Source organism: Apodemus sylvaticus, chromosome 3, assembly GCF_947179515.1.
Source record: "Apodemus sylvaticus chromosome 3, mApoSyl1.1, whole genome shotgun sequence".
In the NCBI taxonomy this organism is placed as follows: domain Eukaryota; kingdom Metazoa; phylum Chordata; class Mammalia; order Rodentia; family Muridae; genus Apodemus; species Apodemus sylvaticus.
This window is the reverse complement of record NC_067474.1, coordinates 69,050,481-69,122,569: the sequence shown is the minus strand read 5'-3', so window position 1 is coordinate 69,122,569 and position 72,089 is coordinate 69,050,481. Positions and strand designations below refer to the sequence as shown.

Sequence of the window (72,089 nt, the reverse complement as noted above, 5' to 3'; positions counted from 1 at the left end):
CATTCACCAGGCTCCCTTCCTGCCTTTAGTAAGCTCTACTTCAGAGCATGCAACCCGCCCATCCTGCTGACTTTGTTAGAAAAAGAGAAAGGAAAGGACCTGAGCATTCATTCGGCACACTTACGGGGAGCCTGCTCTGTTTCCGGTAGCAGTCCGACCAAGGACTCGGCGGATGAAGACACTGAGCCCTTACTTTGTTTTCCATAGGACACATTCCCATTCGGTTAGTTTCCAGTCACCCACTGAAAGTACCAGAGTTTCCCTTATACATTTAGTTCAACCCAAGGTCTCATGGCAAAGATGTTAAATTTTTTCCATTGCCAGTCACCCAAAGGAAAAAGATTTACCCCCATTTCTCCTCATATTTTTTAAAGTTTATTTATAAAAGTTTATTTATTTATTATATTTATTTATTATATATGTATATTTATTTATTACATGGGGTCATGGAGGAAGGACATGAGGACCCTTGTGTCAAAAGTGAAAATTCCTTCTTTACCCTCCTAAGGATGGGTGGGGTTTCACAAAGCCTGCAGGAAAACTCTTTGATTCTCAGGTAGGAGGTAGAGAAGGGGGTGGGGAGTAGGATGTGTGGCCACCAACACCCCTTTGATGGGGTGTCTGTAGCTGTCTTCAGACACTCCAGAAGAGGGCATCAGATCTCATTACAGATTGTTGTGGGCCACCATGTGGTTGCTGGGATTTGAACCACGACCTTCACAAGAGCAGTCAGTGCTCTTAACAGCTGAGCCATCTCTCCAGCTCCTCTCTTCATATATTTGAGATGAGGTTTCTTGTATCCCAGGTTGACACTAAATTTGCTATATAATCAATGCTACCCTTGACCTCACAATCCTCCTGACTCAACATCTTAAGTACTGGGGTTAAAGGCATGCACCACCAAAAAAAAAAAAAAAAAAAAAAGGCATGCACCACCATGCTGAACCCTTTAATTTCTCATTGGGACCTCAATGTTCCCATCTCTGAGAGGAGAAGTTGGAATGGATGATATCTAATGACCTCTTCTCCCTAAGAGTTCTGTGCTCCAACATTGCCTAATGCCCTCAGGCAGAGGATAAGGGAACCACTACGGGGCCCAGACAAGACTCTTCTGGGGAATGGGTAGGGGTGGCACTCTGGATTGAGAGCTGTTCAATCTAGGATCTAAACTAAGAAGAGAAGCCAGTTCTGGTGGAGCGCACTTGGAATCCCAGCACTTGAGGGGTAGAGACAGAAAGATCAGGAATTCAAAGGCATTTTCGCCTACATACAGAGTTGAAGTCAGCTTGGGCTACATAAGACATTGTCTCAAAAAATAAAAATGAAAATAAAAATCTAGACTTGGAGGGGAAAGGGAGGCGCCTAAATGGAGACCCTCCTGAGACATAGCCTGGTCTTACAGAACACTGCTTCTTGGGAGATGTAAGCAGATGTCTTCCCTTAGATAGGAGCCAACAACAGATCAGAGTAGGAGAGAGCTGAAGTCCAACTTGGGAACTAGTGAGTTTATTGGGGTTACTTACAGGAGTGGGAAGGACTCAAAAGCCAGCTACAGCACAGAAAGCCCACCCGGCAAGAATGACAGCTCATGACAGCTTAAAACCCAGAGCTTTCTTCACTACACCCCTTTCAGGCAGCTTAACGTTGAGAAAATCTCCCTCTGGGCAGCCTCGTTAGTCTGGGCCTCTCCAGGCAGCTTTGGTTGTAAGTAAGGTCTCATAAGGTCTCAGACACTGAGACAGATTGGCAGCAAGATTTGCTTAATACCATGGACAGACAGACAGACAGATCGATGGCAACTTGTCGGGGACTCTCAAGAGAGTTCAGACCTCAGTACCAAAGACAGTCAGTATGGTGGGGTCATGGAGGAAGGACATGAGGACCCTTGTGTCAAAAGTGGAAGTTCCACCTTGTATCCTCCTAAGGATGGGTGGGGGTTCACTAAGCCTGCAGGAAGGCTCTTTGATTCTCAGGTAGGACTAGAGAAGGGGGTGGGGAGTAGGATGTGTGGCCACCAACACCCCTTTGATGGGAACTCACCCACCCCCCACCCCTTAGCTCCCACCCCCACCCCTTAGCTCCCACCCCCCACTATGAGAGATCTTAGCTCCAGAAAGTCTACCAGCTAGGGACTCAACAGATACTGTCCCAGTAGGTTATGTCCCCATCTGTGAAAGGAGAAAGGCTGCTGTAGGGTATTATGGCCTGAGCAGTGACTGGGCCTTTCAGTCATACTTGCCCCATCTCCTCAGCAGTCCTTACTGTTTTTAGAAAATTGGAGGGGGGGATGGAGAGATGGCTCAGTGGTTAAGAGTACTGACTGCTCTGCCAGAGGTCTTGAGTTCTATTCCCAGCAACCACATGGTAGCTCACTAGAGATGGTGAGGATCTGATGCCCACATCTGGTGTGTCTGAAGACAGCCACAGTGTACTCATATACATGAATAAATAAATCTTTAAAAAAAGAGAGAAAGAAAGTTGGAGAGGGAGGGGAATAGTATTGTGTTTTATAAAAAGACAGAGAAATCAGGGATATGTTTGGTGAAAGTATTCACAGCACCAATGTTGTGTTTTATAAAAATGATAGGGGATGAAGGAACATGTTTGGTGGATGCATGGTATGGTGTGGGGGAAGAAGATGCCTCTGCAGAGCCAAGCTGAGGCATCCCTTCCTCCCTGAGGTACCAGCCACATGATGGTATAGTCTAGAATATAGAATAGAGTTTGAGAGAGAGAGAGAGACAGAGAGAGACAGAGAGAAGCTGGCTATGAGCACGTGGAGAGAGGAGGGGGGAATGGGGAGAGGGGGGAGCAGGATCAAGAGCAAGTGAGTGAGGAGGGGCAAGCATCCCCTTTTACAGTGAGTCAGGCATACCTAGCTGTTTCCAGGCAACTGTGGGGTGGAGCCTAGATTAAATACTAACAAATAGTACATCTGATCAGTTTCAGGGACTTCCTGAGTCTCAACTAGCTTCTCTGCTGGATGGAATGCTTCAGCTGGAGCAGTTTGCCGTAGGAGACCTGAAGAGGGATGGAATTCTTCCTAAGAAGATAGAGAATGGGAAAAGCCTGTGACCCATAGATTTCATGTGGGCACAGGTCCCAGGCCCTTGTCCCTTCTACTCCCCAGAGTTATCATCGTACTTAGTGCTCTGACTTTGATTGTGGTGTCCCCAACGATACTGAGGCTCCATTCCTGGTACTTTCAAAGTCAACCAATCTGACAAGAGTGTCTTTGTGGATTATGAAGACCCAGTCACAGGCCAGGAGAGGATATACATACACATACCCTGGGTTCTGCACACGGTCTCTTTTTGTCGATGATTCCAGTCCTTGGAGAGCTGAAGCAGAAAGAGTGGAGCAAGGCTAGTGTCTTAGTCAGGGGTTCTGTTCCTGTGCAAACATCATGACCAAGAAGCAAGTTGGGAAGGAAAGGGTTTATTCAGCTCACACTTCACATTGCTGTTGATCAGCAAAGGAAGTCAGGACTGGAACTCACACAGTTAGGAACTTGGAGGCAGGAGTGGGTACAGAGGCCATGGAGGGGTGCTACTTCCCTTGGTTTTACTCAGCCTGCTCTCTTATAGAACCCAGGACTACCAGCCCAGGGATGGTGCCACCCACAATGGGATCCTCCCCTCCTTGATCACTAATTGAGAAAATGCCCCACAGCTGGATCTCATGGACGCACTTCCCCAACTGAAGGTCCTTTCTCTGTGATAACTCCAGTTTGTGTCAAGTTGACACACAAAACCAGCCAGTACAGTTAAGTTAGTCTACACTACATAAAAAGGTCCCGTTTTGCCGGGCAGTGGTGGCACATGCCTTTAATCCCAGCACTTGGGAGGCAGAGGCAGGCGGATTTCTGAGTTCGAGGCCAGCCTGGTCTACAGAGTGAGTTCCAGGACAGCCAGGGCTACACAGAGAAACCCTATTTTGAACCCCTCCCCCCAAAAAGTCCCGTTTTAAGAAACAAAACTATCAGTAGAGAGTCCTGACCAAGCATTGTGAGAAGCCGCCTGTTGCTCCTGCAAACTCCATTACAAGATGGCGTTCGCATCTCGCTAAAATGTATCATTAACCAGCGAACAAATCAGTGCGTGTGCCTGAAGTGATTTAACGTCCTTCGGTCTCTGCCTACCTCGTGGCGTAATATGGGCTGATGAGCTGCAACCAATTAGGAAGTGCCATGTCCTAGGCGGGCTTACCAGCCTATATAAGGGACGGTTTTTCAGACGTTAGAGTCTCCGTTGTTGTAAGCTTATGCTCTCCCTCTCAAGTGCATTAAAGCATTTCTACAGAAGGATCCTGAGTGTGCCGCGTTGTTTTGCTGGCGAGACGGTAGCGCGGGACAACTGGTGCAGAAAACCCAGGAATACAACCAGACCATCGTCAGCACCAAAGTGGAGACCCCTTAAATTCAGGTTTCAGAACTGTAGGTAAAGGTGTTCAGAGAGGTATGTCTTTTCCGGACTTTGGCTTGAGTTTTCTCCGCTTCAGGAAGGCAGTATTGAGGCCTTGGTTATTGTTCTAGGGGCACTTGTGGTAACATTTGTATCCATCAAGGTTGGTGTTAACATTTGTATCCATCAAGGTTGCTGTTAAGTGTAATAAGATCGACATAGATAAGCGGCAGCAACTGGGTCTGCATCTCAGTCTCCTGTAAAGGAGCTGAGCACCGTTTTTTTACTTTCACTTTCCGCGCAGGTTTTTACTTTCACTTTCCTCACGCTGGTAAGGCGGACATAGATAAGCGGCGGGCGCCCCCCCCCTTTTTTTTATCATCATGGGCTCCTCCCAGTCGGTTGTTACTGCTATAGAAGCCGTGTTGAAACAGCGAGATATAAAGATTGCCAACCAAACGCTCAGATGCCTGCTCCGGCTCACTAACTTTGGCCTCTTGGAACAAGCTAGGTAGGGACCTCGTTAGACGAATGGAGGAAGTGTTCTTGAGGAAGTCCAGGATAGCATGTCAGAAACTGAACGCAGTGAGAGGTTAGGCGCGCAAAGGAAGAAACGGGCCCAGTATAAGGAAAATGGCCCTCCCGGAAAGTCTGCTGACAAGGGAGCGTATTTTAAGGAACCTAGAGACTATTTGTTGAAAAATCGGACAAGGGGACTAATTTATACCCCGTCCGAGAGCTGAAAGCTCTGCAATTAAGTAGTTCAGACAGCCCTGGAAGCTCAGAGGATGAAAGCCTCGACCCCGAGGAGGAGGCTGAGCTAGATGAGGAAGTGGCAAAATATGAAGAGGAGAGTTACCATCATTTTCAGGGCAATAAGAGACACCAAAGACATTCACTTTATGGGATAGCCGCTTTCACAGGTGGTCCCTTAGGCACCCCCTCTGTATGAGGTCCGCCAGGATCCTTATCCCTCCTACCTGATAAGGTGAGAAGGAAGCTACGCTCGGCCTTCCCTGTTTTTGAAGGCCTAGAGGACGGGCGGGTATATGCGCCCGTGGAATATAATCAGATAAAAGAATTAGCAGAATCAGTCATAAAGTATGGTGTTTGCACCAACTTTACATTAGCACAATTGGATAGGTTGGCAAGAGATTCTATGACACCTGCTGATTGGCAGACAGTGGCCAAAGCCACGCTTAGCAGCATGGGCCAATACATGGAATGGAAGGCCCTCTGGCACGAAGCAGCTCAAGAGCAAGCTAGAGCCAATGCTGCATCTTTAACACCAGAACAACAGGAGTGGACTTTTGACATGCTGACAGGGCAGGGGCGCTATGCGACCAACCAGACTAATTTCCCCTGGGGGGCATATCAGCAAGTTTCGGGTACTGCCATCAGGGCCTGGAAGGCACTCTCTAGGAGGGGAGAAGGGAGCAACCAATTAACAAAGATTATACAGGGGACTCAGGAGCCTTTTTCCGACTTTGTGGCTAGGATGACAGAAGCGGCAGGACACATTTTTGGGGACTCTGAGACAGCCATGCCTTTTATTGAGCAGCTCATTTTTGAACAAGCCACTCAGGAGTGCCGCACAGCTATTGCCCCAAGGAAGAACAAAGGGCTGCAAGATTGGCTCAGAATCTGCAGAGAATTAGGAGGCCCCCTTACCAATGCAGGGCTAGCGGCTGCCATTTTACAATCCCAGAGGCGCCCCCCTAAGGGGCCCAACAAAAGGGTTTGCTATAACTGTGGGAAGCCCGGACACATAAAAAGAGATTGCTGAAATCAAAGGGCTCCCCCTGCTCTCTGTACCCGCTGCGGCAAGGGCTATCATAAGGCGGACCTGTGTCGCTCGGTCAGGGATCTGAGAGGTAATATCCTCCCTCCTAGAGAGACCCCCACAAATGAGGATCCAAAAAACGGGGTAGCGGGCCCATGGTCCCAGGGCCCACAAAGATATGGGAACCGGTTTATCAAAGCCCCGGAGAGAGCCCCCTTGGGGATGGCGCAAGAATGGACTTGCACGCCTCCTCCAACTTCTTATTGATGCCTCAAATGGGAGTACAGCCCATACCAGTTCGATTGCCTACACCACTGCCTCAAGGGACTGTAGGGCTCCTTCTGGGCCGGGGGTCACTTACTCTGCAGGGATTAATTGTTCACCCTGGCATAATTGATAATCAACATACCACAGAGATTCAGGTTCTGTGTTCTAGCCCCAAAGGTGTATTTTCTATAAGTAAAGGAGATAGGATAGCTCAACTGCTGATCCTTCCGAGTACCTACCAGGAGCCCAGGAGCAAGCAGATGGGATCTTCAGGTTGGGACTCAACCTATTTGGTTGTCAGCTTACAAGATAGACCGAAGCTGCTCCTACAAGTTAATGGCAAAAGTTTTGAAGGTATTCTAGACACTGGGGCGGATAAGAGCATCATCTCTTCCCATTGGTGGCCAAGGTCTTGGCCAATTACCAAAGCCTCACATTCATTACTAATTTGTCTAAGAATCTTTTTCAGTTCATTTTCCAGTTCATTTTGCAGAATTGGACTTCTGAGTTTGAGCAGACGCTTCGTGAATTAAGGATGGCCGTGCTCCAGATCAACTCCACATGTCTTGCTGTCATCTTGGATCTCTTCGGCCGTCTCCTATTTCAAAGAATTGGTGGGGGTTGGATTGTTTGGCATGGCCGTCTGCTGTGGACTGGTGTTTCTCCTATAGATGGTGTGCAGACTCAGAACCCAAAATAAGCGAGACAAGGTGGTTATTACTCAGGTGCTTGCAGCCCTGGAACATGGGGCTTCCACTGATGTATGGTTAACTATGCTCAAGCAATAGATCGCTGACCGGACAGCTCTTGCACGCCCGGAACTCAGGTTCATTGCACTGGGCAGAGTGTCCAACACAGCACCCAAGGAGGGTTGTTGAACAAGGTATCGCACAGAGGGCCACTATCCCTCTGAGAGACATGTTGTTCCGCATAAGGGTTGCCTGCCCAAGTCTCCCTTTCCCAGAAAAACGGCAGAGGACAGGTCGAGAGTATCTCGGGCTCCAGAATAGGCCTAGGGATAACTCCCGCACATGGTCTGATCAATATTTTTGGCTGGGAGGTGCGACCACTGTCTCTACCCTCTCTACTGGGAGATCTATTTGCTACATAATAAAACAAAAAGAGGGAGATGTGAGAAGCCGCCCGTTGCTCCTGCAAACTCCATTACAAGATGGCGTTCGCATCTAGCTAAAATGTATCATTAACCGGTGAACAAATCAGTGCGCGTGCCTGAAGTGATTTAACGTCCTTCGGTCTCTGCCTACCTCGTGGCGTAATATGAGCTGATGAGCTGCAACCAATTAGGAAGTGCCACGTCCTAGGCGGGCTTACCAGCCTGTATAAGGGACGGTTTTTCAGACCGTTAGAGTCTCCATTGTTGTAAGCTTATGCTCTCCCTCTCAAGAGCCATTAAAGCCTTTCTATAGAAGGATCCTGAGTGTGCCGCGTTGTTTTGCTGGCGAGACGGTAGCGCGGGACAAAACATGACTGTACATTTCTAAAATGGGAAAATTCAGACCTTAACACGCAGGCAAAGTTGTGGATGATGCTTCCACAAGACAAGGATTGTCAGTAAAACCTGAGGCAAAGGATTGGAAGAGTCTCCCTCATAGCCTATAGAAGAAAGCAACTCTATCCACACCTGGGTTACAGATTTCTTAATTCCTGGACTGTAAAATAATAAAGTGTCATTGCATAAGATGACCATTAAGTACACACAAGTCTTGGAACAGGAACAAACAGGAAAAGTTTAAGCCCGAGAGGGCCACCATCTTTGATTTCTGTGAGGCCAGCTTTTCCCATGATTGATTGTTAATTAAGACTGTCCTCCACATAGATACTGCCTTGGTACAAGTAGGAATTGGCTAGGAAGGGACCTCAGCAGGCACATACAACTTGACTCTAGCTACCAGCTGAGTCTTGCTGTGCCATCAGCTAAAGGAGACAGTGAGCTGGTGTGGCAATTCTTGATGTTCCGATTGGGAAATGTAAGTGCCTACAGCTGGAGCCACTTGCTCACAGAGGCTGCCTGTCCACCTGTCTCTCCCAGCTCGTTTCTTTCTCTGGTTAATACCTTCCCTCCAGACATGCCTGTCTTCTCTAAGGCTCCCACAGGCCCACCTCTGCCCCTCTGCAACCTTGGCCTCAACTTCGGCACACTCACTGCAGCTGAACTCTTTCTTTGGGGCCCAAGGGTACTTCTTGAGGGATCCTGACTGTTTCTGCTCTACCTGAACCCCAACTTGTCTCCTGACCCCATTAACAGCCACCACCTCTTCCTCTGCTTCTGCCATTCTTGCTTGGTGGTGTGTGTCTCTGAAGCTTTCTCAAATGCTGGAGCTGTCCATTGTATCAAATACCTTATGTCTTTGTGATGGTGGGGATGGAACAAATGATTTTTTTTATTTATAAAGACTGAATTTGTTTAACGAGAACGTTTTATTTTAACCCCACAAGATTATTTCCTTTAAGCCCAAAGTAAGAGATGGCCATGAAAGTCAACAAAGTATCCACTATAGAACATTGAGAGTGTTCATTAAGCTATATATATGTCAGGGTTTGGTATAGAAAATGGAAAAATTTAAAGTTTAATTATAAATTAACCTACTAGACTTTTATTGTCTCCTTGTGTGCATTTTTTTTTGTTATTCATAATGCCACATAGGCTTTGAATACAGCCCTCTCCCCCCACCCGGCTGCATATCAGACTTACATCCAAAACATAGTACCAAAATCAAAAATAACAGGAAGCAAAAATAGCAGGAAGCAAATGATTTTTTAAAGCTTTATTTCTTTATTTTATGCATACGAGTACACTGTAGCTGTCTTCAGACACACCAGAAGAGGGCCTTACCCAGGCCTTTCTTCCTGCTTCTCAAGTGCATCAAGTTCAGCCCTGACTGGATACCTCTGTTCTTCCCTGACAGGGCACTGCCCATGTGCCTTTACAGAGCCGCCTCTCTCTCTCTCTCTCTCTCTCTCTCTCTCTCTCTCTCTCTCTCTCTCTCTCTCTCTCTCTCGTCTTCTAGATTCTAAGATCTCTCCTCAGAGAACCCTTTCCTGGTCCTTCTCCATGAAAAGGTATCCCTCAGAGCACTTACCTTCCGAAATCAACTGCTTATGTTGGCCTCAGTCAGACAACGAAGCCCACTCCAGGCCACTAATTCAACAGAAAGAATTGAAATTGGAAACCGATAGAGATTAGGAACACATTGACAAGATCCGGTCAAATTCAAGAAGCCAGTTCATAAAGGGCGAACGGTGGAGGAGAAGGAAATGGACAACTCAGGGAACTAGAATGGAGGAACGTGATGGAGGCTATTGACTGAGGGATGGAATGGACAGAGAACCAGAGCCAGAGTGGAGACATGACCCAAGAGCAGATATTGGATATTGGGGTAAAGGGTGATGAGGAGAAAGAAGAGGAGGAAGAAGCTAAACTTGGGCAGGGCTAGCTGGCAATGCACCCTGGGAAATATAGTCTTCAAGACAGTGTCCTCTGTAAGAGTGGCACAAGGTAAGGCAGGGAAGGATGTGAGCGCTGACTGGCAGTGGGAGGCACTTTGTTCACCCAGTCCCCTGCAAACGCTTGAGGTTCTTGAGAATGGAGCCTATTGATTTTCCGCCCCAGCACCTTTGTGTATGGGTACAGAAAGCTTTCAATGCATCTGACAGTGACGGATAGAACACTAGATGGTTGTTAGTTGTGGGTAAATACAACCACACTAAGTTTGGTTGTGATGATGATTGGGCCTGGGGAATCAGTTTGGAACACACCCAGACACCAAACTCTCAGCAGAGATTTCTTATGCCGGAGAGGCAAGCGGAGGGTAGGGTTGCCTCTAGGTCTGGCAAAGGCAGCTTGGGTGTCTCTGCAGAAGTAATTGTTAAGGAAAAAAGGGGGAGTCTGTGCTAGGATGAGTAGGTAAGTCCTGAGTGGATAGGTAGTTTAGCCAAATAACGAATTTTGGTTCTGAACCTTGGTATTTAGTCTCAGAGATGAGTCTGTGGCCAAGTAAGGGACTAGATGTTGGGGGCTTTAAGAATGTAATCTAATGCCAGGGCTATACAGAGAAACCCTGTCTTGAAAAAAACAAAAAAGAAAGAAAAAAAGAAAGAAAGAAAGAAGGAAAGAAAGAAAGAAGGAAAGAAAGAAAGAAGGAAAGAAAGAAAGAAGGAAAGAAAGAAAGAAAGAAAGAAAGAAAGAAAGAAAGAAAGAAAGAAAGAAAGAAAGAAAGAAAGAAAGAAAGAAAGAAAGAAAGAAAGAAAGAAAGGAGAAAGAAAAAAAAAAGAAAAAGGAACGGGTGCAAGAGAAGGATGAAGCCAAGACAAAGTTTCTGATCAAGGCTCAGAGTTTAATCTTCAGCACTGTGTTTATATAGGGAGAGCCCACAAACCCCATCCTCTGTTTCAGCTGTATTATGTTGCAAAGCAAGCTCAGTGGGGTATCTAGGAAATTGCAGGCATAGCAAGGAGAAAGACTCCCTCTGGGTTGTTAAGGTCCAACTGTGACAAGCACCTAAGGTCTATTTAGCCTGCTCAAGTCTGGGGGGAAGGGCACATGTATATAATGAAATCCCCCCCCCCTCCAACTCTTTCCACAGCTTCACCAATGTGCCTTACTCCCTGCCTTTTTCTTTTGAGAATAACCCACTATGTCCAGTCAGTGCTGCCGACATAGGCCCAGGAGCGCTGTTATCCCCTGGAGCTTGGGATCCTTCCAGTGACCATATCCCCCCCAAAACCATGACCAGCCTACCCCAGCAACTACCAATTGCCAGTAGCTCCTCAGTAAGGGGTGGGGCCTGGAGAACACCCTCCACCCCCAACCTAAGCTGGAATTTTGGTTGGCTGGATCCTGTGCAGGTAGCTACAGCTGCTGTGTGTGATCAAAGGTGAGGAGGAAAGGGTTTGTTTCATCTCAGATCTTGTAGTCCGTCATCCAGGGACTATGGATAGGATAGGAGCTAAAGACAGGAAGCTGGAGGCAAGCACTGCATGAGAGGCCACAGAGAAATGCTGCTATGGCTTGTGCTGCGTGGGTTGCTCTGCCTGCTTTCTTCTACAGCCCAGAGCCATCTACCCAAAGTGAGCTAGCTTCTTCTACGTCAACCATTAATAAAGACAACACCCCACAGGCTTGCCCACTGGCCAGTCTGGAAGGAGCATCTTCTCAATTGAGGTTCCCTCCCAAATAACTCTAGTTTGTCTCAAGTTGACATCAAACTAGCCAGCTCACAGACTAAGCACTCAGTCTCTATCCTCAGCAATTTTCCATTTATACTTCTCTGTTCTGCCTGCTGCCTGCTGATAAAAGAAGCTTATCTGGCCGAAGACCCCTCACACATCGACTGCAGGTCATAAAGGAATCAACCTCAAACCAACCAGAAAATGTCCTCTCTGCTGGCTAGCTTTCATGAAGCCAGAATGAGCCATTCAGGCTGCTAGGGGACAAAAGACATCAGTAGGCATACCCGGCACTGGCCCTGCTTGCTGTCACTCTGACCTGCCAGGCAAAAATGTGCCCACTGGTACAACAGTGAGCGGGAGTATTATGGGCTAACAAACCCTTTATGATTGGATTTGAAGCCTGCTCCCTGGGAGGGAATTTCATGCCTGGTACTATAATCTTGGTCAAAGGCCTGTGGTGCGTGGTAGTGGGGAGGAAGGTGGGGTTGTGGGTTAGAAGGGGGTGAGAGGGGTCATAAGCCTCCAAAGTAGAACCTGCTATTGTTTTCTCACTGAATGGCCCTGCTGCCAAATTGCCTTCGGGGATTTTCTATTTTTTCCTGTCTTTTTGTTTTGGACTGTGTAACTTCTTTGGCAGTGACTTTATAATTTGTCAGTAACTGCTAAATGAGCTAAGTATAAGAACAAAGAATTCTCACAATACGTGAAGACATTCGGGCTCAGAAAACTCTGGTTTGTCTAAGATCACTCAGCTGACAGATGGGCAAAGCAGGATTTGAACTCAGGTCTGAGTTACTTTGCAGGCAGGGTTCTTCCTGTTCCTCTGGGCCATCCTAACTCATCCCACTTTCCTGGGACAGAAACAGAAATCAGATAATACTAGAGTGTACTGTCTGAATGATCCCGGACACAGAGGTTGAGTTCTGTCCCACAAGGATCTGCTGTTCCATTTTGGCCCTTGGGACTAGACTCAGAAGGCCCACCATTGACTGTCCTTAGGCATGTCCAGCAAAAGGAACAAATCAGTCCAGGGCAAGGACCCCAAAATGCAGCCTAGCTTCAGAAGACTACCTGCTTCTCTGGTTTTGTCTCTCGGAAGGACTGGGTTGCTAAACAGTGATCTCTATTATGCAAAAGTACATTGACTCTTTATTAAAACAAGGTAAAATAAATCTTCCCTCTCAAGGAGGAAAATAACCCATCTCATCCATTACTCCCCAACAAAATAAGCCCACATATCTGTGTCCTACAATCGACTGATTTTACAGGCAACTGTCCCAAATATGAGAGCATATGTAGCCTCAGAGGCAGGGGATCTGGGTCCTCTCCTGTACTATCTAGTCTTTGAGCCTGGAATATAGTAGATGGTTGATAAAATACAGAATCAATAAAGGAGGCCTTGTGGCCTGGCCATGGGGCCAGCACTCCACCCATTGGTTAATATAGAACAGCACTTAAAAACTTGTCCTGCATACTTTCCCTTTCAATTCCCTAACCCCTCACACTCTATAAAAGATCTAAGTCACATCAAATAGTACCAGTCCTCAGTTTGTCTGCTGATTTCTTATGTCTTTCTACAAAAACTGGTTTTGTTCTGTTGGTTGGTTTTGGCTTAAATTGCTGGGATTTCTGCTGTGTGAAATCTTATATAACCCTTGAGGCCCAGGCCATTATTACGTCTTGCTTGAAGCCTTCCTTGATTTTGGCCAGTGCCCCTCCCTGCAGACCTGCTCATGAGCGATTCATTTACCGTTGTGTTTAAGGATGGTTCTGGAAGCACTGTATGTCACCCTTTTCCTGGCAGGTCTGGGGCTCTTAGCTCCTGTACTCAGTCTAGCACTTGGCCTGGTACTTAGTACTCAATACCCATTACATGAAAACATGAATTAATGAGCCCACAGCTTGGCCTGGACACATGACTGTAGAGCCAGTGATCTACCCAGTAGAGGTCTATCATTAGAGGGGTCAGCCCAGGACAGACCTCCTCAGTGGTGCAGCCATAGTTGACACTTGGCAACAAGTATCAACTGAACCATGATAGTGCCTCCTCTCTGCTGGCTCTCTGACCCAGGCCCTAAAAAAGCCCTAGCTGCTTCTTGTCCCGCCCGAGGCTGGGGAAGAGTTTCTCATACACCCTAAGTCCAGCACTTCTTGCTATTGCCAACAGATCCCAATGGCAGCACTGTGCCTTAGAACATCGAGTCCGCTTCCCCAAAGTGCTCCTTTCAGAGTCTAGAGTGCTCCCTTATCCATTGTTATCTGCTGCCTATAGAGCTGCCTGATGAGGGGTTTCTTCCAGTTAGGGGGAATAAAATACCCAGCAAACCTCTGGGGACACGTTGACATTACTCCAGCAGCTTCAGGATGGCAGAGAGCCCGGAGGAGCTCCATTCTAATGGAAGACACCATAAACAGGCCATATGGCAGGCTATGCTCGTGGGCATATTTTCACTGAGCACCCATTGCATGCCAGATGCTCGTTGCCATGATGTGTGGGTTAATTTTGATTGTCAAGTTATTGAAGGGTGGGTACAAGCATTTCCCTGTGTTTAGAACAGGAAACAAAGGTATCTCGATGTCTGTCCCCTGTTGCTGTGGGAAAATACCCTGACAAAAGCAACCCAAGGAAGCTCAGTTTGGCTCTCAAGTTCAAGGTCCGTGGCAGGGGAGTCAAGCAGGCACGCGCTTGAAGCAGCTTGTCACATCGCATCCATGGTTAAGAAGCAGAGCGTGATGAATGTAAGTATATTCACGTCCTGCCCCCCCCCATACACACACACAGTGAAGAAACCATGCAAGCACTCAGCTCACCCACCAGTCATGAACATATGCAAGTACTCAGCCACCCCACCAACCACAGTGACCAGTCTGTGCAAGTACCCAGCTCCCTTTCTTCACTTAGGGTCCTAGATTGCAGCCATTAATCAATGCAATCACAATAATCCCCAGAAGTCTACCTCCCATGTGATTCTAGACTCTGTCAACTTGACAACGGAATACTAGACACTACAATTTCACCCTTGTCAACTTGACTCAAACACATCATCTTTTTTAAAAGATTTACTTATTTATTTCCTGTATGTGGGTACACTGTCGCTGTCTTCAGACACACCAGAAGAGGCCATCAGATCCCATTACAGATGGTTGTGAGCCACCATGTGGTTGCTGGGAATTGAACTCAGGACCTCCAGAAGAGCAGTCAGTGCTCTTAACCACGGAGCCATCTCTCCAGCCCCAAACACATCATCTTTAAGCCATAAACTTCTGCACTTGCCCATAAGCCTACGACCATGTTATAATGAAAAATCAATTAATTATTTCCTGACTGTGGGGATGATGTGACCAGCTGCCTCAAGCTACCCTCCCCCGTCACTTTCCCTTTCCCACCAGCATTGTATTAATTTGCTTTCTAATGCTGTCATAAAACACTGCGACTAAAAGCAACTGGGAGAAAAGGTTTATTTGCCATACATTTCCCAACCATGGTCCATCGTGAAAGGAAAACAAGGCAGGAACTCAAAGCAGGAACCCAAGGCAGGGACTGGGGCACAGTCCATGGAGGGATGCTGCTTACTATCTTGTTTTGTGGGGCTTCCATGTCCTGCTTTCTTACACAACCTAGGACTACCTGGCCAAGGGTGGCACCAACTGGAGTGGGCTGGGCCCTCCCACTTCAATCGGTCAAGAAAATGCCCTTACAGACTTGTCTACCATCAGGTCAATTTGATGTAGGCTCTGTTGAGGCCTAGGTGGAATGTTAAGGCCTAGGTAACTGTTACCTGTCTAGCCTGCCATTTTGTTCTGTCACTAACATCATAAGGAAAATTTCTCATATGTTGTTACTAATATACTCTGTGCTTTGATGTTCTTGGAAACCAAATCACAACAGAAGTCAGAACTACTTTGTAGAATTAGCCACAATAAGCTTGGACCCGAACCAACCATCCAGAAGCACCTCCTGCACCTGTGTATGAGCTTTTATGGTATTTGCCTTTTTAAGCTGCCCTTGGAATAGTCCTCAACATAAGAGATACACCTGCATCTATTTATAATAAGACTTCCATTTTGAGTAGTGGTTGAATAAAAGTTAAGTTCCCAAGACCTTCCAGATGGGAACTGGCATCCTACTTGGCAGAAAGAGGCATGTACGTAGTAACTGACATTCTGGGTTGACAAGTTAAGAAGACATTAATGTTAGACAGGCAAGTCTGCCACAGCTGAATATCCTAACCAATGAGAATAGGAAAAATGTGTAACAAAGATATATTCCTAAGGAAATCCCCTATCCCTAAACCCTGACTGCTGAGATAACTTGGCCCAGAGGTATGTAGATCTCAGGCTTTAAAAGCCCTATAGGATCTTGACACAATATCGTAGCCGGCTCTTAACTCTGGATTGTGGCCCTGATAGATCAGATTTGTGGTGTGGATCAATAATCCATCCCTATTTGACTGAGATCTGTGTTTGAGTGGTTTGTGGGGTGATTCCCAGCCCCCAACAGGTTCTTTCTTCCGAGATGTCCCTAGCTTATGTCAAGTTGACAATAAACCCAACTAGCACAATGATGGGCTGCACCTTAAACTATGAGCCAGAACGAACAGAGCCTTCGCTCCTTTAAATTGCTGTTGTCTGGGTATTTGATCACAGCAATAGTAAAGAAACTAAGCCACGAGGCTTACAGACATGAACAGCTTACCCCAGTGTTTAGAGCTAGATGAATAGTTGCTTGGTCAGAAAACCAATCCTTTCATTTCAGGGGCTTTGAAAAACAAAATAAAAGGCAATCACAGATTTTATTCTTTTATACACTATGAAAGGTGAGGGTTATAGAAGCCATCAGAGATGTGATAATTTGTCAATTAAAATCCTTTATCATTGACTTTTTGTTGTTTCAAAAAATTCATATTTGTTCATCCAGGCATTGGAGGCCTTTGAGGGGCTGAAGAGATAATTCAATGAGTAAAGATTGCTGTGCAAGCCTGGAAAACCAAATTCATATTCCCAGCCCCTACATAAAAGCTAAACCTGGTGGCTTTCATCTGTAATCCTGGTTCTGCTGTTATGAAAAGTGACACGGGTCCTGGAGGCATCCTTGCCAGCTGGTTTATCTGAAACAGCGAGAGACTTTGTCTCAAAAAGAAATAAATTTAAGAGAGATGCTAGACCATGGTCTCTGGCCTCCACATGTGAATGCACCTTGGGGTGCACAGAAAACACACGTGCACACACATGGTCACATACAAATACACAAAGGTATAAGATCTGTGATAGAGAATCTTCAAGTCTTAATGCAAAATGAGATCAGATAAAGGTGGTGGTGGCTGCACCTTTGCACAAGAGCTAATGTTCCCGGAGAGTCGTGTAAGGGTACCAGGTCAGCATGGAAGGCTACAGGGCACGCCAGGCCACTGTAGGACGTCCTGTTAGGTTCTTCTTGCATAGGGCTCTGGCCATGAGAAGCTCTGGTGCTTGAGGGAGATCCCTAAAGCTGGGGAGGGGAAGAAATAGTGGGGTGAGCCTTTGAGGCTTAAAGGAGGAATGATGGGAAGATCTGTTCAGAGGAACAAGGCTCTGAAAGTCTAGTCCTGTTTCTCTTGTCCTTGAAGCATGTGCACACACGTACACGCCATTTGCATTGTATGGATGCATGCGTCTATGTACATGTGTGTTCTGAGCCTACAACAAGGCCTACGGCGGCGTATTTCCTGGCTTGCCACAAGCCACAGTGCCGTGGTGCTAACGGGTGCACAGTTGCCTAAGTATTCCGGGCCACAAGAGTGGCGACTTGGAAGTCAGCTCGGTTCACTTTGCTCAGCATCCTCATATCTCCTTCCCACAGCCGCCTCTCCCGAAAGAATCTACATAGTCAAGAGAGAGCTATTGCTCCAGCTGGACGACGGCATTGGGCTGAGCCAGGGGCAGATAATGCAAATAGCAGGCTTTCAGTAGGATCACAGGTCAGACTGGGGATCTGACTGTGAGCTCACGCCCACTCCACCGGGCCCAGCCTCTGACTGATGAGCTTTGAGTCACCGGATGGATCAGTGAACAGGTTAGTTCTTCTAAATTGACAGCCAATTTACAGCAATATAAACAAGAGAGAGCTGTGAGAGAGCGAGAGAGCATCCATTAGATTGCAGATCTCATTAGACCTCTGTCTAATGAGCGCCTTTCCGCCAGGCATGCTTTAGGGCAAAGGTCTAAGACCACCTCAAAGACTAAAAGAAAATTCCACTGCTCCTTGATAGTCACCTCCTCTAGACAGATCAGCTTAAAATGGAGGCCAGGAGCCAGGGGTGAGTTCCGACTCTCAATCTGCGGGTTCTAATTATGATCGTCAGAACACACAGCCCCCTCTCTTTCAGCTGCAATTTCCCCATCTCCAAGGCAGCCTCCTGAAGAGGCAAGTCCGTGCAGTCTTCAGCTTGCAGCCCCGTAGGTCCATTTCCACCGTCCCTCCACAATAGAGCCTGGGCAACCGAGGCTGCTGTGTGCCAGATCTTCAGGCAAGCATCCTTCCCCTGACTGATGACACCACTTTTCCAAGGCCCCAGAGCACAGGGCTCTTCCTCACCTGTCCAATCCTATCCAGTGCACCTCATGGGAGTCTGCGAAGCTGCCCCTCACCACAAGGGGGCGAGTCAGGGCGGAATGAGTAGTTTTTCTCCCTTTTCCCAGACTGTTCTGAACACCACTTATTTTGAGTTGTTTATGTTTCCCTCTTCAGTGTCAGGTGAACCAGTCCAATCCAGTTCTTGGGGTCAGCCCCCATGTGACTAAAAGAACACGTTTTGATATTTTTTTACTTTAACGCACTGTACATAAAAAACACACAAAGAACTATAAAGAGATGTGTGGTTTTCCTGCTGCTTGGTCAGAGAATATACCAAGGGAACAATCCTCTATTGGCACTAGACACCAAAGCCTACACAGAGCCTTCACTGTTCAAGTGGGGTCTTAAGGATGCATAGGAGTTCATTAGAGAAAGGACTAAAGGAAAATTTCCAGTCAGCATATACATATGCCAGGGTGTACAAAGACCTGGATAAACAGGCCTGGCTCAGTGTGAAAATCTACACTGGATAAGGTTTATAGAGGAAGTTTAAAGCCAAGCAGTGAGCAAGCAAGTGGTTCCGTTGGTACTGTTTGCCTAGCGTGCACAAAAGCCCTAGGTTTGAATTCCAAGGTGCACATAAACTGAGCATGGTGGTCTGTGCCTATAATCCAAGTGCTTGGGGGTGGGGCAGAGTTCTAGATCATCATTGGCTACATAGTGAGTTTAATGTTAAGCCAAGGGATTCAGGACACCTGATGCCCTGGGGGAGGGTAAGATGAGGTGGGGGGGGGGGTGAAGATAGATACAGAGATGAGGGAGGGAGGGAGGGAGAGGGGAATGGGGTGGAGGAGTGGGAGAAGGAGACTGAATTTGACCCGGGAGTCATAACAGTTGTGTGTTGAGGCCCAAAGACCATGTTGGGGGGGAGGGATTTCTGTTCAGAAGTGTGCCACATGCCACACTGTAGAAAGGGTAGAAAGAAAAGACAGGACAAGATCTTAATGGTCAGTGTGGGTGGAAGACACGTCAGATACTCCAACATGGATGCCAAGAGCAAAGGCCTCATCTGGAGAGAGGACACCCTGATGGAGGTTTGCAATCCTGGACCGGAAATGATCTCCACCAGTAGGAAGAGGCGGATTTAGTGACTTATCTTTAAAAAGCCACTAATGAGACACAGTCACTGCTGTTTCTATTCCAACACAAATGTCTCCTGCCTTTTAATGAACCATGATCTACCTCATGGACCAGAATTAAGACTGAATGGCAAACAAGATTTTTGTTGATTCTGGCTTATGTAGAATTAGCTTGTATCAAAGGTGATTGATTATATATATAATATTCCAGATCTGCAAATACTGTCAACACATCCCCCCTTCTAAAGATGTTTGGACTTAATTAAGAAATGTGCAATTTAGCCGGGCAGTGGTGGTGCACGCCTGCAATCCCAGCACTCTGGGAGGCAGAGGCAGGCGGATTTCTGAGTTCAAGGCCAGCCTGGTCTACAGAGTGAGTTCCAGGACAGCCAGGGCTACACAGAGAGACCCTGTCTCGAAAAAAACAAATCCAAAAAAACCAAAAAAAAAAAAAAAAAAAAGAAATGTGCAATTTTTTCAAAGTTAGAGAATGCCACCTCAAAATCTGTTGAAGACTGGTTTTAGTTACATAGCTACCTATATGCATATGGAAGATTCCAACGTCTCAAAAGGAAGACTTTTTCAATTTGTATTCATTAGTCAGGAACAGATAATGGTTAAAAATAGAAAACAAGTATCTGCATTGTTCTTCCGAAGGTCCCGAGTTCAAATCCCAGCAACCACATGGTAGCTCACAACCATCTCATAATGAGAACTGACAACCTCTTCTGGTATGTCTGGAGACAGCTACAGTGTACTTACATACAATAAATAAATAAATCTTTTTTTAAAAAAAGATGTTGCTGGGCGGTGGTGGTGCATGCCTGTAATCCCAGCATTCTGGGAGGCAGAGGCAGGCGGATTTCTGAGTTCAAGGCCAGCCTGGTCTACAGAGTGAGTTCCAGGACAGCCAGGACCATATAGAGAAACCCTTGTCTTGAAAACACCAAATCCAAAAAACCAAAAAACCAAACCAACCAACCAACCAAACAAACAAACAAAAAAAAAAACCCCACACCAAACCAAAAAACCCCAAACCAAACCAAACCCAAAAAACCCAAAGAAGATGAATTTGTGTCAAGAAGTCTAGTGGAGCAGTTTTGAGGGCTTTCCTCGACCTGGGAAAGGCAGGGGTTGGGGTATGTTACTGCAGCACAGTGATCATCCCAGCAGCTCCTGCAGACAGGAGGTCACACCTCATTTTTCTGAGTCATTTAAGTGTGAAATGGAAAGCCAACCACCTCCATGGCAACCACTCTAATTTCTGGATTCTAGGACCTCTTTTCCCTTCAAAAAACCTCAAGGTTTCAGTCTGTGTCAGTTCTCACTGACCTACATTAAATGTCAAGATGTATTGATTCCTTGTTTTGAAACAGTTCAGGCTGACTTAGAACTCACGGCTCTCCTGCCTCAGCTTCTCAAGTACTGGGATTAGGGGCCAGTGCACCAGGACTCGGTCTAAAGTTTTTTTTAAAAATATTTACCTAAAATAAATTTATCACATGGTTTTTTTTTTAAAAAATATCTTTTAATAGAAAGAAATAATTTTTGCAGGGGCTGAAGAGATGACATGCCTCTAGAGAGGACTTACGGAGGGCCCAAGATTGGTTCCCAGGAGCCAGCTGGGTGGCAGCTGCCGTCACTCAAACTCCAAGGAGATCCCTCCCTTCTTGGCTTCCTCAGCACTGGCAGCCCAGTCACATAGACATAATTAAAAACAACAACAAAAAAAAAAACCCACCTAAGAACAAATCTTTATAAGCAACTTCCGAATAATCAGAGAGGATGCCATCCATGATGTTGTAGCTTTGCCAAACTGTGCGCCTTCTGGTCCCACTGAGGACGGCTGGAGTCTCATTTCCTTTAGTCTGTTCAGGGGCCAGGCCACCAATCACCTCATCTACCCTATCTGAAGTGTTAAATAAGCTGTGAGTGGAACTGAAAACAGCTGACGGACTTCAGAGACACTGAGACAAGTAACCCTCACTTCACATTTAGAAAGCTACTATTCCAGCAATAGCTGTCAGAGCAGCAAGGACAGAGGCACGCCACGGAGTGAGGAACCAGTCAGGTTGGCTAGGTCCTGGCACAGCACACATGCTGGAGCCTGACAAGTCCACCTCAGAAATAAGGACAGAAACAAGGCCTGAACAATATAGGTCGCCAGGGGGAAGATGCGAGAATACAGGACAGTAACTACTAACAAATTCGCTAGGCCTGGAAGACATCAACGGCAACCATTACAGTAGTAACTGGTTCAGAAGCATCAGCAGACACTAAGGTGAACGAAGTGGGTAACAAATAAGGCATTTATAAAAGGTTAACTTGACTCCCCATCAACGTGTTAGCTACGACGTAGGTTAGCTTTTGAGGGCAGAAGCCTGGCAGGGCCACCACTGTCAACCAAAGAAACAGCAAGAGAAATAAACTGCTCACTTGACAGGTTTGTGCCCAAGTCCAGTGATGAGCGACATTTCGTGGCAGCTGCCTGGGAATATGAAGCGGCGAAGTCAAGATGAAAGAGTGGGCCTGCACTGAGACACACAAAAAAGCAGCTCCTGAACGGGTTGGGACTCACTTCAGTGGGCATTGCTGGGCTAGCTGCAAAACTGAAGAGGGTTCTCGGAAGCGGACATGACATCATGGAAGTTTTTTGTTTAGTTCCATGTTCTTCTGCAAATTAAATATTATATATTTATTATACTATATATGGTACAGCATTTTAAAAAATGTTGCAAAATTATACAAGCCACATTGCATTGCAATATTTCAGAATGAGTCATTGTCACTGTGCAAGGTGGCACATGCCTTTAGTCCAAGCACCTCCAAGGAGATGCTACCGGTTCTGTGATTTACGGAATAAGTTACAGGATGATTAGTAAGGCTCGTTGTACATAGAACTACATAGCAAGACTAGTCTCAAATATAGACATGAAATGTTTAATGACTAATTAAGTTTTAATTTCCTTAGAACAATATCTCAGTCAAAATGATCAAACAAATCTAATAGACCAAAAGAAAATCTAGAAAGAAAAAAAGCCTGAAACTATATACTTAAAACTATACATCAAAATGCTGAGAGGGTACAGAAGTTACTCCAGGCTCATTGAACAATTGAATAAACAATTCCCCACACTAAATCACTGTAAGCATGACTTCCCCAGTAAACGTTTGATTTTTTTTTCAGTTTGGAGGTGATATATCAAGTGCTGCCATGAGCACACAGCTTCTGTGAACACCTTAGATCAGTTCTCAAATAATTTGGAGTTTGCCAGGCAGTGGTGGCACACACCTTTAATCCCAGCACTTGGGAGGCAGAGGCAGGTAGATTTCTGAGTTCGAGGCCAGCCTGGTCTACAGAGTTCCAAGACAGCCAGGGCTATACAGAGAAACCCTGTCTCGAGAAAAAAAAACAAAAAACAAAAAATTTGGAGTTTGATACTGGAGTGGAAGAAGTTGATAACCTAATCCTGCATCTGGTCAGATATTGCTTTAAAGTAGCATTCCGGTTCTAAGGACCCCAGTAAGGATGGAGGGCTGTGGACAGAAAACAGTCTGTGGTGTTCTTGAACTCCAGATCCTCCTGACATCTAAGTGCTAGGATTACAAGTGTGTAACACAACCCTTGGGAGGAGAGCCTGATCAGAAGCCTGTGACTATCAGCACAGCTCACTGTGGCCCTGTGCACCAGCATAATCCCATTCCAACAGCCCAGCCTTTTCAGCTCTCTGGCCTTAGACCGAATCACCACTGGCTTTCCCAGTTCTCCAGCCTTTCTCATACTGATGTCTGAATCTCTTATTGGCCCCATGCATCTGGAGAATGCTGACTCAACACAAATCCTTTTAAGAGTTAATGAGAAATGACGGAGTTTCCCAATCTTTATACCATGGTTCTCCCGAGTACTCATCCATACAGCCAACTAAGGGTAGACCAAGGGTTCAAAGCCAGGAGTGGTGGTCCACCTGGAATCCCACTGGAGAGGCCGGAGCAGGAATGGAGACAAAGCCACCAAAAATTCCATGCTGGATCACAGGCCAACGAGAGCCATGCATGAAGTGCAGATGCATCTTTCCTATCTATCCAAAGCTGCACCTGTGTTGACCATGTACTTTGTCTCACCTAAAGAACAGTGTAAGAACTATGCAAAGGCCTTCTTCATAGTGAGTACTGCAAGTTATCTGCAGATAAGGCATGGAAATTGAACATACTTTTATGTGAGGGGCTTAGGCATCTAGAGACTTTGGGGTTCTTGGAGTGGAGAGATCCTAGAAGCAACTGCACATGGGTATCAAAGAAAGATTTCTGCAACAAACAGGAAAATGCCACCCATCGCACATCCAAGGAAAGAAGCCCTGAAAACAAGGCCATTTAAAGGCAGTTAAACAGGAAACAAGCCTGGAGGATGTTTGGATGGCAAAGACCACACTACACTCTTTGGTCTCAACCCGCTGGGGAGTAAGAACATAATCTGAGACCAGTTATATAAATCTGTTGATAGGGAAGGCTCTCTGCAATCGATAATTGAGCCTCCTTGCAGTTCCCACTACTGACAATGCTTCCTTGACAAGTCCAAAGGTCTGCCCTACCCATTTTCTCTACAAATCAATAAAATTAGACCCTGAAACCCATCAGTTAAACCTTGCCTCTCATCCTGCACTGTGATGTATAGATTACCTAGTGTGCTCTGGACTAATTCTCACCAACCTACTCCAAGAACAAGAACTGTAAAGCAATGGAGCAACTTTCAAGTAGCCCAAGGCCAGAAGGCTAACATACCAGACACAAGATGCTCCCAATAGAGATACCAAGGACTTAGGATCTGTGATATCCACACAAGAACCAAACTAAGTGAAGACCTGATGTCCCAGCGTGGCAAGTTAGAACCAAAAGCACAGCCAGAGAACAGGAAAGGTTGAACATTTCCTGTGACGAATTAGAGCTCTTTAGGCTTTGTTCCAGTTGTCCACAGCAGACCTCACTAGGACTTAATAGCTAAGTGAGTGTGTGTACTGGAAGGACGATGACATATGCTCTTTTCACCCCACAGAACCTGGTTTTAGTATCATTTAAAAATATCTAGACTGTGCCAGGCGCACTGGTGCACTTTTAATCCCAGTCCTTGGGAAGCAGAGGCAGGTGGATCTCTGAGTTCCAGGACAGCCTGATCTACACAGTGAATTACACAGAGAAACCATTTTGAAAAAACAAAAACTAAAGTTTGACCATTTGTAGCTTGCAGTGGTAAACCAAATTTTACTTGTATGGTCCATTGCTTTCCAGCCTGATCCAGTGTGTGTGATCAGGAAGTGTCCAACCTTCAGCCAGTAATCAGGGTTCTCTTGTTAAATGTGTTGGGCTGGGTACTGGAAACGAAAGAATTGGTAACTCTGTGCCATCTATTAAGTATCTTTATAGCTTATCAGGTATTCCACCACTGAATCCACGTGTTGGATGAGAACCAGGACCCTGCAGCTGGCCTCCTAAAAGATATACCAACTAACTTCTATCCAGGCCAAGTGCTGGTGATGGAAACATCACTTCCCATCTAAGCCTGTATATAAGAATACTAAAAAATGAGAAATGCAATGTCAGGTGTGTTGAAAATACTTTATAGTCAATTCACTGGAATCCTAGTCATCTAGTACAGGAAAATGTAACAGGGCGGAACATTTCAGTACTTTTAAACAATGGAACAAAAATATTTGACTAGAAGATGGCAAAATAATCTTACAAATATAAAATCCAGCCTCCTCATCTTTCCTACAGAGCAGCAAAATAAAAGTACTAAAGATGCTAGCATAACTCAAATGCAGGGTTCAAAAGTCCAATAGTCACCTCTATTAAGGATATTTACCAAAACTATCTAATTTAGCAGTAATAGCAACAAGCATGGAAGCCCACTTCATTCATGTATGGTGTCTCAGCTGAGGAAGAAACAAATGGTCACACTGGCTGTGCCGTCCTCTGGGGAAATCACTTATTACTCCTAGTAGCTGCAGGTGTATGTCCAAGGACAGACGTTCCAGGCCACCAACTTGTGCTGTCACTTTCCAAAGAGAAACAGCCGCTATTTTTATAAGCTTCCTGTATTGTCTTATGCTATTTCTGAGGAGTAAGGGAGCGGGTGGGACAACAAATGGAAGCAGTCCCCTGTCCCACTGGACATGTTACCCCTCTCCCCCACATACTGTGGCTCTGTCTTGAAAGAATAATGTTCCATCCTCCTGAGACTTCTCCCATGATCCACTGCAAAGCACATGGGCAACAGCCTACCCAGTTTACGGAATAAATACATCAAAGTTAAACATGGTACATCATGAAGAAAAATCTTGGTTTCATTTATTTTCATGGAACAGGTTATAAGCACATGATGAGAAAGCTCAGAGTCATCACCAAGTGATGGTAAGCACACTGCAAGAGACTGCGCAGAGGTCTGCAAAGCCATCTTCTTACACAGTATCAGACGGTGGGAAACATTATTTCCTTCAATAGTCTCAGACTCAGGAAAAGATTTGACAAATTTAACAAGCTGATACTGGGCCCCTCTTTACAATCAAATAGTAACACCAATGAGGGAGTTTCCAAAGAAAAACCAAGATGAGCAAAATCCAAATAAAAGCCAACACCATGATTGAGATTTTTCTTTTAATATGAGACGAAATATCTTGATTGTATATTTTCCAAAGTACTTTCCAGCCACATCGCCCAACCATACAAAAGTGTGCTCCCATCTTTAAATGCAGTCAAAGATGCTGGATTATAGTTCCACCCACCTTCTCTTTGAAAGCAATGTAATACTAATGGATTTAATGGTAATACATTCTTATCTAATAAAGAAAAACATCCACAAGTATCAGAAACCCAGTTTTGAAAGATTTGCATTAATTTTGAACTGAATCAGCTTTTGTGGTGTTTTTTTTTTTTAAAGGCAGCAGTTTGACTCACGACTTGCTGATCAAACACGTTTATACTGAGGAAAAGGGAGGGGGAAGGGAGTGAATGCTGCAAAGTTTCTTCATTGGCCCCAAAAGTGCTAATTACACAAAGGGAGACATCAAAAGCAAACATGCAATGGTTGTTTTAAATCTTTTACTGCAATACAACAATGAAGTAAACAGTAATTAGACACCTACCAATTACCCCCAAACAAAGAATGTAAACAGGAAAATAACTCTGCCTATATGTGTACAGCTTCTCAAATCATGTTAGAGGGTCTCACATTCAATAATCAAGAAATTTTAAAATAGCAGTAATTATTTTCATTTTAAGAAAAAGCCCCCTTTCTCCCCTCCCCACCCCAAGCACTGACCACAAAGAATGGGCTTCCTTCTGCATCAATTTCATCCTTATGTGAAGCAGCAACAATGACTATCAATAATTTGGCGTTTCTGTTTACAGATGCTGCAATGTTCCCCCCTCAATTTCAAAAAGCCATTATCCAGTGTTGCCATAAAACAGACTATAGGTTCTAGGTAGCAAAGATTCTTTCAGAAACCAATGTTAAGTCAAAGAAAAGAGAAAGCAGGGCATCACACTAAATTTCTGGATCTAGTACACTAGAAAGAATGAAACCCAGGAAGTTACCTACTGCTTAGAAGAATAAAGACCTGTAAAGGCGGATGTTTGGTTGTATAGTATTTTACACTGTGTGGATCTGCAGCATCTGCTAATTGAAGCAGACATGCACTGTATGTATCCCTGCCCTATATCCTAGCTCCCACCCCCACCCCCACCAACCTACTACCGTATACCAAATATTGTGGATATGAGCCCAAGTCACCCCAGACAATCCAGTGAACAAGGTTAGTGTAATGCACTGGTGTGAGTGTGAGGTACAAAAGAGTCCCTTCAGTCTTCATCGAAGTTCTGCTGTAGAAGAAAGTTGGCAGCCAGATTCTCATTCTTCTCACAAGCAAAATATGCTTGAATCACAAGTCCTTCAGGAAATCCTAATGCCTTTAACTGGAAAAAAAGGAAGCAATTAAATCAACTCATCGATTATGGTGAATTAGGTCTGCTTTATATACCAGGGATTGTGACATTGTCCCTGGACACTTTAACTTGACAAGGCCACCCTCACTGGAACCTGGATTCACTCACTGTTCAACACTCTTAATTACAGTGGGGAGAAGGTTTATAACCATCCAAAGATTTTATTTTATTTTTTAAATGTTGTTCTTAGTTAAGGAGATTAAATTAACAGGCACTCTGCATTAAAGTGCGTTCTGGCCTTTACACTAAAAACCAGGAGTTAACGGTCCTGATTTAAAAGTAAATGAGCACAAACAAATATGGACATCAAATGGTTTTAGTAACTAGAGGTTTAAGAAAGGGGGAGTGTGTAGAAAGAACTCGTGCATCAACTTTTTGTAAAAGCAAATGTTTCATTTCTTTTTTAAATTAATTTATTCACTTTATATCCCAATATCAATGTTTCATTTCTTTTTTGGTTTTGTTTTTTTGAGACAGGGATTCTCTGTGTCTTGGCTGTCTTGGAATTTACTCTGTAGACCAGGCTGGCCTCGAACTTAGAAATCCGCCTGCCTCTGCCTCCCATGTGCTGGGATTAAAGGCGTGCGCCACCACTGCCCGGCCAATGTTTCATTTCTTAACATAGGTTGTAGCTTTCTATGATGCTCTTCAGTTCCTTGCCGTAATCAATACTTTACAGTAGAAAAGTGGGTGATTAATTCCAGTACCACAGTGTATGGTGAAATGAAGATGACTGTGCTTATATTTATAGCATATTTGAACCAGTTATTTAATCTCACTTAAAAACGGATCAAAATTATTTAAAAATTTAAAAACTATTAAAACTACTTAAGATTTAATACTGCTTTTAAAGCCTTTAAACTCTCAAGTAAACTAATTACCATATAAAATTATAGCTTCTCAAGTCAGATGAAGACCCTCCTCAACCTCTCAAAAACTTTCTATTACACACGGCAGAGAAGACTATTAAGAACTAGAAACGATAATGCAACCAAAATAAACTAAAAAACAATCCCAATTTGGCAAAAGAAGTTATTTATAAATTAAAATAGAAAAACTCCAAAAATGAATGTGTTATCTAAGTTTGTATCTAAATTAAAATTGGGGTAGCTGAAGTAATAGAAAAGAGTTGGGACAATTCAATGGCACATTGCAATGAGACATAAATTTAGACTTAAAGTCACAAAGATGTTAAAAATGTAAAAACAACATGATGCCCACAATAACCAAAAGACAACTAGAGGAGCTTTAGTTACTAGACAAAACACCAGAGATGAAGGATATTTTTACGACTTAAAGAAAGGGAGCCAAGAAAACATAATGATAGACATATATAACAAGAAGTCAAAAATATAACACACAAAACTAACACAGAAGAGAGAAATCAGCAATGCTGCTGTACCTGGAGACTTCAATGCCACCACTATCAGACAGCACCAACAAGGAAATCAAAGAAAGTATCCAGCACTATAAGGCAACTGGTCTTGACAGCAGGAGAGTGTTAGAGGAAAACTAACCACTTAATATTAACTAGAAAACCAGTAACATTTAAAACAAAACAAAACCTGCAAAGAGCGGGGCTGGGAGAAGTAGAAGGATGGAAAACTTCAGGATGTATTCTAAGAGAAAATATTGATATTTCAATGATTAAAAACAAAAAAACAAGCAAAATTTAAAAACCCATAAAAAGATCATTAACTGACAAAATATTTAAGATCAAGGAAAAAAAGAAAACTAAAGATTCACATTGCTAAAGGACTAAAATTCAGAAACATTCCTACCTTCTGACAAGTGAAAAGTGTAACGAAGTACACACTCACAGAACTTCTTTCTCAAAGGGAAAATGGAGGCTCAGATGGCAACCGATAAACTCTATCAGCTCCTTAAACAATTGAGATCAATTCTTAAATTCTTCCAAAAATACCCTCTACTCCTTCTGTGGGGTCACAATTCCCCAATACTAAAACAGGATATTCACCACCAGGAAAACTACAAAGTAATAGTTGTTATGAATAAATCAAAGAGCTTTATTTAATGGTCTTTATCCCAGGAATGCAAATGTTGTTTCTATATATAAATAAACTACTTGTAAGAATAAAAGATGATCCTTTGATAAACTTAGAAAAAGTATTTAATTTGTTATGACAAAAATCTTCACACCCTGACACCGAAGGGGAACTTCCCTAACCAGCAAACTCCATGGGAATAAACCAACAAATGAGTTCAGCAAGATTTGGGAGAATATAAGATCACCACACAAAACCAAACTGTACTTCTCTGCAACTAATAAGGAACATTTTGAAAATGATCTTACTACACAGTGTTAAGTCTTAGGTGCTGGGGTCACAATGCTGCCCCGTCACACTCAGATGGCTAACAAGGTCTCAGTGGGCATGCTACAATCCCAGCACTTGCAAACTTGACAGAAGAATCAAGACTTCAAGGTTACCCTTACCCACATACCAAGCTGAAAGCCACAACAGGCTACTATATATTAAGACTGCCCAAATGACAAACCCAAAAACCAGAAAGAGACATTTCCCAAATTCATTTCCAGAGTAAGCGTAATGAAGGCTCTGAACTCAGCCAACAGTTCTGCCCCTGAGCCTGGGCCAGCAGACCCGAGATCTACACAGAAGAATGAGGGACCTAGAACAGTCACAAGTATTTTGTAAACAAAGTTGGAGCACTCAACACCCTCTGATTTCATACTTGCTAATAAGTTATTCCCTGCCGGAGAAATGAGCCAATTCAACCAAATTAAAGTATAAAGGTGGCTTGCTTGGGAAGCCCTCGGACAGGTTCCCCAACCTTACAGGAGGGTCATGAAGCTGCTATGCAGACAGGCAGATAGGGAGACAGAAGGAAGGCAATACTGGTTGATTGGCAGGGGTGGGGGTGGGTGGGAAGGAGAATATAGAGAGATTAGAGATGTAGAGAGAGAAAGAACCAAAATGTCTGGGCTATATAGTAAAGAGCCGCTGGTGAGAGAAGGCCAGCTCATGGTCTAGAAAGTTCCGCATACATGGCAGGGTATGCCAGCCGTGCCTTGTAACTGGAGGACGCTGAGAGAACTGGAGGCCTGGGACACTTGTTAAATATGCACTTCATATTTCAGACAACTTGTCCCAAGCATGAAACCCTGAAACCTTACTAGACATCTACAGTAAAGGTAGTAAGGAGTGAGGTACTGGCCTTGATGGCTATGGATAAACATAAAGCAAAGGATTAAAACTGAGTCCCTAATAACCCTGACACATCTGTGCACCACTGACCTTTTACAGGAACCTGTAACTTCAAAGTCTTTTTAACAAATGGTGTTGGGATACATGGATATCCACATGCAAAACAGCAGATACTCACTCATACTCAATACTAAAACAACTCACAATGGATCACAGCCCTACACATAGAAGAGCAATCTGTGGATTCTTTGGAAGAACTGGTAAACCTGACTTTCACTTGGATTAAGCAATGTTCTCTGTAACACCAAGAAAACAGACAAAATCACAGAGAAAAGAAAAACAGAAAAGAAAAGGAAGAAAAGCTACAATGAGAAACCAACTGAAGCCTAATTACAGAAGAAAATTAAAACCAGACATGGGCAAGCACATCTTTAATCTCAGCAAGAGAGGCAGAGATCTCTGTGAATACAGTGCTCTGATTACTATGTCAAACACTTCATAACAATGTGAAAATAATGTAAAAAGTAAAGGAGAAATGGAGTACCAATCCGCTTGCTAGGACAGATGGCTAATGTCTTGTGTTTGCTGTACACCACTCACATGTAATTCATATACATATTCAACATTCTGGGGACAGTAGCAAAGTAAAATTTAAAGTATGAAAAATGAGTGATTTTGAATTAATTTGCATGTTTAGTGCTTTAACCAATTAATATTAATACTTGATTTACTCAAGAAGGTACTTTGCTGCTATTGGGGCCAAGAAAGAACAAAAAGCAGGGAATGTGGCTAAGAGGCAGTCTTTACTGCCGTCCCTGGGACAAGGGACAGAAATGCCACTACTGACCCAGGAACTCAAACTGTACCTAAACTCACCCGCTCTATAGCTTCTTTCTCCTGAGGTGTGACCTGAATATAGTTCATGTGCCCGCTTCCAGCTTCTGCAATCCCTCCGCCGCCTCCGCCTCCTCCTCCGCCGCCTCCTCCACCTTGACCACCTGCTTCCTGAACTGGTTCATTTAACATCTGAATAAAATGCTCCTGGTGTTGGCTAATTTGCTGTAGTGATATAAAAACAGAAGAAATAACACATAATTACTATCTGTAGGGAAAAAGCAATCCTTAATAAAAACAAGAAAAAGACAAGCCAGGCATAAGGAATCACACTTTAATTCCAGTACTTGGAAGGCAGAGGCAGAGGATCATCTTAGGTGTGCCTGAGTCCTATAGTATATTGAATTTCAGACCAGCTCTATCTAAAAGAGCCAGAAAGTTACTTTTAAGTGATTTCTTACATTATTAAAGAAACACAACAGTTCTGAAAGGTAAATAGAGAGAATGCAAATTCTTCCCCAAAAAATATTACACTCATAAAAATCAACATTAAAAAGCTACCATTAGGAGCACTGACTACTCTTCCAGAGGTTCTGAGTTCAATTCCCAGCAACCTCGTTGTGACTTCACAACCATCTGTAATGGGATCTGATGCCCTCTTCTGGTGGTGTGTCTGAAGACAGCTACAGTGTACTCATAAATAAATAAATCTTAAAAAATAAGAAAAAAAAGTGACCATGGGCCTGAGTAGAATAAGTAAGTGAGTAACTTACTCTTCATGTATATTTTATTTTCCACACTAATAGGCTATTCTGTGCTGTATAAAACTCAACTATTTTCTGGTCTGAGCATGAAGTATGCCTAGAGGTTAAGTTTCTAAGAGGCAATGTACCACTAGTAGTAATCTAATAAAAAGCCATTTATAAAGTTAAACACCCTCTCAGATTCTCTAATGCATTAATGTACTTGGGAAATCAGAAAGAAGAAATAAACTTTTCCAAAACTTAGTTAATCAATATAAACTGATCATCTTTATATCTCAATTTGTTCTTCTTTATGCCTATGTAGAACACAGGCTCTGGGTTGAACTATAGTACAAAACAAACATTCCAATCCCATTTTCCAAATTAATGTGAATAAGTCACCTGCAGCAACTGAGGGTTCTCCCGACCTATCTGCTGTAGCAAAGCTGGAAGCAAGGAAGGGTTCTGCTGGATAATTTGTCTCATCTGTTGAAACTGAGGCTGATTCCGTAAAAATTCAAGCGGGTGGCCTGGAATACAAGCATTTCAAAACAAAAACAGTAAGTACATGTAATAGCAGGTAGTTAAACCATCATTCAGATAGAAAATACTACACATGAAAATAAATGACTTGCTTTCTAGTGTTATAGAGAAAGTCACAAACTCCCCAAACCCCACTGGGCCTGCCACCTTTGCTCTAGAGAAGTTATACTAGTATTAGCAAAGGATAGAATACTGAGAGGCTGACCTATCCACAATGCCCTGAGACCATCACACAAAAAAAATGGTGTTCTATATCAAAATATAAGGCTGTCCTGTTATTGCAGTTGCTCACAAATAAACACATGCATATTTATGGATATTAGTCCTATATTATGTGTAACAATAAAGTGAGACTCAGGGACCAAAGTTAACTAGTAAGCAGTGAATGGGAAATACTAAATCTGAGCCAGAGCCACACCTCCTCTTTCCACTACATAATGAGTCCCAACTGTTTGCCAAAATAAGAGCAAGAAGCTAGCAACCCAAAACAAACAATTCCAAAAAAAAAACAAAAAACAAAAACAACAACAACAAAAAAAACTTAACAAAACAACCAAAAATACAACAAAAAAAAAAAAAACCCCACCACCACCATCACCATTTTTGAGATAGTGTCTCTCCCTCTTTCCTTCCCTCTATGTACCCTGGCTGTTTGAGAACTCTGCTGCATAGACTATGTCCCTCAAACTCAGATAAGCATCTGCCTTTGCTTCCCAATGCTAGGATTAAAGGACTGTGCCTCTCTACTTTGCCTGAAATGTTACATTCTTAGCAAGGTGAGCAAACCACTCAAACCCGATACTGAATTCCAACTGTGAGCAGGCGTTTTTCAGAGTGAACTAGTCATGTAAGCCCTGACAGCACTGGTGTACACTAAAAGCCGGAGAATCTCTCTATTGTGACTGAAAAAAAACATAAGGTTTATCCAAGTGTTCTGGGAATAAATCTTAACCACTGAAGTATTTCACATTAAACAATCTTTAAACTCAAGACCATTTCCCGTCTGACAGTCACTTTACCTCCAGAAGTGGTTGTTGTTGTTGCTGTCGTGGTTGCTGCAGCTGCAGCTACGGCTGGAGACTGAGGAGTTCCAGTAGTCACAGCCTGGGGAGGAGGATCAACCACAGCCTGACTTTCTCTATCTCCGGGGATTCCCTGCCAACACAATTTCCAAGTTTTAAGATCTCGATCTCAATTATCTACCCCCCTATCTCTCTCTCTCTCTCTCTCTCTCTCTCTCTCTCTCTCTCTCTCTCTCTCTCTCTCTCTCTCTCACACACACACACACACACACACACACACACACGCTAAATATTAGACACAGCAAAACATCTGTAGCTTGCAGAACATTGTGTATGACAGATGTCTGCTTATGAAATCTTACAAGTAGCCCAGATACAATGCTGTAGCACAAGGTAGCATTCAGAATTTTCCAGTGACAGACAGATACACTATCCAGTATCAGCCACAGCCCATGTCCGATTAAACTCTAAGAGTATCAGTAACTAAGGCGTTCAATGCCCATGCATACTAGGAGACTTTTGCTTCAGAGGTTTTCATAATCTGTCATTCTGTGAACCAAAGGACTGTGTTTACATGAACCAGGCAACTGGTGGACAAGCAACAAGTCTCCTCTACTGACCTAATGTTTCTAAACAAGTATCACCTAAAAAATGTCACACATTAAAAAAAAAAACAACAACAACAACTTTAAAATTTACATTTCAAATGATGCTTTTCATATGTTTCAAGCATTTATCTTTTGCAATTATTACACTTTAAAAGGAACACTCAGATTTTCTACTTTGATGCACATGATTTAAACAAATGGCAGTTATACCCACTTAAAAAAACCATCAAATTTAGACTTTAGCAGATGGTAATGAGTTAATTTCCTATTAAGCCAAAGCCAAATTCACTTAAAGAAGACAGAGCAGTGGCTAATGGGGGCTACACTACAAGCACTCAACACAGCTATTTTTCACATGGGGTTGTTACAAGACTATTAGCAGATTCAGGGTCCAGAACGTCCATCAAATTCTCAAACAGAAAAGTTAATGCTGCTTCCTCAGAGGAGAACTAAAATTTTGCTCTAAGTAATTCACCTCAGGTGTCAGTCTGTCCAATTACAAGTTGCCTTACCAGAGCCTCACTAGTTTGGTACTGCTCAAAGGAAGAGCTGCTTCCTAACTCACCTCACATCATTTTCTAAAGAAACATTTCAGAATCTTTTCCAGTAGGTTACATTTTAGCAACACAAAATGTTAACATTGGGTGGTGGTGGGAAATATCTACCATATAATGTTCTCCACTGAATTGTTAACTCATCTATTAAAATCTTAATTTCTTCAAGAGTTTGAAAGAGACAAGTAAAACACACTTCTCACCATTAGAAGATATTCCACAGCTCTGTCAGGGTTGTTGAAACTGGCTCTCAGTGCTGCAATTACTTGTTCTCGTTCATAGCCCATTGACATGATCTCAGTTACCATATTCTCGTAAGACTGACCCGTCACTACACAGGTATGTGGAGGACAAGGGAAAAAAAGTACAGAACATTCAACAAACATTCTCTCCATAGGTCTTCAGTGCATGATGTCTATGTTTCATATACTGCTCTGCTAGGCTAAGACAATAAACAATGTAATAAGTCATATGGAGCTAACCTATAAATATGTAGCTAACCTATAAATATGTATGACAAAGGGAAGTGACTGTCCAGATGCACCCAATGTCATCAGAAAGGGTCCTTAAAAGTAAAGTGGGACAGAAACAGGGTTAGAGACAATAAAGACAAAAGCAGGACCAGAGTTCAGCTGTTGTTTTTTTGCAGGTGGAGAAATGGTATGCAAGCTTCAAGAAGTGATAAGAAACTAGGTTCTCCCAAGTCTCCAAGTAACGTGCAATCTTGCTGATTCCTCGGTATTGGTCAGCAAGATCCACGTCAAAGGTTCTGACCTATAAAAATGGCCAGTTAACAAATTGTTTTATACCACTAACTGTGTGGTTTCTTACAAAACTAACAGAAAACTAGGAGGTTTTATATGCTTAGTAAAAATACAGGTATAAATACAAGAAACAATTTACAGGTCTGTTACTAAGAGACCAGGGAGCCAGCCCCTGTGTACTGTTCTCATAATCCCATTTGGAAGGCTGCTGCTGTGCGATGAAGTCCAGTGTTCTCTACACAAGTTCTAGTGTTCTCTACACAAGTTCAAGGACAATAGCAGACATAAGGACAAATGCTATAGCACAGAAGACCAACAACACCTGCTGTACATACTTCAAACTATCAATTCTCGTGCAATAAGACTGTTTTATCTTTTTCTTTTGACACCTTGTATTTTAAAACTGATGGAAAGCCCAGAGGTTGGGAAAGTTACAATTTCCTACTAGGGACAGAGTTGCAAGTACTATACCTGAGCACTAATGCACATGCTGTCTCCAATCTCCCCAGACGGATAGTAGCTTGCCTGAAGGAAAGCTGCTCCCACTCATCTCACCTCTGTCAAAACTATTTTCTTTCCCACTTGTGTTCTGCAGTTCTTGCCACCTCAGAAAATGGATTGGTTATGGTCTCCCACCCCCAACTCTGCCCTCTAGTTTAAGTGGTCAGCAGCCATATTGTCACCTATGAACAACAGCAAGCACACCGGTGCAAGCAAGGAAGGGAACAAATATTTGGGAGGTTGCAGATTTCCCCTTGGAAGTTTAAATAAACAAGTCTGCAAGTTCAGAGGGAAATGAGCAGCACAATTCATGTGGGGAACCCCTACAACATATGTATGGTACTCAGCCATTCCCACAGGTTAAATGTTTAACTATGGCCTAAAGCAGAACCACATAAAGTACATAATTAGAGTCAGGAATAGTATTTTACTATAGTGCTTGAAAAGAATTTGAGACATACATAGAACAGGAAAGGTATCACAAAAGCCAAATGGAAAATTAAAGAAGCAGGGATTCAACAGAGCAGAAACCCTACCTCCAGACTATAAACTGGAGGTAGAATGATCCAGTGACATAAAGGTATAGATATTAAGGGAGTACTAGCATTCCTATTTGTTGGCTCCTTGACCAAGTCATAAATTGTTCTGCTTCCTACAGACTGAAACATGAGCAAAATATGCCTCTTTTTAAAAAGTGTGTAAGTAAAAACATCCCCACCAACAGCTGAGGTTTAGATGTAACAGCAGCAGCAACAACAGCAGCTTGGCTCCTACTCAACAGCACCAAAGCTCTCTATCGTGGTGATACTGGTAATAACCAGAGCCTTTACCTTTAGTAACATTAAGACAACATTAGAGCCAGCTGGCTCTAGCTCTGAACCTACAGAATGGTTTACCATTCTCTTAGTAATCCTCTTGTCTAGTTCTTCCAATACCTTTACAACAATTCTCTGTAATTGATGGCTTTCTGTGTATGAAGTAGTATGCCTCCAGTCTCATGAACTGATGCTTACTGAAAGTATCTGGTGGCAGTGTTGCTCCAGGAAAGTTTTTCAAAGATGAAATTCTGAATTTAGTATACCTAGGTAATCTTGGGCTATTTAAATAAAACACCTACATTTTTGTCTCTACATACAACAAGGGTATCAGGAGTTAAAGCCCAAGTAGTTCAGGACCAATGTGTTATCCCAAGGGTTTTTAGAGCCATCAGAATGCTGGTGCTGCTGGTGCAGAACTGAGTCAAACAGAAGACTGCAACTATCCCAGTCTTTAACCTACTCTACCAAAACAGAAACAGGAATACCAGCCAATTAACAATAAAAACATGAACTGTACATCAAGGGTTTAATCATGGAAGGGAAAAGTTGACAGTTTTAGAGATGAAAGGAAAGGGGAAGACTGGGGCAAGAAGACCTTTTCACTACATGGGGCATCTAGAAAGAGAGTACAGTGGATGAGAACTGGAGGTAGACAAACAAGCATGAGGCACACAAAAGAAACCAGCAAGGCCTCAAAGGCTCTTCTGCAATAGGCCTTACCCAGACCAAACCTGGTAAGACCACAGGACATTCACATTGGGAAAATAATTTGCTCCAAAGGATGTATTTAACAGCAAGAGATTTTAAAGAATTCAGCAGAACACATCAAAGTCTCTAGTACTAACGATATAAATAAATCATTTTAAAGCTTAATTGTAAATGGTCATGAAGCGGACATTGTCAGTGTGGTCTAGAAGATGAATCTGACAACCTGTTTTCTAAGTTACACTCACCAAGGGCACTTGTTGCATCTTCAAAAAGATTTGACCGGGAAGAATCTCCTGGTGTACTGTAAAGAGTTTTTAGAAAAATCATTTTAAAAAGTATGCAAAATTCATTTTACAGTAACTAATTTCTAAAGAATACTTAAAATATTAAAGTGTACGGGTAGGACAGTCTGTTAAGAGGTTATGTCCAAAGCTGTACCTGTAGGATTTATAGTTAAGGAAAATATTTCAACTTAAGACTTCTGAGAATTTATCATTGTAAACATCAAAAGGCTATAAATACAACACCCTTAAAAACATTGCTCTAAGTACGAAAACAGCAATGCAGTTAGAATACCCTAGAAATCAAGTCAAAGGGGAAGAAACATCAAAAGTACTACATGATAAAGTAGCACACATATAGAAACCAAGCAGGCAGCCAAGTCTTTCAGTGAGGTTTTCTATGAAAGTTTTCAACAATTAATAGGGAAGAAGGCACACAAGTTATATAGCTGGGCTGGAGAGATGGCTCAGAGGTTAAGAGTACTGACTATTCTTCCAAAGGTTCTGAGTTCAAATCCCAACAACCACATGGTGGCTCACAACCATCTGTAAAGAAATCTGACACACACCCTCTTCTGGTGTGTTCTTACATATAATAATAAATAAATTTAAAAAAGTTATATAGCATATGCAAAAAGAGAGGTGGGGGTATAGATCCTATGCTAACCTAAAGAAAACCAATTTTAAGCATACAGTCCTAGGTTAACCAGCAAAAACATGCATGCAAACATGTACATTTCTGTTTTGTTGAGAAAATGAAGTTCAAAGTAAAAGGCTAACAAACAAGATTATAAAACACCATGGAGATGTTGATATGGATATACACAAGTAGAAGTGAAATTAACTAGAGGAATGAAGAGGACAAATGGGAGGAGCAATGAAAGGAAAGGTGGACTATCATAAATATTGCACAGCGCATAAGTAACAAGTAATTATAATCTTTATTTTAGTATCCCAGAGTGTGTATATGTGTACCACAGGTGTAATGCCTTGGAAGTCAGAGGCGTTAGATCTCCTGGGCCTGGAGTTACACACAGTTGTGACCACCATGTAGGTGCTGGGAACTGAACCCCAGGTCCTCTGCTAGAGCAACTAAGTGCTTGTAATTGTTAGGTCATTTCACCAGTCCCACTGTTACAAGTGACAGGAAGAATACATTATCACATGCACTCCATTCATGTACACTTCTTTCCAATTTCAGTTTTTGAGTTAAATGCATTTGTGTTCATAGGTGTATCTGTTACAGGCACAGCACACAGGTTGTCTGGCTTGGAATCTAATGCCTCTGCCCACTGAGCCATCTCACCACCCCTCATTCCAACTTTAAGAACAGAAACCACCCGGGTGGTGGTGGCGGCGGCGCACGCCTTTAATCCTAGCACTCTGGGAGGCAGAGGCAGGTGGATTTCTGAGTTCGAGGCCAGCCTGGTCTACAGAGTGAGTTCCAGGATAACCAGGGCTACACAGAGAAACCCTGTCTCGAAAAAACTGAAAAAAAGAACAGAAACCATGTACTCAGGGAAGTACCAAGCATAATGATTATCACAACTAAAACAACTCTGCTATATAATTTTTAAAGTTTCTACTTAAAACATTAAGTATGTGGAGGAGGAAAGATTTCAAAAGAATATATGAAAACCAAGTAATTTCCCTGCCCAAGGCTCTTACCCCATTGAGACAACCACAAATATACCAGTCCCTATTTTAAAGAATAACTGTATCTTAGTTTTGCTTATATATGGTTTTTGTTTTGTTTTCTATATTACCTAGGCTGGCCTTGAACTCGTGATCTTCCTGCCTCAGCCTCCCAAGTGCTAGAACTGTAATCATGTACCACTACACATACTCTCCCAACTAGTTTCTAAAGTTCAACTTAAATTTATTCCATGTCAAATGTCCAGGTCTGTGTCAACATTTTCCCACAAATGATAGTAGTCCATCTAGTGGGCCAAAACAAGTTCAAATAAGCTCTGGTGCAGTTGGTTTCTAACATTTTTTTAAATTTTCCCCTCATCCTTTACTAGTTTCTATCTTTATCTTACATAAAATCTTTATACTTTTAGAACTGACTCTTGTCAGTACACCATGTAGAATCCATGTTCCCACCTCCAGAGGATGAAGCATTTATCAACAGTATCCCAGAGTATCACATTATTAATGCATACTTATATCAAGTTCTACTTAGGGGTATGTCTACAGTGTGTATCCCACCAAGCAATTCAACTAATGCTCATGTTAAGCTACTCAAACTCTTAAGTTGCCACAGCTTCTTCTTAACTATGAAGACAATCACTCACTCATTACTGAATGTATCAGACCAGAACGACTTCCTCAAACCCAAGCCAGAGGACTTGAGTCTGATCCCTGGGAACAAGGAGAGAACCAACTCCCACAAGCTGCACTGTGAATTCTACAGGTATGCCATGGATGTTCAGGCACACATACAAAAGTGCAATAAAAACTGAAAGACATACTCCTAGAAAATATACAAAGCTGCTCTATAGTGCTTGGCTTATGTTCCACATGTGTTTCCCCATGTCACAAAGTACTGCCTGGGTGTGGTGGGTCACTGCTGTACTCAGTTCCCAGGAGACCTGCTCCTGCTTCACCAACACAACGGTAAGATAAATTTGGGGTTGACTCTAATGTGTCCTTGACCAACAATAATGACCTTATAAAGCACAAGTTTTAATTTTCCTTCCTTCCTTCCTTCCTTCCTTCCTTCCTTCCTTCCTTCCTTCCTTCCTTCCTTCCTTCCTTCCTTCCTTCCTTCCCTCCCTCCCTCCCTCCCTCCCTTCTTCTCTCCCTCCCTTCTTCTCTCCCTCCCTCATGAGACATGTCTTCAGCCCACAAGTGCAGTTTCTTTTTCTTTTTTTTGGCTTTTCGAGACAGGGTTTCTCTGTGTAGCCCTGGCTGTCCTGGAGCTCACTCTGTAGACCAGGCTGGCCTCAAATTCAGAAATCAGCCTGCCTCTGCCTCCCAAGTGCTGGGATTAAAGGCATGAGCCACCACTGCCCAGCTACAAGTGGAATTTTTTAATACCAGTGATCAACACCACAATCTATACTGCTAACAGTTAGCTTTGGGAGAACAAAAAAGACCTGAACAAAGCAAATCATAGAAAACAAAATGTCAGCCGGGTGGTAGTGGCGCATGCCTTTAATCCCAGCACTCTGAGAGGCAGATGGAGGCGGATTCCTGAGTTCAAGGGCAGACTGGTCTACAGAGTGAGCTCCAGGACAGCCAGGGCTATACAGAGAAACCCTGTCTCGAAAAAACCAAAAACAACAAAACCACAAAATGTCTAAACAGCAGTGATGGAGAGGAAGCCTCCAGTATAGCTCCTGCCTACTCACCAAATGACGTGCTTTGAATCTTGTTTTCTAGACCATTGTTATACTCCCTGAAGATACACAATAAAGAAAAAAGACTAAATAGTGAAGTGCTTGCTTCAGCAGCACATACAATAAATCCCCTGAACACTTGATGATACTCAAAGCAGGCACTTGGGCAGCAGAAGCAGGCAGATTTCTGAGTTCGAGGCCAGCCTGATCTACAGAGTGAGTTCCAGGTCAGCCAGGACTACAGAGACCCTGTCTCTAAAAACAAACAAACAAACAAAAATCAAGTAGCGAGTGTAGTTAAGTCCAACTAAGAAGTATTAAGTAATGTATTAAGTCCAAGAAGCAGAGAAGCACAACCTTAGTGCCTGCACTTGAGAAGCAGAAGCAGGAGGATATCTTTTGAGTTCCAATCAAGCTGCTCTATATAGTGAGTTCCAGGACAACCAAGGCTACACAGAGAAAAACTGTCTCAAAAATCCAAACCAAAAAAGAAGTCTACTGTCTTCTCTCCTAAATCCTGTCCTAACTTGCATAACTCTTGGGAGAATTAAAAACATTAACTTAAAATTTTACTCTTTGGAAACCTTATGCATGTATGTATTTAATAAATATGTAACGTGTTTAATGTATCTTGATTAAATCTACCCAAATCTCAGCTATTACCTGTCTGTCCCTCAACTGCCCCTCTTCATGATCCTTTTTTAAAAATAACTCACTGAGTCTAACAGTACTGCCTATATGCGCCTGGGTGTGAAGCCATCCCTTAGAGCTTAGACAACTCACCTGTGGCTCTAACTCCACCTATCCATCCATAGAAAAATGACTCCCTTCCCCAGCAACCATTTAGTGCCAGTAACTCCTCAGCTAGGGGTGGGGCCACAGGGCCACCTCCCACAAATGAGGACTGATGAATGGCTTGAGTTTATGCAAAAATGAATCTAATTAGCACATTAATGTTCTGTTCAGATATGGATGCTCATTCTGTGAGTTTTGTGAAGATTTAAGAGTCATTGTTCTGCTGACTAAAGACATTAGATGTCTATGTTAGATTTTGGGGGTAACCAATTTGTCAAATTCCTAAATTCCTTTCTGAACACAGGCTTTGAAAAAATGGTTTAACCCAATTCTGGTGATGTTCCAGTGTGTAAGAGAGCAGAATGCATCCTAGCTATATAATGGGTAATGGGTTTAAATTAGGCAACGGTGCCACAGAACAGTTGCTGAAAGAAAAGTATTCTAGCTTAATACACACAGAAAAAAATATTATATATTCCTTAAGTTTTGTGCTATTTTTCTCAGCAACAAACAGGAGATTCTAGACTCTTCCAAAACACAGCTGACTAGGTCAGACATAGAAGCCACATTTGGGAGTAGATCATCTAAAACAAAGGTGCCCCATAACCCATGTCATACCATTTTCTCAAACTACTAAAACCTCCAGGAAAAAGCAAGTCATAAACTGTTCCAAGCTGTGTGCCATTGTGAGCAGCATGATTGTGAGCAGCACTGCCGGCTGTCACGAACATCTTTCCTCCATTATATCCATACATATATATGAAACCGGCGGTCTCAATTACCAAAGCTACTGTTAAGGTGCCACAGTCTTGTGTTTAGGAAACCTTTATTTTAATAATGGCCCCAATGCAAGAGTACTGATGCTGAGGAACAAATGCACCAGAGCAGCCTCCTGTAAGTGCCAGGATAAACATTCTCAATGGAGCTGGGCACGGAAGAGATGCAGACTGACACATCTACAGGACCATCAGACATTGTAAGAAAATACTTTTCAAAGTACTTATTTTGGAGACAGGGTCTCTCTACATAGCCCTGGAGGCCCTGGAACTCAGAGATCCACCTGCCTCTACCTCCCAGGTGCTGGGATTAAAGGCATGCGCAACTATGCCGACCTTACACAATTCTTTTCTTTGAGACAGAATCTGTCTTTGTGGCCCACTCTGCCTTTGCACTTGCAATCCTTGTGCTTCAGCCTCTGATTAGTCATGGGTCACAATAGCTGGCTCACATGCAATTTTTATTCCAGTAATTTTTTAATTGTTCTCATTTGTCATTAGTCATTAATCTCTTAGTATGCCTGATCACTTTATCAGGAGCATGTTTGCTTAAGGAAAAAACAACATAGGAGGAGGTACCCACTGCACATCTGGAACACACCCTTGTGTAAGGGGCAAATCTGTGTATATTGTCATGAACACCATAAATTATTTGTTTTCAAACATTCTTTCAAAGCATTTCCAATTACTGCCCATTTTCCATTGTGAGTGTCTCTGATTCTACGTTCACATAGCTCCTGCTACTGGTGTTACGAGTTATACTAAGTCAGAAAACAAAAATAGCTTAGTACCAGTTTCAGGTTGACAGTAATAGAAGTCATATTTTAGATAAGGCAGGAAATTCCTTCTATGATTTTTAGGCAAATTACTATGACTGAACCATTTGCTTTGGCCATTATCATTATCAATAAAGAACCCACCCCTGCCTGCAAACAAACAAAAAACAAGATCATGATCCTGTCCAAAAAACCTGCTCAATAATTTTCACTGCAATTCCACACCACCCCCAATCTGATTCACCAGATTTCAGTGAGCAGTTACTTGTAGTAATGAGGAGGCAGCTCTGTCAGGAGGCGGTGGCTAGGAGTGTTATACAAAAGCTACAGGTGTCAGTCAGCTCCTATGACAGCACCTCTGAATAATTGAGTTTGCACTGTTCACAGCTGTTAGCTCAACAAAAGGCGTCAGGGAAACAGCTACATACGGACACTTCCCTTCCCCAGCCGTCTCTGTGCACATGGGCCACTTCCCACTTGCTTCAGACTGTTGTACTTTGACCCACATTTTATAGATGAGTAAAACACCCAAAGATCCTAAGTATACCACTCTCTAAGCTTGTCAGAGCTAACGAATGTCAGAACTAAATACAGTGCAACACAGAACTGAATTATTCACTATATGGAAAGATGCTTCTGTTCATAAAACATTGGCCACAATCACAACAAATAAAAATGACTGGCTGCTTTATAGTTATTCTTTTGATTATATATTTCTTAAATATTTCTAGTCAAAATAAGTAGTAACCTTCCATTAAACATTTTTTTAAAATTGAGGACACAGAAATCTACATAAAAATGCCAATATTATTAATAGTAAACAACCAAAACAGACACAAGCTGGCTGGGAAGATAGCTCAGGTGATAAACAGCCTGCTATGCAACCATTAGAAATTGATTTCAGACCCCCCCCCCAAGCCATGACAAAGAAGGGTGCAGAGGCATGCCCCCTGTAATTCCAGCACTGTGGGGGTGGTAAGGGGTAGATCCCAAAGGTTCACTGGACAGTCTGGCTGAACTGGCAAGCTCTGGATTCAGCCAAAGACCCTGTCTCAAGTAAATAAGGTGGAAAACAATAGAGGGAGATACATTATATCAACCTATATCCTCCTATAGGTTGCGCACCACAAGGTGCACATATAGATGCACCAACATGAAAAATAGACACAAGTTCATGATTCAGAGTTCACTTAGAAATTAATGTTTGATTCTTTTTTGTTTTGTTTTGAAGACAGGGTTTCTCTGTATAGTCCTGGCTGTCCTGAAACTCACCCTGTAGACCAGGCTGGCTTCGAACTCAGAAATCCACCTGCCTCTGCCTCCCAAGTGCTGGGATTAAAGGTGTGCGCTAACACCGCCCGGCTAATGTTTGATTCTTAAAAATTAAAAAATATGGCTACTTGTGGTGTAATTCTTAAAATGTAGTCCTTACCTGTCAGCTGGTGCTGGGCTAGTAAGCACTGGTGTCTGTGCTGGCTTTTCTGCAGGTTTCTCGGGCTGAGTTGCACCAGCAGGTGCGGGTTCAGAAGATGGTGTAGTTGAGGCTGGAGTAGTGGAGGCAGGTGTGGAAGTGGGAGCCAGAGCAGGGGTGGGAGCTGGGGCCTGGGCCACAGCTGCTGCTGGGGAGGAGCTGACTGTAGTGGTGCTGGGAGTACTGGATTGCTGGGTTGTAGCTGGCACTGCTGTTGTCACTGCTTTGGGCTGGATGTGTTAAATAGCATGGTAAGTAAGGCATCACTGCATTTCAACAGCACAGCCACACAATCAGCCTAATAACCAGTAAACTGAACATCATTTTGTAAGTGGATGATAAAAGATCAACATTAGCAAATGGAAGCTTTCACTACTCTTCAAAGTACCTGTGATAATTGAATTATCCTAACTATCAAGAGCAATTAGCATTAGACTTCACATTTTAGTCTTTACAACAATTCAATACAAAAAGAACCTAAGAAGTCACTGTTTTAAATATAGACTACATACAACATACCCAAAATTACCATATAATTTTCTACAAATCTTTATTTATGCACCTTAATTATAATTTTAAAGATTATATTGCCACTTAAAAGCATTAGCAAAATAACTTTTTGGGATGAAGTAGACTGTCTACGAACATTCCAAATAATTTGTATTTTAGGAGGAAAAACCTTCCTGCTCACTGTAAAGCAACAGGCGGAAGGACTTGCATGTTTCAGCATCAATGAGGGAGAGCAACCTTTTGTCCTTTCTGAAACAGTGAACTCTGCATAACTTAATTCTAAGTCTATTTTTCTGAAAATTTTGTGATAGGCTGAATAATATTCCACTTTATACTAGAGTTTCATCGTCCACTTTACTATTTCCTATTGCTATTGTTATCTGTGACTTTGGAGAAAATTCACATTTATTCCACTATCAACTAGTTTGATGAAGCTACATCAACCATCCACTTTAACTTGCTTTCATTATTACCAAGAGTGCTTTCAATATTTGGTCCCTCCCAAACTCAGGTATTTAAACCCTAACCTCTTCTTTGTTTTCAGACAAGTCTCACTTAAGTAGTCAGCTCTGCCTACAAAGTGCCCGGGATTAATGGCATGTACCACCAAACCTGGTATAAATCCTGAAGTCTTATGATAAACCAGTATGAGGAAGGTAGAAATTTTATCTGTGGTATTAAAGGTAGGGTCTTTTAGATTACATTACAGCAGAGCTTCCATGAATAATTCCAGTGGCTTTAAAAGGATACACACACACACACACTCTACACATTGATAGAAATACAGGTATCACCACAATACAAGGTGTCCTTGCGCAGTCTTCACCATGCTGCTTAGAATTCCATTCTGCAAAACTCTGACCTAATAATAAACCTTTCTTTTTTTTTTTTTCTTTTTGGTTTTTTTCGAAACAGGGTTTCTCTATGTAGCCCTGGCTATCTCTGTAGACCAGGCTAACCTCTAACTCAGAAATCCACCTGCCTCTGCCTCCCAAGTGCTGGGATTAAAGGTATGCACCAACACCGCCCTGTTCTACTTTACATTCTACTTTGGATATTTTACTACAGCAAAGATGCCTAACACACTGCTCCTCCTCAGATTATCCACCTTTAAGCACATATACAAAGCAGTCTCTTCAAGGAATCAAGTGTTGAAGCTCTGATCTGCAAGTGTGTGCAGGCAGGGCCAGATATCAACTCTCAAGGGTCATCACCTTTAAAAAGGACCTCTCTCACAGGCCTGGAGCTCACCAAGTAGGCTAGACTAGAAGACCAGTGCGCCCCAGGGATGAGCGTGTATACGCCCAGTACTGAGCCCATTACAGCAGTGTGTGTGAGCATCCGTTTGAGGAATGTTCTGGAGGGGACGGAACTCAGGTTTGGAACTCAGGTTTGTAAACCTGCACGGTAAGCTTTACCTTTATTGCTGAGCTTTTCCCCAGTCCTCAAGCTACACTTTAGGGGAAAAAAATATTTTCATAAAATTACCCAATATATTTATTAATATAGTACAACATCATAAATCATAAAACAGCTCTTAAGAATTACTCCAAAAATCATGCCATTTTTTAGTTGACTTTTCCTTTTTTATGTTATAAAATTCTTATCTCTTGATTGAAAACTGAACTAGCAGGCTGTAGAGATGGCTCAGCAGTTAAGAGCAGTGACTGCTCTTCCAGAGGTTCTGAATTCAAATCCCAGCAACCAAATAGTGGCTCACAATCATCCATAACAAGATCTGATGCCCTCTTCTGTTCTGAAGACAGCTACAGTGTACTCACATATAATAAATAAATCCTTAAAAAAAAAAAAAGAAAGAAAAGAAAACTGAACTTGCATTCATTTCATGCCTTTTTATTTTTTGGCTCTGAGCTTGTTAGGTCTAATACATACATAACCTTATCTAGGTTACATATTAAAAGCTATACAAGACATTAACTTGATTACTATGCATTATTTTAAAGTAATCACCTGGTGACTTAACTATTTTAGCACCTCTTTTTAAAGCAGTAAACACAGATTAAAGAAAAGTAAGAAACACTTTAGGGACCAAGGGATAAATGGCCCGTTAAAAATATGACACTTTGTTTGGCTACATATCTAAATATTACCTTTATAAGGGGCTATGGGAAATCTGCCTACATTTTGGAAAGCAGGTGCTATTTACTACACGTGTTTTGCATGTTATAGAAATGTACAGACTTAGCCAGGCGGTGGTGGTGCACGCCTGCGATCCCAACACTCTGGGAGGCAGAGGCAGACGGATTTCTGAGTTTGAGGCCAGCCTGGTGTACAGAGTGAGCTACAGGACAGCCAGGGCTTTACAGAGAAACCCTGTCTCCCAAAAACAAACAAACAAACAAACAAACACAAAAATCCAAAAAACAAAAAAATAAATAAAAAATAAAAAAATAAAGAAATGCACAGACTTATCCATTGTGACTTGGTCACTGCTTCAGATTCACAAGCATAAAGACACAGAAGTAGCATGAAACTTACTTTTGTCACCATAACCACCACAAAGTTTTTCTCATCAATTTTATATTCTTTGAGAGCAGTATCATCACTGAGGATTTTGCCTAATAATTCAGAAGAGAAAAAAATGTTAAGACATATTAAGCTTTTTCTTACAAAGAAACTACTCTTTATTGGCAACATTAATTCTACCAAGTAAAAGTTCTAAGAAAAACTTTAACAGGCAGATAGATAAATATATAAACAGCCATGTACTACTTTAAAAGCACAGATGTCTTTCTTAAGGAAGGTATATGACATCTCCAGTATATAAAACACCAACTGATTTGGTTTAAGATTTACTAGACACAGAAATTTGAAGTCCTGAAAACAGGGAGATCTTAAAGACAAAGGAAAGTAAACATTTCAATTGCCTAGTCACCTTTGGGAAATAATTATTTTTTCCCTGATAGAAGGAACGAGAAACTTCTTATTTTGAAATACAAAACACTTGATGAAGCACAGATGTTCCAAGGTTGTAAAAGCAAAATACAACCCAAGTGAGTAAACAAAACCTTGCAGAAAACCAGCACAATACACTACAAAGGGGAAGACCAGGCTTGGCCATGCTCAGGCTAGACATAGTTATAAGATTCACCTCCTCCGTGTGCTGGGATTAAAGGCATGTACCACCATGCCCAGCAAGAAGCTATCAAGTCTATTTTCCTGAGTTATCAGTGATACTAATTAAATTTGCAATTTCCTAGTCATACTCTTGGGCACTTTTTCTATTTGGGCCTCTTTATTAATTTCAAAGCATTCTATATAATTTGTTCTTTTCTTCTTTCATACAGGGTTTCTCTGCATAGCCCTGGCTGTCTTGGAACTGTTCTTAATTTTTTTTTTTTTTTTTTAAATACAACCATGAAGGTCTTTTGACGTCTTCATTCTTCTACTTTGGTAGTTTAGATTTCATTCACATTAGTGAGCTAGTACATACGTTACTAATAAATTAAAAATAATGATGCTCAGTTTATTAAGGGCACAGAAGTCAATCACAATGCTCACAGACTTAAGGAACATCACTCCATGGACCAGGAGGCAAATGTGTAAGGTGAAGACTGAATAGTAAACCATAATTGAATACATGTTTCCACTACTGTTACATATGCAATCTTGTTTCTGACAGAATCAATTTGAAAATACTGTCTTTTCTAAGATAACATTTCTAAAACTTAATGTTAAAACAGGCAAAACATGGCAATTAATTTCAGAACTGGATTCATACCTGCATAAATTAACTTCTGACCTGCTACCGGAAAGGCATCTTTGCCCTTTTCAGATTCAATCTTCTCTTTCAATGCCTTTACCTATAGGAAAAATTAAAAATAAGAAAATTAAACCTAAACAAAAAATTACAATATATTCTGAAAACAGAATGCAAGATAAAAATTCTCGTGTGCTTCAAGCACTAATTAAATGAGTAAGAGCAAGAGCACGCGTTTTCTGGGGTTGGAGAAATGGCTTTGTAAGTAAAGGCCTTGCAGCTAAACCTGAGGCCCTGGGTGAAAAGTCCCCAGGGCACACATGGTAGGAGACATGACTTCCATAAGTTGTTCTCTAATTCCCTATGCCATGACAAACAGGCATACAAGAACATGAAATAAGTGCAGTTGAAAGCAAAAGCCATTTAAGCATTCTAAGAAATAAAATAGTTTAGCTAAAATAAAATACATCAATGCTAAAGGAAATTTTATTATAATGCTTCATTATAACCAAATAAAAGACCAATGACATTATAATGTCATTTACCCAACAGTATTTTTAAGCCCATCACAAGGTAGTTGCAAGTTCAGCACAAGCCGAGAGCCACTGGGCCACTTCAATGATTCTCAACAAGTGACTCGGCCTCTCTCACCATCAGTCTCGTCTATAATGGAGGGCTGGAATGGATGACCTTTATGGCATTTCAATTCCTAAAACAACGTGGTAACAGGCTCATTATAAAGAATTAGAAATGAGTCCCATCAGTTCCTTGACCTGACCAGAAGGTAGAGAGGCTTATGACTTGAAAAGATAGACATGGCTCTCCCTCCTATCTGAATGGAACTCTATTACTTTAAAGTCACAAAAATCAAGGACAAGATTAACTGGCAATTTCCATTCTCTTCAATTTTCTAGAAGACTTCTGCAAACTGTCTACGCTGATGGTCCTGCACTTTTTGTGAAAACTTAGCTGAGAAAAAGAGATAGTTTGTGCAATTGATTTTTATGTATATGGGGGCTTCACTGCATGCAGTACTTGCAGAAGCTAGAAGAGGGCACCAGAGTCCTTAGGGGGCAGGAGTTACAGATGGCTGTGAACCACCAAGTGAATGCTGGGAACCTAATACCAGTCTTCTAGAAGACCAGCCAGGGCTCTTTATTGCTGAGCCACCTCTCAGTAATTGAAGTAATGTCATGAAGCAGGATGCTGGTAATATCAACACTTAAGGGAATCCTGCTTGAGGGTGATCTGAGTTACACAATCACAATGAGCCACAGGGATGTCTGGGCTACAAAGTCACAGTGAGCTACAGGCTAACCTGGGCTACACGGCAAGATTGTTTCCCAAAATGAGTGAATAATGATGCTCTTTCCAAAATAAAAGATTGGAGTGTTTATTTAACTACACTAACATGAATTCAATACTTAAAACACTAAGATAATGGTATTTTACCCACTCAGTTTTACAAGTGAGAAGGGAAAATGCAAAGGTTAATAACTATACTGTCAGCCCTATGAGGACACACTTCTTACTCTGGGTTAGCTGGAACCCACAGTGGCTCCCCATGACTACAAGCTTTAGTGCACTTTAGAGATACTCAGTTGACAGTGTCATTCACTTCCTTAAATGCTAGTCTGATGTAACCCAACACCACAACTCTTGGTTTCCCACTGTTCTAAAATCACCATTAAAAAAAAAAGAAAGCAGTGGTGGCCACATGCCTGTAATCCCAGCACTCTGGGAGGCAGAGGCAGGCGGATTTCTGAGTTCGAGGCCAGCCTGATCTACAGAGTGAGCTCCAGGACAGCCAGGGCTATACAGAGAAACCCTGTCTCAAAAAAACCAAATCCAAACAAACAAACAAAACAAAACCAAAATAAAACAAAAGGGAAAAACCCCCAAAACTTCAGGAAATCACCTCAGCATCAATAAGCTCATAATATAAATTATAAGTCATTAGCCAATTTAATATACTTTCCCCGTGATATAAAACCTAAGTGTAGGTCATAGTTTTTTTCAGTCTACAACCTCTTTAATAACTTTGATCTATACCTATGCTAAGTCATTACTTACTTCTTATGAGAAAATGTATTTTAATTTTTACTTTTTCCCCATTGGCATACATTCACTGCACATGGTACTAGGTTACATAAGGACATTTCCACACAGACATACTTAGGGCATATTCTCGCACCATCTCCCTTTTGGGACACCTCTTTCCTCCTGTCTTTTTTCTTTTTTAAAGACAATTTCACCTCTACTTTTATGCCCTATATACACATTTATCTTCAACAAATTTAGAAACCATAAATGAGAATGAAGCATGCCCCACTAAGTTTGCTTGTGTAGTTGAATACTTGGTCCCCCAAAGGTATTGCTGTTTGGGGAGGTATGAAACCCGCTTATGGGAAGCGTATCCTTGATGAAGTATACCACTGGGATTGAGCTCTGAAACACTACAGTCTTACTTTCCTGCTTTCCCTCTCTGCTTCCTGTGTGTAGATGAAAATGCAAACTGCTAGCTCCCTGCTCCAGACACCTTGCAGGCCATGCCTTCCCAGCTCTTGCCTCTGGGACCATGAGCTAAAAAAATACTTTGTAAAGTTGCTTTTGGTAATGGTGTTTATCACAGCAACAGAAAAGTAACTAATACCGATGTTAAGCTTCCTTCCAAACATAGAGAAAAAGATTCTAATTGAAAGTATAATTATTCCACAAGTGGATTGTAAATTATGTGTCACTCTGAGTAAACCCAGTTTTAGTACGTAGTGCTTTTTGAGCTAGTGAGTGATCAGCTACTAACTACATGCTGAATATTATACTGCTTTATATTATTATGTTTATTATATTATACAGCAATATGTGAAGGAAAATGGTAAAACAAAGCAGGAATTCTATCTATTCCTAACAGGTTATACTGACTGAGAAGAAAAAGACAAAATTGACACATCCTAACAAAAACAAATTTTTTAAAACACCTTTGATTTTGTGCATATGCATGTGTATGAGTATGTGAAATCTAAAGTTGACATCGAAGCCAGGTGGTGGTAGTGCATGACTTTAATCCCAGCACTTGGGAGGCAGAGGCAGGCTAATTTCTGAGTTCAAGGCCAGCCTCTAAGAAAGCAGGCTGAGTAAGCCATGAGGAGCCAATAAACTAAAGGATACTCCTCCATGGAGTCTGGTTCAGCTCCTGCCTCCAGGTTCTTGTCTTGACTTCCTTTGAAAGATGAGCAGTGTTGTGGATAAGTAAGCCAAATAAACCCTCTCTTACCCAAGTTGCTTTTTGTGGTGATATTTCATCAGTTATGACAACCCTAACTCGATAGCCCTAAGACTAACTCTTAACTCACTGAGTCTTCTCACTAGCCCAAGAAACTAGTTTTATTTCTCATATACAGTATTTTTTAAATACTGTGAGCCACATGATGGCTCGCAACCATCTGTAATGGGACCTGATGCCCTCTTCTGGTGTGTCTGAAGATAGCTACAGTGTAGTCACACATATATACAATAAATATATAAATCTTTCTTTAAAAAAATTTAGAGCAATGTATTTTATTTTAAAGGCCTAAACAACAAATTACTTTCTAATTTTCTATATTAAAGGAAGAACAGAAACCCTTGTGAATTACAACAAAAATATGTACATAGACCAAAAGGAGGCTCAATTATTTACTGCTATATTACTTATGCTTAAAAGAAATCAAAACTATAATTAAAAAATATCAAGAGTCTCTGGGCAGTGGTGGCACATGCCTTTAATCCCAGCACTTGGGAGGCAGAGGCAGGTGGATGTCTGAGTTTGAGGCCAGCCTGGTCTATAGAGTAGTTCCAGGACAGCCAGGGCTACACAGAGAAACTCAGTCTCGAAAAACAAAACAAAAAACAAAATCAAGAGTCTAACAGTGGGGCTGTAGAGATGGCTCAATCGTTAAGAGCGCTGACTGCTCTTCTGATTGTGCTGAGTTCAATTCCCAGCAACCACACGGTGGTTCACAACCATCCGTAATGAGATCTGAAGCCCTCTTCTTGTTTTCTAAAGACAGCCACAGTGTACTCATATATAATAAGTAAATTTAAAAAAAAGTCTAACAGTGTTTGAGTAATACTGAACACATTCATCTGAGCATGCAACTCAAACAGGAAAAAGGAATGCAAATGAAATAGAAAAGCAGTAGATACAGTATTGCACCTGCAGTACACAGTAAGATGACAGGGCAGGTAACCTGGTTAACTAGTGGTAAACTTGCCGTGTGTCAGGGAAGAGTGAGCTTCACAGTATGGCAGCCATTTCCATCTGCTGGCTGCACATTAAAAGATTCAAAAAGGAGCCGGGCGGTGGTGGCCTATGCCAGTAATCCCAGCCCTTGGGAGGCAGAGGTAGGTAGACAGATTTCTTGAGTTTGAGGCCAGCCTGGTCTATAGAGTGAGTTCCAGGACAGCCAGGGCTATACAGAGAAACCCTGCCTGGGGAAAAAAAATCCAAAATGACTGAAATACTTGTTTCTAGTGAGAGAAAAAAATGTACCCAATATATACACAACATTTACACAACACTGGGTATCCAAGTAACTACAAAAGATTTACAATACAGGGATAATGTGAAATGCATACATGGAAGGTTTTTGTTTAGAGCTAAGGAGTGCTCTGAACTGTGCATATAACAAGACAGGATGCAATTACTTCTCACCTACATTACACCTCCATGAGATATGTTAACTGGATGCCAGTCACCCCATCCTGGAGACACCCAAGCAGCCCAGGAGAGATTCATACGGGATATGAGAAAGAAGTTTCTGGTCAACAGCAAGCACCAGGGGGTCGCCATTTGAGGGAGACACTTCCAACACACAAGATTGGTCATATAAAAGTTATTTGTGAACATGCTGTTATACTTAAAATCACTGATGCAGACATTTTAAAAGCAATGTGCACTGAGCCAGTAATTCAACTCAGTGAGATACTCCCACTGTCTTTCCAAGGCAGACATACACACATTTAACACTAAAACAAACTTAAACACCCATCAAGCTGGGATAGTAATTACTGCACAAACATTCATTTGAATACTGTACAGTATTAGTGTATGAATGAATGAAATATTTACAAAATCATGAAAGGAAAAAAACCTAGTGGCTGCACAAATTATTTTTGAAAACAAACCTATTACTCCAGAGTCTAAAGAGCTACTCAACTAAGGACAGTTTCCACTGTACTATAACAAACCTAGGTTACTTAACTAAAGAGAAAACTGGAGTTTGAAATAAAGTGTTTTTATCATTCATCAACACTTATTAGCAATATACAAGAAAATTGTATTTTTAACTAAAAGAGAGGAAGTAGGCAAAGGGGATAACTACCATTGTATAATCTAAATTAAAAATTAAAATAGCAGGCTGGGAAGATGGCTCAAAGAGTAAAAGCACAAGCAAGCACGGTAACCTAAACTAAAGCCTGACAATATCAATTTGGATTCCTGGAATGCACACAGCTAATTATACAAAGTAGCACCTTCCTGTTATCCCAGCATATCTATAAAAAGTGAGAAAGGAAAACTACACGTGCAAGCAGTGAGAACTCCCAGGCCAGTTAACCTGAGTGAAATCCATCTGCAAACACTATGGGACCCTGCCTGGGACAGAAAGATGGCTCAACAAGTAAAGGTATAGTGGTCAGGGCTAGAGAGATGGCTCAGCAATTAAGAACATTGACTGTTCTTCTAGAGGTCCTGAGTTTAATTCCCAGCAACCACATGATAGCTCACAACCATCTGTAATGGGATCTAGTGTAGGAAGATAGCAACAGTGTACTCACATACATAAAATAACTAAATCTTAAAAAAAAAAAAAAAAAGGTGCAGTGGTCAATCCTGAGGACTTTGGGTTAGATTTCAGAGGCTTAAAAAGAGAGAGTACGTCATCCACTGATCTCCAATATACACCATAGCATGCTTGTGCTGTCCAAGACACACCATACACATACACAGAAAAAAATTTCCAAAGTCAAACATGTTTACAGAGGACTTAAGATTTACCCAAATTTCTTTGGGTAGTATTCCGGGCATCTGAAAAACCTGACATAGGCACCAAGAAGCATTTTCTAAATTTCTCTTCTAAAGCAGATTCTGATAATTATAGAAACAAAATTGATTATAAGGCATTTATTGCTGGGTAGCAGTGGTGCACAACTTTAATCCCAGAACTTGGGAGGCAGAAGCAGCTAGATCTGAGTTTGAGGCCAGCTGGTCTACAGATTGAGTTCTAGAGCAGCTAGGGCTACCTACACACACACACACACACACACACACACACACACACACACACACACAAATTGGTGTGTGTGTGTGGGGTGGGTGAGGGTGGAGTGGGTGTGTGTGCGAGGTCTGCCAACAGTGAGATGAAATCAGGGAAATTGAGCCAGGCATGGTGGCGCACGCCTGCAATCCAGGCACTTGGGAGGTATAGGCAGGCTAATTTCTGAGTTCGAGGCCAGCCTGGTCTACAGAGTGGGTTCCAGGACAGCCAGGGCTACACAGAGAAACCCTGTCTTGACCCCCCCCCCAAAAAAGATAAGTAAACAAAGGTAATCAATCCTCAAGCTATAGAAGGTTCTGCTACCAAGCAGGGCAAACTAAAACTTGATCCGCAAGACCCACAAGGCAAAAGTAAGAGAGAACCAATTCCCACAGACCGCCTTCTGACCTCCACAAGAAGCTCTGGTATGTAGATAGATACATGGATAAATAATAAATAAGTGTAATTGTTTTAAAAAGCAATCTTCATTGGAGTTATTACCCAAAGGCTATTAGTAAGGTGAATCCCACACTAACAATAACCCATTTTACTGTGTGGGTGAGGGGAACCTGCCTGCTTAATCAACCAATGCAGGGGATGAGAAAGTCTTATTCACTGTTGAGCATCTAAGATTTGATCACATACAGTCTTTGCAGCAGGTTTACCTCCACCGCCTGAATGAGCTTGTGTGATGTTGAAGAGTTTACAGAATCCATTCACAAGTGAGACTGGCTTCCCTACCAGGTGTCTATAAGGAACAGATGGCACAGCATCATTTGGCAGGACTCACTCTGCTATAGTACATTGAAGTTTAGCAAGCTTCATACATTACCTATGGGAGGAGTGGGGTAGATGGATAGATAGATAAAATCTATTTTTCATGATAATCGGATTTTTATTTTAAAAACAGCACAATTTCTTCTATACTATATACTTTTATGTACCAAATTACCTGATTTTTCACATCAACTTTATTTAAAGCAAGCAGGTAACTTATATGATATTCCATTTCTAAACTAAAGAGACTTTAAATACACTGAACTCAAAAGGTAAGTGGACACATGGAAAGCAGGGGTGAGAGGCACTTCTCTACTGTCTAGGATACTTGGAGGAGAGCAAGACACAGAAGAGTGAAACAATCAGTTCTTTGAGTTCTGCTGTAAGGTGGAACCAAGAGACAAAAACCATAGTTCAAGAGGGATGAAAGGAGGGTTTATTAATATGGTTTATTAATATGACTAACATTAAAAACTGGAATCCAAAGAAGCAGAGATACTGGGGTCAAGTATGAAATGTTCCTAGCAGATTCATGTGTTAAAATCAGTATGCTACTAGTAGCGCTTTTTGGAGAGATTCTGGAAACGTTCAATGAGGAAGTAAGTCATTAGGGCCATTCTTTTTAAAGTCTAACCTCCAATTCTACTCTCTGCTTCCTGATTCTATGAGGTGAACACCTTCCTCCCTCCACCAGCTCCAGCTGCCATGACGTTTTACCCCCAAGTACACGAGGCACGCAAACTGTGGGGTGAATCCTCTGAAACTACGGAGGGAAATATATCACTGCTCTCTTATGTTACTCTCTTGGATATATTTAGTCACAGCTACACAAGGTGACTACTATAGGTAGGTAGGTGGGGTATAACAATCTTTCAGAAGACACGAGATAGAGTAAAAAAAAAAAAAAAAAATGCAGGGACTAGTCTTACATGGTACTTCCATAACAGACAGGCATGAGTCTGAGACAATTTCCTACAACAAAGTATTTGCCTGGTTGCCCTAGTACAAGTAGAAATATCAAGGTTGAATTTTACAGCTTCTAGGGATTCCCAATTGAAAACAACAGTGCAGGAATGGGACCACGCTGCCAAGAACTGCTAACATCAAATTCTATATACATATTATTTCAAGACCCATAGAATCTTCCAGTCTTCAAAAAGATACTATCTTGTAACACTTGCCACACTATGATGAAGAGACAACCCTGGCTGGGTAACCTGCCCAAGGTCACAAATCAGCTATTTGGGCAGGACTGACTGGGGCAGTCTGGCTTTAGGCATGCTATGCTGAGTCTTCCAAGTGTGTGAGCATAATCACTAACCCTACTACTCTCGAGAGACAAATGTAGAAGTGACAAGAAATGACAACCAGCGAAAAGGGAAATTGTTATCAAATGCCTTGAAAAAAATCTCAACAGGGTTGGAATCAGAAAATAAAAACAGAGTGGAAAGCTAAAAAGCATTACTGAGTGTGGTGTTTTAAAAGAGAAATGCCCCACTGGCTCATAGATTTGAACACTTGGTCCCCATCTGGTGGCAGTTTGTGGAGGTTATGGAACCTTTAGGAAGTAGAACCTTGAGGAAGTAGGTATGTGGGGATGGGCTTTTAAAAGTTTATAGGGGCCTGGGCAGTGGTGGCACACGCCTTTAATCCCAGCACATGGGAGGCAGAGGCAGGCTGATTTCTGAGTTTGAGGCCAGTCTGGTCTCGGTCCTGAGTTCAATTACCAGCAACCACAAGGTGGCTCACAACCATCTATAATGGGATCAGAGGTCCTTAGAGCAAGTATACTCATATACATAACAAAGAGTTTATAGCATCACCAGTCTGGATGGCACACACCTTTAACCCTAGCACTACAGAGGTGAGGCAGAGTTGGAAGCCAACCAGGTCTACAAAGGGAGTTTCAAAACAAAACAAAACCCAAACAACAATAAACAAAGTATATAGTCTCACTATAGTTCCAATTCACTCTCAGCTTCCTCCAAGTGTATGAACTGTGGCCTTTCATTTTCCTGCTCTGGTCTTCTGCTGCTGTTTCTGTGGCCATGATGAAGTATCCCTCTAGAACCATAAGCCAAATACACTTTCTTCCATAAGCTGCTCTTGGTCATGAGTGTCTTGTTTCAGCAGCAGAAAGTAACTAACACACTGGAGCTGGGGAAAGAGACAGTTAACAGTAATACTGAGAGCTAACTTCTAACAATGGGACTGAATCTGAGACAGAATAAAGATCACATAGATGGAAGGAAGGAAGGAAGGAAGGAAGGAAGGAAGGAAGGAAGGAAGGAAGGAAGGAAGGAAGGAAGGATGGATACAGGCAAGACCATCTTTCATAGATAATGAACTCAGAACTCCACCTGCTTCTGACTCCTGAGTGCTGGGATTACAGGCGTTTGCCACCACTGCCCAGCTTTTCTTTCTTTCTTTTCAAGACACATATATTAATCACTTTTTTTAAAGCAATATGATGTTCCTTTTTAAACAATGAATCTTCCAAGGTTATGAAGCTGAGAAGTACTATGCTCAACTTATTTTTAAAACCACAAATAAGAAAAAAGGATAATAAACACTATCTACCCATAGCTAGTATTCTACTTCCATTCACTTCAATCCAGCTTCTGGTTCCATTTCTACTAGGATACTGCTTATAGGAACAATAATGACCTGTACGCCACCCAAATTAACTATCAGGCCTGTTTTTAATCCTTTTCATCTCTGAAGCATCAGATATAACTGACCCCCCTTTTTTCGTGACACTCTTCTTGGATTGTCCCTGTCTCAAAGGCTGCTTCTTGACTGACCTTTGTTCCTACACAGGTGAGAGCATCCCAGGATCCTCCCCAAGCCTCATGCTACTACTTGTAGCATCTCTACCACAGCCCCACAATCAACATCCACAAGTTAAGTGACTGACAAAGTAAATGATACTGCTCGTATTTCTCAAAGACCAGACCCTGAAAGACTGACAGTCCTTATCTACTCACATGAATTAAAGTAAGGAGAATACTCACTATTTTCACACTCCATGTAATCTCCAATCTAACACTCTGTAATCCAGACTCAACAAATAGCAATGTTCCTACTCCAACCCCCCCCCCTTCTGTTTTCAGTTTTTCACATCCCTGGGAAGAATACAAGTATTTACAAATTTACATTATCAAATTAACAATGCTAACCCAACAAAAAGAGCCTCACAATTCTACTTTGCAAAAATATCTCAACTCCATATCCAATCCTGCCAACGGTTTTAATTGCTTAGAAGTATTACATAAGTCTTAGCTAACCTCCCTGCTTTCTTTCTTGTCCATTCTCCCCACACAAGATCAGGTACCCTTTAGTAGAAATTAAGTTAAGCAGGTGGCTCATGACTATAATCCCAGAATTCAGGTAGAATAGGACTGCCATAGATTTAAGGCCAGCCTAAACTACAGAGTAGGGCATGGGCTGGGGATGGGGGAAGGGGTTTGAGCACATAGAAATAATGTTACAAAAGGCTTCTTATCTATCTTTAAAAACTCTAGCCTTTAACAGCCTACATGCCCTAAGCCCTACCTAACTCTAAATTCCTCACTTTACTCCAGAAACAATGGCCTTATGGATTTCCCCAAAGACACTGCTTAGGATCTAAGGTCTGTATTGTAAAGGTACCCCACAGTAAAGGCTCCTTACCTTGCTATGTGCTGTATGTTCAGTCATCAGTTGTACTCTCTAAAAAGGCCTTTCTGGCCTCTAAAGTACCTTCCAGTCAAGAACTATCACACCATCTCACCCTATTTCAGTTTCTACACAAGCACTTACCCATTAAGTGATTTTCTTTAATATGCCTGTTCTTAAGAGGGGTGTTTGTTTATTTATTTAGTTTTTTTTTTTTGTATTTGTGTTTTTTTGAGACAGGGTTTCTCTGTATAGGCCTGGTTGTCCTGGAACTCACTCTGTAGACGAGGCTGGCCTCGAACTCAGAAATACGCCTGCCTCTGCCTCTCAGAGTGCTGGGATTACAGGTGTGCGCCACACCACCGCCCGGCATGGGTTTTATTTTTAAAATATGCATTTAGGTGTTTAGCCTGCATGTATGTCTTTGAGGGTGTTGGAACCTCTAGAACTGGAGTTACTGACAATTCTGAGCTGCTATGTGGGTGCTGGACAGTGAGCCTGAGTCCTCTAGAACAGCCAGCTCTCTTAATCCCTGAGCTCCTTCTCTTTCCAGTCCTTATTCCTAACAGTTTTAATCAACAGCAAGACTTTTGAGTCAACTCAAGAACTTGGATTAAAAAACTTCATTCTACCTCCTGCTAGATGTTCACTGACACCAAACTCCAAGATTTTAAGCAATGGTTTTCAATCTTTGATACAATTCCTTGTTCTTTGGTTACCCCTAACCATAAAATTATTTTCATTACTACTTCATAACTGCAATTATGCCACTGTTATGAACTGTAATGTAAACATCTGATAAGCAGGATATCTGAAAGGGTTGTTTGACTCCCACCATCATCCCAAAAGGGAGTCACCACCCATAAGCTGAGGCCAAACTTCCCTGGTCTGTATAGTTACTACAGATCCACAAAAGACAAAACCACCCATACCAAAAATATAACAAGAATTTAGACATTTCAAAATTCATTGGCATGTTGATATAAGCTGCTTACATTTTTTTTATCATTTTTATAGTAATCATCTATTATAACACCATAAAAATGAAGCAAATCTCTAAAAGACTCTCTCTTCACATGTAACATTTCTCATTTTGTTTCTTAATGTTTAAAACTTAAGCCTTTGTAACAGGTAATGGAAAAGACACTACATGGTAATTGCCAAGTAAATGGCACAAAACAGTCAATGTATTCAGAGATGGCTCAGGGGTTAAGAGCTGAGCCCTGGCTGCTCTTGTAGAGGTTCAAATCCCAGTACCTACTTGATAATTAACAAAAGTCCTTAATGCCAGTCCAGGGGTAAGTGATGCCCTCTTCCGGCCTCTACAGGCACTATACATATGTGGCAAGTAGAGGAAAAACTGAAGCACAAAATATAATCTTATACTGTTTTTTGTTTTTAAATCTTGCCATTTTAAAAAGCAGAGAGGCAAACTTTCAGCTTTCAAAACACAAACAAAACATGCCCTTGCCCTTTAGCCTCTGAGCCTCAACTAGGTGATAAGGCTCCCAGAAACTCCAAACCACTGCTTCCACCTCCCTGCGCTCAGTGCCACCAGCGAAGGTGCCTTGGCACCCAGCAGGTCCAGCCAATGAGTCACTCTAGAGCTGCCCTTAGTGCCAATCCTTTTTCACTGCGCTCATGTGTACGTCCAGTTCTAAAGAGTTTCTACACAAGAGAGCTTAAGCCACTTAACTTCCTCAGTCCTTCCTCAGTAAAAACTAAAGGCAAACCTGAAACCACAAAATCTAAGTTCCCAAAGACTAAGTCTGTAATTTGCAGGCATCCCTAAATCCTAACTTTAAATCTACTTTAAGACATATTCACTCATTCATTGATTCACTCATGGGTACTTGAGGGTCCTCAAGTACCACAGTGCCCCAACCAGTGAGTGAGTGAGAAGACAGCCTTCTGGACTCAGTTATCTCCCACCATGCAGGTCCAGAAAACTAAATTTAAGTCATCAGGCTAAATGAATACATCAGTGACACAAGGTTTTGTCTGCTGATTCACTTACAAATAAATTCCCAATCTGATCTACTTCTAAAATCCCTGGTACTTGTTATAACAAATTAGAAAGTATTTTGTGTCATCTACTTTTTATTTTTACTGGAATTCTAAAACAGTGCATCAATAAGTTACCAATTAACCTAAACTCTTCTAGGTAGTAGCCACAGCTTTAACCCCTGGCCCAGGAGAGGCAGAGGCAGGTGGTTTTCTGTGAATTCCAGGTCAGTAGAACTACACAGTGAAAACTTGTCTCAAATGAATGAATGAAGAAAGGAAGAAAGGAAGGAAAAAAGAAAGGAAGGTAGGTGTCTGTTTCTATACTAATCGGACTCACTACAGATGTAAATAAAGGGGCTGTGGTGTAAGTACTGGTTCAAAGCTTGCCCATGTATGCATGAAGCCCTAAGTTCCCAGCAAAATGAAAAGGGAGGCACAGGATATGGAATCAAAACATTTTACAATACTGGTTCTTAAATTACAATTATAGCAACAATTTACATTTGTTCTAGTAACAAAAGTTGAGGAAGTCACTAACATTTTACCAAACATGTATTTCTAAAAATGTAAAATATTACACGCCCGTAAATAAACTTGTAAGCAATAAATGCAGTTAGGAAGTACTGGCTCGAAGATAATGGCAGACTGTAGAGGGCCTAAAGGGAAGCACAAATTTTATATGGTCGTGTGTGTGTGTGTGTGTGTCTGTGTGTCTGTGTGTTTTTGTGTGTGTGTGTGTGTGTGTGTGTGTGTGTGTGTGAGAGAGAGAGAGAGAGAGAGAGAGAGAGAGAATTTCAGGAGTGTGAAGTTACCACACAACTCCAACACATTCACATATTAAAGAAATAAAGCAAAACGTGTTTCTCCATGTTTTAGTTGTTCTGGGATAAATTAATATTATAAGCTCAAAAAATTACCACAGTTTATCTCATCATTTATCACCTGCATTGAGCCAAATGCCAAGGAGGCATTTACAGATTTGCATACCATCACTACAGAGATGACTGTTATTCCTTTTCAAGGTGCTGGAGATGAACTCAGGGTCTCACACATGTGTGATACTCTCCGCTTTCAGCCTACTATCCAGTCCTCTCTAAGTAGTAAAAGAAAATGGTGGCATACTCCTGAATCCCAGCACTCAGGAGGCAGAAGCATGTCGATCTCTAAGTTGAGACCAGCCAGGACTAGAGTTGAGTTCCAGGACAGCCAAGGATACATAGAAACCCTGTCTCAAAAACGTAAAGAAAAAAAAGAAAGGGGGAGGGGGGAGGGAGGAAATTAGATTCGACTGGGCCTCTGTCCACTAAATGTTAACAACTGCTTCTGAGAAGACTGCAGAGTTCTCATGTAAGTGTTTTTTTTTCTGCACCTTCAAGAATTATTGCAGATGTCAGGAAATTACTTATAAAAATCATTTTGTGCCACAATTTCAAAAAGGCTGGGAATTCTTGGCTTCTTATTAAAGATTGAAGGAGACTTTAGAATATTAGATGTGATAGGTAAAACAGAACACCATGTCTTCACACAAACATGTTGATTACATAGTAAGCTTCATTCAGGAATCACCTAAGTGCCATTTAATCCTCACCATCTCAGCTGGTACTGTTCCTGTTTCAGAAAAGTCAAACAGGGTAATTTGTCCAAGTTGTAATAAACGAGTTATAGAGCCACAAATAGAATTCGGGTCTCGGGTCTATTTAATTAACACCACGTCCTGGTTCTTCAGCCAAATTTCAATCACAAATTTAATCAGTCATTTAAAAAAAAGAAAAGAAAAAGAAAAGAAAAACACATGAAATATGCAGTAATCTGCTGGCTTACGACAATCTTAACACAGAGTCACAATCCACGTGAAGAAATTTACATGTATGGCATTTTTCAGATTCCTGACATAAAGCTGTATTAAAGTTAATATAGATCTTTTTACAGGCAAAGCCGGATGCATTAACATCTATCACGTGAACTTGTTAAGTGTAGTCGGCTTTAACTGGGTAAAACACCAAGAGTTTATATATATAATATATATATATTTTTCCCCTCCCTTCAAATACTACTATTCTGGGAGTCCGAGGAGCGTTCAGGTTCCCAAGACGACGGAGAGAACTCATTTAAATCCGGATCTGAAGGTTTCTAATGCGAAATCCTTCACCACCAACGTGGCCTCGGAGCGTAATCCACCTGTGGGTGTGGGCTCGGTGGCTGCGAGGAAACGATCGTAAAAACTATCCAAAATAGAGACAAATAAAGGGCTCCTTCTGAGAGGCAAAAAAATTCATCTTTACCCACCATCTCTCCTGACTGAAGACAAAACTGGGAGCATTTACGGCCCACCGTCTTGGGTAAGCGGCCCCCAGACCTCTGCACCTAGCCAGGTCGCAGGAGGGTGGTGGCGACGCCTGAGTCTCCCTCCCCCACCTGTGCACCTCAGGCCAAGGCTCCAGGGCCCAGGCCGCCAGGCCTCCCCTCCCCCTCCGTCCCCACGACCACGCGCTCCGGGCCGCGGCCTCCAGTGCCCGCGCGGGCCGGTGCTACTCCACGCCATCTGCCCCCAGGCCGTCCTCGTTGTCGGCCACAAAGCCGGCGGTGACCCGACGCCCCTCTGGGGCCCTCCCGCGCCGCCCCGACTCGGGCCCGCGCTCCCCTAACCCTGCGGCGCATACCGTCTCCTCCGGGTCGATGTCGATCTTGAAGGTCTGCTGCTGAAGGGTCTTCAGGGTGACCTGCATGGTGCCTAAGCCGGGGCCTGGCCGCCCCGGGGTGGCCGCGATCCTCGCGCTCTCGGGAGGAAGGCGGTGGGGGTGGGGGGCTTGTCACATTCGCCCGGAGTCGCGCTCACCCCAGGCCCCGCGTCCCCCGGCCGCGCAGCCGCTCGCTCCCGCGGCTTTCCCCGCAAGCTCGACCCGCGTTGCTTCCTCACGCGCCAGCCACCGAGCCCGCAGGAGGCGCGAGGGACTCCCCGAGAGACGCAGAGAATCCGCTACCTCACCACAGGATGGTGGCCGCCATCACCGTGACTCGCCGAGACGTGCCCCCTCCCCCACCAGAAAAAACCCGGAGGATGGGGCCAGACTCGGGCGATCTGAGCAGGCGCAGGGTGCGGCGACGCAGTGCGCAGGCGTCAACAGGAACTCCGCCCGGGAATTGGAGGCGGGGCGATGGGTGGTGCTGGAATCTCGGCGGCGCGGCGCCGGCGTGCGCAGGCGCACTTGGCAGGCTGCGGTGCTCGCGGAGGCCCGATCAGGTCCGCGATCCTGTAGTCGCTCCGCCTACATCCAGACTCCGCCTAGCGGCGCGAGTTGCGCAACCCGTAGCCGGGGAACGGCTACGTGGAGTCCCGGCTTAGTAGCTGCGGAGCGGTAGGCGCGGAACCTAGAGGGCGGTGGAGCGGGCGGAGCCTTAGTGGAAGGATTGTTTAGGGCCCGCCCAGAAGGGGCGCGCGTCGCCAGTCGAGCGTGGGTAATGCCGGTTGCTAGCTTGATTCAAGAGACAGACTCCAGCAAAGGACTGCTTGCTGGCGAGTCTTGTGTTCTCTCACCAGCCTTGGGACCTCCAACCTGTAAAGAAAGGCAGATTTAAGGAGACCTAGTTGTGTCTTGCCTTTCACTCCTTCGTTTTGCAGTCCCTGTTGAGGGGTAATTGGTGGGTATAATGCAGTTGCCCTCAGTCTCACCCCAAGTGTTGCTTTCCTTTGCATTTGGACCCTTATAATCTTTGCTCAAATGTCGCCTTCTTGAACTCTACCCGAAGTATCACCTTCAGATCCCATTATCCAGCCCCACTTTTCTCAGTAACATTTACCACTTTCTGAGTGCTCTACAATGTGTGTATTTAGCATGTGTCTTCTCTCTACTAATCCCCGGGCTGAAGCTATACAACGGCATGCGTTTTGTTTTGCCCACGGTGTACCCCCAAAGCCTACAAAATAAGCCCAGCACGTTATAGGTACGAGGTAAATATTAAAAGAATGGGTGGACGTGCTTCTGGTTCCTTGGCAGTAAGGGTGAGATGTCACTCAACTAATTGGTGGTTGGAGAGAGTGGGATAATGCATGTGTTAGAGTCAGGAACACAAAATCAAGTGCTTAGCTGTAGCAGTATGTCCATTTGAGCAGAGATTAGACCGGAGTGCAGAGGTGTCAGGTAATTAGCACCCAGCCACCACAATAGTGACACCATAGGTGCTTGTCTGTGTGCTGCCTCTTAATAGTGCAGTCTAACTCCTGTTAGACTTACAAAGTGAGAATAAAAATCAGACCACAGCGAGGACAATTACAACAAATCCCCTCTCTGAACCAGTACCGTCATGGATTTTCATGGTTCCAGAAGTTAGGATATAATTTTGTCATGGAACTTTCCCTAACTGAGCTCCTCTCACTGACAGAGTATGTCCCTGCCCTGTGATAAATGCCGAATTCTCTGTGTTCTGTCTTCCTGTGGAGCAAGTCTTAGTCACCAGGTGTTCTCAACTTTTGCTCTGAAAACCTGGCCACTGGGATCTCTCCCTTTAGCTGGAGGGGCAGCCAAAGGCAAAAGCAGTACTTCTGTTTTCAGTGTAAGCAGACCCTGGGAAAAAACCGTGGGCAAAGGTAGCAATTGACTTCCCTATGGACTTCCCCTTCAAACCAGTTCTCTCCTAGTCCTCCCTAGTTCATGACTTGGCCATCTCTCAGGTACTCAGATCAAAACACAGTCATCATCCTTAAGTCCCTTTCTTCCCTGACTCCTGTTGCGCAGCCACCATATCCAGTGCATTGTCAAATCTTATCCATTTTACTCCAGTCTGTACCCTCATATTCAGTCACTTTCCCCCATGAGTTCTACGTCTACAACCATCAGCAGTTGTTGTCGTCTAAGAAGACTTCACATTCAATCCCTACCCCCACATCAGTCCAGCAGCCAAAGCACCCAATATGTTAAAGTAGGGACTTTAGTTTGGATTTTGTTTCTTTTTTTCTCCCTCTGGGTTTTTGAGACAGGGTTTCTCTGTGGGGTCCTGGCTGTCCTGGAGCTCACTCTGTAGACCAGGCTGGCCTCGAACTCAGAAATCCGCCTGCCTCTACCTCCCAGAGTGCTGGGATTACAGGCATGTGCCACCATGCCTGGCTTGGATTTTGTTTCTTAAGACAGATCTCAACTACACAGCCCAAGCTGAACTGAAACTTGCAATTCTCCTTGCAGATCTCCCTCTGAGTGCTGAAAGTGCAGGTGTATACCAGTGTTCCTAGATCAAAGATGTCATTTGAAAACAAATCAAACCATGTCACATTCCTTTGTGGGGTTTTTTTTGTTGTTGTTTTTTTGTTTGTTTGTTTGGTTGGTTGGTTGGTTTTTGGATTTGGTTTTTTTGAGACAGGGTTTTTCTGTGTAGCCCTTGCTGTCCCGGAACTCACTCTGTAGATCAGGCTGGCCTCGAACTCAGAAATCCGCCTGCCTCTGCCTCTCAGAGTGCTGCGATTACAGGCGTGTACCACCACCACCCGGCTCACATTCTTTTTTTTATACATAGATTTATTTATTAGTATATGTAAGTACAGTGTAGCTGCCTTCAGACACCCTAGAAGAGGGCATCAGATCCCATTATGGATGGTTGTGAGCCACCATGTGGTTGCTGGGATTTGAACTCTGGACCTCTGGAAAAGCAGTCAGTGTTCTTAACTGCTGAGCCATCTCTCCAGCCCCCATGTCACATTCTTAATATTTGTGTTTTTCTTCCATATATGACAAAATGTCACAGTGATCAGTGTAGGAGGAATGATCTCTTTTAGCCCATGGGCGCTTTCTCATGTTTTGGTCGGTGGGCACACAGTATATAGTATTGGGAGGGCGTGGCCATAGAGCTGCTTGCTTTGTAGTACACAGAAGCTCAGAGGGAAGGAATGGGGGTCTCCAACTCCCTTCAGGAGCACATCCCCAACCTCCTTTTTTTGTTTTTTGTTTTTTGTTTTTTTGAGACAGGGTTTCTCTGTGTAGTCCTGGCTGTCCTAGAACTCACTCTGTAGACCAGGCTGGCCTCGAACTCAGAAATCTGCCTGCCTGCCTGCCTCTGCCTCCCAAGTGCTGGGATTCCAGGCGGGTGCCACCACTGCCACCCCTAGTAACTTCCACTCACACAGCTCTACTTGCTGGCAGCCTGACCTTTCCCACACAAGCCTTTGTGAGGCTTTTAGGAACCAACTGCTAACAATGCCTAGTTGTACATTATAATAAAATGCAAACGCTCTCTGGCCTCTGAGAGCCTTCCTCACCTGTCTCTTGCCAAGTCCTCTGAACTTGTACCTTTTCTTCTGTCTCCCTCCAATTCACTGCCATACTCAGGACCATCTTTCCTTCATCTCTCAAACATCTGCTTTTGTCCTCTGGGCCTCTGGACATGAGTTTCTTCAGCCTGGAACTCTTATCTTTCCCAAAGTTAAATGACTGTTTTTCATTTTTGGGATTCTTCTCTAGTTTTTGTCATTAGTTCTTAAGAATTTTACTTTTAGGCTGGGTGGTGGTGGTGGGGGCCTTTAATCCCAGCACTTAGGAGGCAAAGGCAGGCAGATCTCTGAGTTCTGGGAGGCCAGCCAGGTCTACAAAGAGAGTTCTAGGACAGCTGGGGCTATACGGAGAGACCCTGTCTCTAAATCAATAAATAAACATAACAAATAGATATTTTTATTTGTAAAAGTAGATGTCACATGTGTGTGGGTGACTTCACAGTCCGGAGGAGGGTGACAGATCTCATGGAGCTGGTGTGACAGGCCATTGTGAACTCCCCAACATGGATGCTGGGAACTAAACCCCTGTCCTCTGGAAAAGTAGCAAATGCTCTTGCCTGCTGAGCCATCTCTGTAGCTCCTTGTTGCCATTTTGAGAGAAAGTTGAGCCGGGCTGCAGTGCCAATGCCTCAGCAGCCTAAGTGGTGTACTGGGAAAGTTTTTGTCTGTACAGAGTAATGTTTTGATTTCTGGAGAAACTACATGCTACTGTACTCCAAAACTTCTGAAGAGAAGCTGCATCTGGCTGTAAAGGCAGAGCCAGGAAAGGGATCTGGGTCTGCAGAGAGCAGCTGATTAGAAAGTCAATACTGTGCAGAGACTGGAAGATTGCAGGTCCAGAGGCTAGTCACCTTACCTCAGCCTAGTTCTAGCTCTCCAGAACCACTTCTCTGCCCCACTGTGTTCTTACTAACACCTTGGAACAAATGAAAGCCTTTTAGAATCCATTGGCTTAGGTAACTAGCATGTCCCAATCGAAAAAATAAGAATGCCTTCAGACAGTGTGGGTGTGTGCCGCCTGTAGATGAGCTTCCCCACCTCACCGTCCCTGCTTCCTGATGTACCCGCCAATCTCTCTTAAACTTGCCTGGGCTTATGACTTTCTCAGTTCTGTAAAAGTATAAACACTTCATAAAGCTGCTTCCATGTTGGAACATGGAATCTGGAGTAACCTAAATCTGTGTTGTTGGGCCACGGTCACTCGGAATCGCTCCAGAATAAATGTATCTTTTATTCCCTTTAAATGAGAGCTGGGAAATTCGTATGGGCACTGCACATACCTACTATCGACCCAACTGCACAGGTTGAATGCTCTGTTGGATGAATGTAGGGTGTGGTGCCCAAGCCCAGAGTGCCACAGTTCACGTGTCAGATAATAAAATGTCATCTTTATGCATAACAGAAAGGGTGTAAAGCGGAGGTATCAGTCAGTGAAGGCTCAGGGAAGTTCTGCAGTTATCAGGCTGAAACAAGGGTGAGGCCACTGAGGCGTGGGCTTTTACTAGCATTCTTGGAAGGCGGCTGCCGTGCTGCTATACCACCAAAACCTTTCCACTGTCAGTTTTAGAAACCACTCAAATGGTTTCAGAGAATAGAATTAGTAAGAAGGTATGCAGGTAGTTGTGATAGTCCATTTTGCCATTACTGTAATGAAATGCTTGAGGCTTGGGAATTAGCTTATTTATTTGGTTGGTTGGTTGGTTGGTTGGTTGGTTTTTCAAGACAGTGTTTCTCTGTGTAGCTCCGGTTGTCCTAGAACTCACTCTGGTAGACCAGGCTGGCCTTGATGGAATTAGCTTTTTTAAGAGTTTGGTGGTGGTGGTGGTGGTGGTGGTGGTGGTGTTTTTTTTTTTTTTTTTTTTTTTTTGCTTGTTTTATTTGTTTTGGCTCTAATTTATGCAAATAGAAGGTTTAGATACCTCATCTGATGATGATTTTCCTTCTGGTCATGTTGGGAGTAGCACAAGGCATCACTAAAAACAGTGAGTAGGTGGGTTCCTGTGTTGGTGTTGTTTCTCTTTAGATAAAGCCATTACTAACCCTTGGAGGGCCCACCCTAATGACCTAAGGCCCCGCTCTATGGTGTACACCTTTTATCCACCAGGGACGCTGAGGCAGTAGATCCTGAGCTCTGAGACAACCTGGGCGGCTAAGCAGCAGGCAAGACCCTGTCTCAAAAACAAAAGGAAATATGAGTATACTTGAAACATCTTTCTACCTTCTTTTTAATGCCTCAAAATGAGAATTAAATGACCACATAAGAGCCTTTGTCAGACACAGTCAAATAGTATCTTGGCACCGTCAATGAGCTCCAAAGGGTACCAAAGACTCCAAAGACACATAAGGCAAAGCAGGAGTCTTAGGAAATTGTCTAGTTGTGCGCGGTGGTGCTGGAGCACACCTTTAACTCAGTGCTCAGGAGGTGGAGGCAGGCCATCTCTGTTGGTTCAAGACCAGCCTGCTCTACAGCAAATCCAAGGAAAGCCAGGGTTACAAAGTAAGACCCTGTCTGAAATAAAATCAAGTTTTCATGGAGATTTAAGCATTAAGGAAAGGGGAGAGAGAAACATTTTGTAAAAAATAAAAAATAAAAAATAAATCATGTGCTCAAGTAAGGATTGACTCTAGGGCCTCTGCACGTTTCACAAGCATTTGACTGCTGAACTATGTAACTGTGCCCCAAGAGTGACTTCCTAAGTGTCTTAACAATAGCCATATAGGATCTGAAGAGGTTTGGTAGTGACAAAATTTAAAGGATTTAAAAGACTAAGTGAAATGTTTTGGTACACTTCTTTTTTATCTAAGCTTCTTAAGTAAACAAGATTATAAGATGGATTATGAAGTACATTGTACAACAGTTTGAAAAGATAAAAATTTAAGGCACAACTCTTTCTCCCAAGTCCCTCTTTTTTCCCCCCTCTGCCTTTTATACCAGGATGAAAGTATCAGACTTGAAAAAGTTTATTCCCTTGACAGTCATTCTCTCTCTCTCTCTCTCTCTCTCTCTCTCTCTCTCTCTCTCTCAGTCCTCCCTGTCTCCCCCCTCCCCCCACCAAGACAAGGTTTCTCTGTGTAGCCCTGGCTATCCTGGAACTCACTTTGCAGACCAAGCTGGCTTTGAACTCATAGGGCTCTACCTGCTTCTGCCTCCTGCCTGTTGGGATTGGAACACCAGGCCTAGCTGTTTTTTAATTTCTTCATGCCAGGAACTATTCTGGCTTTGGGATGCAGAAGGGAGACAAAACCGCCTTTCAGAATTTTGTATTCTACTAGGATTAAAAAATACGCATCAGATAAATCAGAGAAGCTAAAAACAAAAAGTATGCAATGCATCCGATGATAGTGAGCACAGTTTTGCTACAGAAGCACGTGAAAAAGATCAGCCGTGCCCAGGAGAGGGAAATGTTACTACATAATGTTCTAGCAATGTTTCATTCCCTCCCCAGCCGCAGGTATTGAAGCCTTAGAAGATAGGCCCTTTTATAGTGTTGAGGTCTACCCACCTTAGCATAGTGCAGTCATTTTATTCTACACTGGCCAGCTATTTTATATTGTTGCCGTAATATGCCTGCCAGTCATTGACACAGAAAAATAACTCAGAACAGGGTCATGCTCATCACATATCCTGTTATGTGATGTTCTCTATGAGGTTTGTTCATCTTAAATTCCACAAAGCTTTCTGTAGGACCCATCAAATTAAAGGCCCATGTGGAGCTGGGCAGTGGTGGCGCACGCCTGTAATCCCAGCACTCTGGGAGGCAGACGCAGGCGGATTTCTGAGTTCAAGGCCAGCCTGGTCTACAGAGTGAGTT

General features: G+C 42.8%; 1 protein-coding gene and 1 pseudogene across 1 annotated transcript; one reads left to right on the top strand and one right to left on the bottom strand.

Annotated features, from left to right (window-relative positions):
* The first annotated feature begins 5,355 nt into the window (after window positions 1-5,355).
* LOC127679916 (igE-binding protein-like) lies at window positions 5,356-6,624 on the top strand (annotated as a pseudogene).
* A 19,024-nt stretch (window positions 6,625-25,648) lies between these two features.
* Rad23b (RAD23 homolog B, nucleotide excision repair protein) lies at window positions 25,649-65,110 on the bottom strand. The gene is made up of 10 exons (XM_052176514.1): window positions 64,682-65,110; window positions 49,306-49,387; window positions 48,063-48,142; window positions 45,015-45,283; window positions 37,856-37,911; window positions 35,023-35,150; window positions 33,655-33,790; window positions 32,495-32,622; window positions 31,392-31,574; window positions 25,649-27,300 (listed from the first exon to the last, which is right to left on the bottom strand). Exons 1-10 carry the CDS (start codon window positions 64,745-64,747, stop codon window positions 27,187-27,189), a joined length of 1,242 nt encoding a protein of 413 aa, XP_052032474.1. The 5' UTR covers window positions 64,748-65,110; the 3' UTR covers window positions 25,649-27,186.
* Window positions 65,111-72,089: the final 6,979 nt, after the last annotated feature.

Coding starts and splice junctions, on each gene's coding strand:
- Rad23b (XM_052176514.1), bottom strand. CDS start 64,747: ATGCAGGTCACCCTGAAGACCCTTCAGCAGCAGACCTTCAAGATCGAC. Junction 37,912..45,014: donor AGCCCAGCACCAGCTGACAG/GTAAGGACTACA, acceptor AACTCTTTACAG/TACACCAGGAGATTCTTCCC. Junction 32,623..33,654: donor AACAACAACCACTTCTGGAG/GTAAAGTGACTG, acceptor CTTGTATTCCAG/GCCACCCGCTTGAATTTTTA.